At 49.4% G+C, this 69,071-nt stretch overlaps 8 protein-coding genes across 12 annotated transcripts in view; 4 read left to right on the top strand and 4 right to left on the bottom strand.

Annotated features, from left to right (window-relative positions):
* LOC131212608 (protein suppressor of white apricot-like) overlaps nucleotides 1-889 on the bottom strand; it is a 4,482-nt gene extending 3,593 nt beyond the window's left edge. For 3 of the 4 annotated variants that reach the window (XM_058206536.1, XM_058206535.1, XM_058206538.1), the window contains exon 1: nucleotides 1-212. This exon is cut by the window's left edge. Coding sequence is in view for 1 of the 4 variants with exons in the window: in XM_058206534.1 (XP_058062517.1) it covers nucleotides 368-738 (371 nt within the window). In the remaining 3 variants the exon portion in view is untranslated. Of the gene's footprint in view, nucleotides 213-367 lie in introns of those variants that run through there. The other variant, XM_058206534.1, reaches the window with a different exon arrangement.
* Nucleotides 890-1,167: 278 nt separating this feature from the next.
* LOC131208683 (uncharacterized protein CG7065-like) lies at nucleotides 1,168-7,367 on the top strand. The gene is made up of 4 exons (XM_058201500.1): nucleotides 1,168-1,199; nucleotides 2,425-2,976; nucleotides 3,457-3,724; nucleotides 3,782-7,367. Exons 2-4 carry the CDS (start codon nucleotides 2,920-2,922, stop codon nucleotides 7,258-7,260), a joined length of 3,804 nt encoding a protein of 1,267 aa, XP_058057483.1. The 5' UTR covers nucleotides 1,168-1,199; nucleotides 2,425-2,919; the 3' UTR covers nucleotides 7,261-7,367.
* A 362-nt stretch (nucleotides 7,368-7,729) lies between these two features.
* LOC131207027 (U3 small nucleolar RNA-associated protein 14 homolog A) lies at nucleotides 7,730-10,218 on the top strand. The gene has a single exon (XM_058199633.1). It carries the CDS (start codon nucleotides 7,730-7,732, stop codon nucleotides 10,172-10,174), a length of 2,445 nt encoding a protein of 814 aa, XP_058055616.1. The 3' UTR covers nucleotides 10,175-10,218.
* Nucleotides 10,219-30,719: 20,501 nt separating this feature from the next.
* Nucleotides 30,720-36,817, top strand: LOC131207026 (neuropeptide CCHamide-2 receptor-like). Its single transcript, XM_058199632.1, has 4 exons — nucleotides 30,720-31,168; nucleotides 33,356-33,742; nucleotides 33,825-34,139; nucleotides 36,589-36,817. The coding sequence occupies exons 1-4, from the start codon at nucleotides 30,720-30,722 to the stop codon at nucleotides 36,815-36,817; spliced, it is 1,380 nt and encodes a 459-aa protein (XP_058055615.1).
* A 1,581-nt stretch (nucleotides 36,818-38,398) lies between these two features.
* LOC131207024 (uncharacterized) lies at nucleotides 38,399-40,081 on the bottom strand. Its single transcript, XM_058199631.1, has 2 exons — nucleotides 40,072-40,081; nucleotides 38,399-38,799 (listed from the first exon to the last, which is right to left on the bottom strand). The coding sequence occupies exons 1-2, from the start codon at nucleotides 40,079-40,081 to the stop codon at nucleotides 38,399-38,401; spliced, it is 411 nt and encodes a 136-aa protein (XP_058055614.1).
* Nucleotides 40,082-49,520: 9,439 nt separating this feature from the next.
* On the top strand, nucleotides 49,521-54,947 carry LOC131210904 (protein 5NUC-like). Of its 2 annotated transcripts, none has more exons than XM_058204220.1 (5): nucleotides 49,521-49,807; nucleotides 51,504-51,786; nucleotides 52,269-52,419; nucleotides 52,482-52,738; nucleotides 52,801-54,947. In XM_058204220.1, exons 2-5 carry the CDS (start codon nucleotides 51,569-51,571, stop codon nucleotides 53,975-53,977), a joined length of 1,803 nt encoding a protein of 600 aa, XP_058060203.1. In that variant the 5' UTR covers nucleotides 49,521-49,807; nucleotides 51,504-51,568; the 3' UTR covers nucleotides 53,978-54,947. The 2 variants fall into 2 exon arrangements, with proteins under 2 accessions (XP_058060203.1, XP_058060204.1); XM_058204221.1 differs by having other exon boundaries at nucleotides 49,522-49,615.
* LOC131210905 (serine protease snake-like) lies at nucleotides 54,326-56,114 on the bottom strand. The gene is made up of 3 exons (XM_058204222.1): nucleotides 55,973-56,114; nucleotides 55,827-55,847; nucleotides 54,326-55,752 (listed from the first exon to the last, which is right to left on the bottom strand). Exons 1-3 carry the CDS (start codon nucleotides 56,025-56,027, stop codon nucleotides 54,890-54,892), a joined length of 939 nt encoding a protein of 312 aa, XP_058060205.1. The 5' UTR covers nucleotides 56,028-56,114; the 3' UTR covers nucleotides 54,326-54,889.
* A 6,309-nt stretch (nucleotides 56,115-62,423) lies between these two features.
* Nucleotides 62,424-68,685, bottom strand: LOC131206922 (C-type lectin 37Da). The gene is made up of 3 exons (XM_058199522.1): nucleotides 68,637-68,685; nucleotides 62,672-63,038; nucleotides 62,424-62,580 (listed from the first exon to the last, which is right to left on the bottom strand). The coding sequence occupies exons 1-3, from the start codon at nucleotides 68,683-68,685 to the stop codon at nucleotides 62,424-62,426; spliced, it is 573 nt and encodes a 190-aa protein (XP_058055505.1).
* Between the last annotated feature and the right edge of the window lie 386 nt (nucleotides 68,686-69,071).

Here is a 69,071-nt window from a genome sequence, read left to right as displayed (position 1 = left end):
AAACATTAGACTGATCGTGCGCTTCTATTGGTAAAACTGGTACTGCGTTCCTCTCTAGCCTCGATATAGTGCACTGCAGTGCTATTCAATGGCCAACCGCAGTTCGGGTGTCTAACCCGATCACAGTTCCATTGGAACCAATTCCATTTGTATAAACCATCCCTTTTTTCGGCACAACGAGCCTTATCTGGTTGGTCATTGACCGCACGATGTACTGCTTGCCAGGTTCCATCAGGTTACTGCGCCATCTAGCTGCCGCCGTCGCTGCTGTTGCTGTTGCTTAGATTTGATCGGTACAAATGTTTTCTGATATTTCGAGTTTAGCAGAAAGAAAATGGTAAAGAGTGTAGAGAAAGGAGCTATTAACCTGTCTATCTTCAACTGATTGTCGCCCATCCATGGGATCAGATGTCGGCCCTGATCGATGTACCGTGCCCTTTCGTTGTCACGGAAGATCTTGCACGAGTAGCCAAACACAAGCAGATCGCCAAATTTCTCTTGAGCACCATGCTGCTGATGGTAGTGTCCCGTTTTACGCAGAATGCCCGACTCTCCGTTAGCTGCGCCGAACGAGTGTGCTCCGCCAGTCGCTGCTGTTCCGGTACCGCCGGGACTGCCTCTTCCCCCTAAACTGCCGGCCACATCGGACCCGTTGCCAATGCCGTTGCCGCTATCATCCGCGCTACCAACTCCCATGCCACTTCTCGCACCGCTGTTCAAGTGCCACCGTTCCGTCATTGTTTTTCAACGCAAATTCCCTCCACTGAACGGAACGCTCTAACGGCGACGGATTGCTCCCACGGCACGCACACTGTTCTCTTCCCACGCGGATCACAGCATTTCCTTGTAACAACCGGAAATGTGGGTTAAGGAATCAAACGCACCGATTTTTGCAACATTTTGCAAGAATTCACGCAGAGATTAGGCCAAGACGCTTCGTAGGAAAATTTTTGACAGACGATCTTTCTCCGGAGGCTGTTTTGTTGTTCGGTGAGCAACGAATTATTCACCACCGATCGGTGCTGTCAAAAAATTCACCTCTTGAAAACAAGCGAACCGGTTCGGCTGTGAAGGTGTGCGTGCGAGTGCTTGGCTTTTGTTCTTGGCTGTCAAAAAGGCTTTTTTCAGTGAAGTGTTTGGGTAATCGTGCACAGCAACTTTTTATCACAAAAATACTTTGAAATAATCTTCAGACAAAGGTAAGCATTGCTGAAAAACTTGCATGAGCCACTAAGGTGTATGTTGTGTTGGTTTTTCGGTTGACTCGCTGCTAAAAAACAGCGAAAACCGAACCTTTCCAACGCTCAAGTGACCTCTGCTGTTTCGACACAGTATGGCGGCATCTTGACGGCAGATAAAATTGTACAGACGCGAGCCTCCGGACCAAACTTCGACACCGTGAAGGCATCGCTAACGGGATGAAATTAGAAATCTATCTGAAATGTCTACTAAACTATTTTCGTGGAGGTCCTGGCCGTAAAGAGGAGTTGTGCCGAATGGTGGAAAAATGTGGTCTCCAATCGATCATAGCTTTGAAAAGGACAATATGATGCGGCCCTAGCAGATAGTCTCACTTGGGCTTTGCTTGGTTCTTGGAGCGTCGAGCGGACGCGCGAAACATTGCACACGAAGACCAGGTGCCTGCTTATCTACCACTGTTTGCCATTTTGGCATGCAATGATAATCAGTTGTGACTGTCTTCAAGGTCATCTGAGCATTTTGTAGAAACTATGGGAAATTTGTTGTTCAAGAGTGAATGAGCTTGGCCAGTTTGAGAAGGTCGCTGGTTGTTGATCGGTGTGTTGACGCATACTTTAATTACAACCTGAATTTATTCAACTTGGTTAAGTGCATGTTTTCCTTTTTGTAAGCGTTTATTTTTCTCAAATGGTATGCTAAGATTCGCTAAAAAGAACAAACATTAAAAACAATTTTCAAATGCCGGATACTTGATTTATGCATTAAGCGTTCGGTACAGAAATATTTGGCGAATCATGCAAATTGTGGTGCAGTGATAAAAGTATTGTATGTTTGTTTATGCTTCGCTACGAGTAAGGTAAGTATCTCACAACCCTGTCAATGTATGCGGTAACGCAATGTTTGTAAAATGTAGTCTCTGCAACGGGAGAAGCTGGATTTGGTTTACACTTACGTTTAGTTTTGTTGGCCTACCTAAATAAATTCACCAACATCAAGTTCAGTGTGTTAAAGTTGGTGTGTAAAATAGTTGAAGTCAGAAGTCTCGATTTACTTCTCGGTGTTTATATGAATTTATATGTTTTATATGAATGATGATGTTGAAGGCGATCGAAAGCATACCGGGTTGATCGCATATCGCTCGATGTTCGTGCGGCAGCCTGTTGATCGCCGAAAAGCATCGCTTCCATTAACTTTGTACTATCTTCTCTTACCTGTTCCTTTCAGATTTTGTCACGTTGTACGCGCTCGTGTTAAGACCACGGGCACGAAATCGCGAAAAAAATCTTACTTTTTCACTCAGAGATCTACTCTACATTTCCTTCTGTCATAGCTGGGGCTGTACTGTTTGCGAATTCGATCATTTCGATGGGTCATTCTTCGAATAAAAGAACGAAGACACGGCTTAAGGGCTTGTAAAATATACTACTACTTTTAGACGGTACAGTGTGTGAAAAGTGTTGGTGAACAAATATAACATCGCCTGTCGATTAACCAATCCGAACAATCCAAACTGCCGGTTGGCTTTATCATTACTATTTTTATCTTGCCCGCTATCGGTTTATCAGTGATCTGTGGTGAATAATTCAGTGGGGTGAATAGAACTAAGAGCATCACCGGGAAAAGCGACAGCTAAGAAAACTGCGCAGCTCGGAAACCGGAAAACAGGAGAGAGTACATTTTCCTCATTACTCCACCCGCCTGGTGCTCTCGAGTGTAAAAATGGAGGACGAAATGCAGGAGATGAAAAAGCAGGGCGAAAGTATTGCCCGTACGAAGGTAGGTACACTTTTGTTTTATATGCATTTGAAGTGAACATTTTTTATTTGAAATAAAGTTTTACAGAATAGATCAAAGGTTAAATACATGGAGTTAGGTAACCGACATAATAGGAAACCTACCGAGCGCCAGAACAAGCAATCGATCCCTAACGGGTGAAGATCGCCAACGGACGTGTACCTCTAATCTCGCGTGAAATGTCGCTCGAAGATCCTTCGCCGTACGCTGTGCGAAATTGTGACAAGTGTTGCTGAAAAGAGTGCAGTGAACCAGTTCACCGACAAGTTACAAGGACTTTGTGGAACGCAACCAAAAGTGTTCAAAACGTTTAATTACCAAGTCTAGACAGATCCCTTTTCTAGACGCTCGCCGCTGACCGCTCGTGAAAAGAACTAAGGAACGGCGAAGAGGCAATTTTTGAGTGTAAATCTAATTCTCTCTCTTTGTTTGTTTTTGTACGTTTATTTCGGAAAATTGCAGACCGAAATCGACATCGAAAATCATGTGCTCCAAGCAACGGTCAAACTGTCGGATGGTTCCGAAGGAAGGGTGTTTAGCCGCTCGCCCCGGAACAAGGACTTCCTGTTCTCGTACAGCTGTCACATCTGCGGTGTCCCTTGTCTGGTTGGTGAACGGATGCTGCAGATTCACATGGCCGGACGTCGTCATCAGGCCCGGCTAAATGTGAACGTGTTTGATGCCGAACAGTATCGGGCTTCCTTGGTGACAAAACCCAAACGTAAGACAAGTGAAAACTCTCCACACTAACCTCTCGTGGTAACCTGGGCTTCTTATGTGATTTCAGCATCACCGGGCACAGATGGAACGTCGGCCGCAGACTCCGCGGACGGTGCATTAGCCGAAGGGGAGAACAAACCTGCGGCGCAGCTTCAAGGCGTGCTGGATGGCTACAGATCGGGGCCACTCGTGGGTTTGGAGTACATCATCGAGGTGAAGGGCAACGACCTTACCTACCAGTGTGCCCTGTGCGATATTCGCGGTAATAATGAGAGCGGTATTACGACCCATATCATTCTGCCCGAGCACCGCATAAAGTTTCTCGAGAAGCACTATCCAACGGTGATGAAGCATCTCGCACCGTATCGCAACAGGGCCGGCGCCGATGCGAAGGAAAGTGTGTTTTGTCGGGTCGTACAAACGGTTTGCGAAGCGATCGAGGATCATCATGGACGAATGACACCGCAGGCGTACGAGGGTGACGATTTCTTTCGCAACAGGACAAAGTACATCCAGGCTGTGAAGTTTGGCCAGCACTTTGACGAGCATACTGGGCCGAAGTTTGTGGAGCTGATCGATAAGAAGGTACTGCAAGATTTGAAGTCGGCCGCCCAGGAGAACCCATCTGCTTCGGTCGATGGTGAAGGTGGTGGCGGCGGTGGCGGTGGCGGTATCGGTCACCGAAGGTATCGCAACCGGAACGAGCGCGGTAGTCTCGATTCAATTTCTAGCTTGAGTAGCGCCAATTCGGTGATGAGTATTTCATCGAGTGGCGACCAAAACAATGATCACGAGCGGTTGCGCAAGCGCAGCCCCTTGAATCGTTCTGGCGATAGTGCTCAACGGTTTCGCCGACAGCCCGTGAAAGATTCAAAATTGCCCCCCAGCAAGATGGCTCCAACACCAGCGGAACTGTCGCGACAAGCGGAACAGTTGGCGCACGAGCGCTACAAGTGGGAAAAGTATCGCTGTACTGTTGACCTGGCCGTAGCCCAGTTGACAAAGCAGATGAAGGAGTACGAGAAAAACCCGGAAAAACATCCAAAGTACTCGGAGGAGTGGAAAATGTTTTGGAACCGCCGGTACAAGGAGCTACAGGCGGAAAAGAAGGACCCGCAGAAACACAACTTCAAACCGGAATGGATCGAGTACTGGACGAAGCGCATGAAGGATCTTCACGATGAGGAGGTGCAGCGCAAGAAGCTCGAAGTGCGCACAAAGTTGAACTTAACGGCGGAGGAGGAAGATCGAACGAACGAACTGCGGGAACAGTACACTCTACGTGTGCCGCCATCGGCCGGGGCGACGGTAGCGAAGGCCTCGCGTACGAACGACTCCAAAGCCAGCTACCGTGTCAGTGATTCGGAAGACGAAGCGGACTACAAAGGTGGACAACCGCACGCGTCGGCGGCTCGTAGCAAAAAGCGTGCCGTTCCCGGATCATACTATGCCGAATGGGAACCACCATCATACAAGCGCGCTGCGTCGCATTCGCGCCGCTCCCGCAGTCCGATCAGCGACGATGATCCCAAGTGGATGTACCGTGGAACACCGCAGGTGGGAAGCAAGCGTTCGGAGCCGCCAACGGTGCCGGACCATGTGGATTATGACGAGTGGGCTAAGAACTATTACGGTCCCAACAATAAGGTCTTCGTACGCACGGATTTTGATGCGAGAAATGCGGAACCGATCAATTTCATTTCTGTTTTTCGTCTGCTGACCGCGTTAGAAGACTACCTTGGCAGCCTGGGACCGAAGGTGATCGATCTGCTGTCGAAGGGATTGGCACTCGAAAAGGTTAAGGCAAACTCGGCCGACGATTTGCTGCTGAACGAAGACAACAGTATGTTCCTGGAAACGGTGAAGGAAAAGCTAAAGGGTCACATGATGGCCGGTACGATCGATCTCCCCAAGACGACAGCGATCAAGAAGGCAATCCAGAATATCGCTAGCCTGCTGCATGAGGCTTCCAAGCGCGAGCCAGTGGCACCGAAACCGGCGGAGGAAGAAGTGTCGCGTGATTCACTGGTGCCCAGTGAGAGTGGTGCGGCATCCATCGCTGCCTCTTCCGAGCGTGGGCGTAGCGGACTCGATAAGACGGCCATCGCCGGGCAACTGGCGAAGGCATTGGTGGCTCAGGGTAAGACAGATTTTTCCACCGAAGAGCTGGAGCAGCTTATCAACGTTTACATTGCGATGGTGGAAATGTCACGTGAAAGAAAAACCATCATCACCACCAAGACCTATCTGACCGCACTACCCGCGGGCGGCGGCACTGGCAGTGGTGGTGGTGTAAGAATTGGTAGTGATAGTGCTGACGACGGTGGTATGATGCACAGAGAACAATCGGGTGCGATGATAGGGCTGGGTCCGATGTTTGATCGTAAGCGAGTCGATCCATCGGCGATGAAAGTTGGCCGAAGGGTACCGGAAGTTGCCAAGAAAGTAACATCTGCACCGATCGCCAAGATCAGATCATCGACGATGTTGGAGAACATATCCGATTCCGATTTGCAAACACTTCTTAAAAATTTTAAAGACCTTGTGGGTGAAGAACAAATGCATCTGATATCGTATCTGCGGAAGCTCGAGCGTTCGGAACCAGAGCGTGTAGAGCGTTTGCGCCACTACGTCGACTTCGACTCGTTGGACAATTCTGGTGTGGCCGGCCGGACGTCGGATGACGAACGGAACAGCTATCAAGATCCGGATGATGATCTCGATTTCGATTCCTACCGACAAAACGCACCGAATCGGCAGTCTCCGTCAAATCACCGAAATGTGTCACAAAAGCTTCCACCGAGTGCCACTCTAAAGCAAACGAACCTGCAATTGGACAAACAGGCCAAACAGGCTAAACAGGACAAGCAGTTCATGGATGATTCCGAGGATGATGAAGATTACAGTTATGATGATATTTTACGTGCGGCCTCGAAGAACGTGTCGTCACTACCAGCCAGGGATGTGAGTGAGGCACATGACGCTAGTTCTAACCAGTCGCAGCGCCTGAACGTACCGGACGTTGCTTCCAGTGGTTCAAATGCACCGGTTTCTTCGCTCGCCGATACCAACAACTTGGTTGCGAATTTGATGGAATCACTACAGAAATCTTTCTCAGATGCCTCCAATAAAGGGACGGCAGGCTCAGCTGGAAATAGCGATTACTCGAACCCAATATTAACCATCGGGTCGCTGGGTGGTAATGGAGCACAGGGTTCGGACGGTGGAATACCAGCGGCAAAAGGAGTGAGCATTCCAGCGATCAACACTTTCGGTACAAACGGGAAGGGACCGAATGCCTCTGCGGTGGGACCGTTCTACCAACAACAGCCCAACATGCAGGCGATGATGCAACAGCAGCAAATGGCTGGTGCCTTTGGTCAGCACCAGCAGATGTCCCAGACTCCGATGCAACCTTTCGGACAGCAGTTTATGTACCAAGGGCAACAGCCGTTTGCTGGAAACATGAATGGTGGCCAGCAGCAGATGCAAGCGCAGCAACAGGCGGCCCAATTCGGTTACGGAAATTACGGCGGTTATTATTGAACAGAAAGAAAACCATGAACTCCATTTTCATGTCCGTTCGTTGCTTTTTTGCACTTAAAAACACGAGGCCATTTTTAGCAAGAAAGTACGAGAATAAAGCCACCGAAAACGCAAAATAGAAATCAGATATTTCAATTCATGTTTGGGTTCAATTTTCGAGAATGATTTTCGTTGTTTTCGGCCGGCGGAACAAGAGAAAGATTATTATTTTAAACACAAACTCATCAATTTTGGGCATAATTAATCCGAAGTTTCCCACATTGCCTCACGAACCGGTTCGATGATTCTTTTCACCACTTGGGCAATGTTGCTGTTTTGAACCGGTTGTCAAGGAACTGTCAAAACTCGCGACGAAGTAAACAAAGTGGTGTATTCTTGCTTACCATGCGGTTGGCTGTTTGCCTGTTGTGCCCGTGCTTTGCGTGAATTTAGATTCTTGCTAACCATTTAATAAAAAGGCGTGATCAAAATGCCAGCAACAACGGAAGTGAACCGCGCTGTAACCGAGGACGTTGGCGAAGATGACGATTTTAATCCAACTGCTCATGCCAACCTCATCGATAACATCAACAGCACCACCGGCTCGCACTTCATACGCGGTGTAACACGCACCGAACCGAGCCTCACCCGTTCGGAGTTTAATTTGGCCAAAAACAAGGAGGGTAACGTGCGTTTGGCCGATTTGAAGAAGCTAATCTCCAAGAAAAACAAGCAGCCGGATTTGTTGAAGCAGCTGAATAAGCTAAAAAGCGCAAAGACGTTGGATAAACCGCTTGAAAAACCGGTCGCCGATAAGCTCGAACGGCAAGCGGGATTCTTCCGGGTGAAGCAGGAGCTAGCGGAATGGGAACCGGTCGTGACGGTGACAGATTTTGCACCGCAAACCGTTTTCCCGCTCCAGTATGGCAGCCTGAGCGTGCACAACGAGCCACCGAAGAAGGTGTCCGAGTATCGGGTCAAAACAAAGCTGATGGAAGCGATGGAAGAGCTGGATCGCAAGTATGCCGGCACCGAGGCGGAAAATGGCGATTCGGGCGCCGAAGAAGAAAGTCCCAATTATCAGCTGACGTTGGAGGAAATGCGACAGAAGCAGCGGGAACGGGCGCAGCAGAAACTCCGCGAATCGTACCGTATCGCTAGGGGGCGGCGCATGAATAAGATCAAGAGCAAAAAGTACCATCGGCTGCTGAAGAAAGACAAACTCCGCATGGAGATGAAAAAGTTTGAAGAACTTCGCGAGAAAGATCCGGAGGAAGCGCTTCGGCAGCTTGATCGGATTGAGAAGCAGCGATTCCAGGAGCGGGCCACGTTGCGCCACAAAAACACTGGCACTTGGGCGAAGAACTTGCAGGTGCGTGCAAAATACAATATGGACGTGCGACGAGAGTTGGCTGATCAGCTGGCAATCGGCCGTGAGTTGACGGCCAAACGGATGCAACGGGATGAGAGCAGCTCAGAGTCAGATGTGGAGTTGGAAGTGGTGGAACAGGAGCAGAACTCAGGTAGTGCCAACCCGTGGACGCCAGTCAGAGGCGAACATGAAAAGGCGGCTAATCAGCAGACGCACACCAGTGGCTACCGTAAGTACTGGGAGCAACGCAATCGTGTTCAAGCCATCAAGACCAGCATGGCAGCGGGCGAAGAAGAGAAACGATCTTCACAGGAAAAAGAAGTCGATGGAGACAGTGGCGAGGACGACGCTGAAATCAAACAGTTTAAGAAAAAGCTCGTAAAAAGCCGTGGAAAGAAGAAGAAACTAGCAACCGGAGGTTGGATGGTATCGTCAACTAAAGAAGAAGACTCCGTTTCCGAAGAGCAGGATCCGGACGATCCAAAAGTTGTTCCGAAAACGAAAAAAAAATCGAACAATGTTGTCGCCAGCGTAGAGACTCTTTTCGATGAAGCGGAGGAGCTGATAAAAGATGCACTCGAAGGCAAGCTGCAACGTATCAAGGGCGTAAACTCCTCGCAACAAGCAAAAGATACTTCGAAGAAAAAGAAAGTTAAAAAAGACCCGAATCGGAACAAGATGGGCGAAGACACTGGATTGAGTTTCAAGAAAAAACCACGCTTGGCCGATGCAGACATTGAACTGCACGAGACGACCGACATGACAGCAAAGGAATCAAAAACCACATCGCCCACTAACGTCACCGGAGGACAAACGGTTTCGGGTGCGCCCACACCATCTGCCGACATTAACCTGAAGCAAGTGGTTCAGATGAAACCGAAACATCTGCTGACGGCCCTTCCGGACGCGGTAGCCACCGGTGAACTGTCCGACGGTGACGATGATCCCGATGACGAGGCGGTTGGACATCAGCGCCTAACGATTGCCGAAGCGTTCGAAGACGACGACATTGTGGCGGACTTCGTGAAGGAGAAGCAGGACGAGCGAGACAAAAATATTCCCCAGGAAGTGAACCTATCGATGCCGGGTTGGGGTGAATGGGCCGGACCGGGTGTCAAACCGAGCCGGAAACCACGGAAGGTGCGCAAAATTTTCAAACCCCCGGCGGAGTTGCCGCGCCGTGACGACAACAAGGATCAGGTCATCATCAACGAGGACGCGCTCGTGAACGACAAGCTGAAGAAGCATCTGATCAATGATCTTCCGTTCCCGTACGTGACGGTGAAGGATTTCGAGGCGTCTCTGAGGGCCCCCATCGGTCGCTCGTTCATTCCGGAGTCGGCGCACGTGGCCATGATCGAACCGCGTGTTGTCACCCGGCAGGGTGCGATCATTGAGCCAATGAAAAAGGACCTACTTCTGAGCGATCCGAAAAGGTTGATGCGTGTCCGGGGAAAGCAAGCGAATGGGGCTACCGAGCAGTACGGTGAGTTTATTAAAACGTTCAATGCAGAGGAAGACCGCAGAAAGGCCCAACGGTGGGCAGAGAAACGTAGCAAGTGATCAATCCATTGTGGAAACATTGTAAAATAAGGAAAATAAATGCGTATAGCGATTTCTTCCGCCTGGTGTACTCAGAAACAATGCACTTTAGAGGGTGAAGATGCTATTCCGTTGGTCAGAAGGTCCTGATGATACAGAGTTTCTTGTATTTGTTTAATCAATCAAAATTGCCATACCATGTTATCGATATCAATCCGAAATACGTATAAGTGTTAAGTTGCTTGGAATTATTCAGGTAAGACTTTTATAGAAGTTCACGGTAAACTATCAAAACGATCACTTTGGATTTTCTTCTAATCCTTTAAGCTTTAAAATAAATGTTAAAATATTCATGACTCGGCCATGCTTCCTCGAATACAAACATACATAATGGGATAGCTATTTCCGGTACCACTTCAAGGCTGGATCCTGAGGCTGCGAAAAAACAAAAGAATATATTTTTCTCGATAACTCACGCGTCGTTATTAAAAAACGGATTACTCTTTCACGCGGCACTAATTTTATTTTTGCACCCAAACTTAGCAAACATGAATGAAATGGCACATAAACAAAACACTTAAACTATTTGCATGCTGCATCCTTCCGCGGACAAACAATGGCGCATGTTTGTGATCCGGAACCCGATCCGTCATCGTGGCGTTATTGCATTCGTCATCCGTTTTCGTGGGTGCTTTCCGGTACCGTCGGAAGCTCACTGCCACCGTATGCGGTCGCCGGCGGGAATTCGTCCGCCGGCATCGGCCGGTCCGGCACGGGCGTAATATCCTGCGAATCAGCTGCCAGCGGTGAAAGAGAACACAAAAAATGCATTAATATGATTAAAACGGTGGTCACGGGGTAGTGCGCCAGTGTGTGAAAGATTAAAAGCAGATGAAGCACCCGACGAAAGCAGGCGAAATGAAGTGGCCTCGCCAGGGTTAGACAATCCCGCGTTTATAATCTTTATTTTAATGGTCCCAAAAACCGGCCCGGCGTCCGTGGTTTTTTGTTTGAAGGGTACGCTGCTTGGAGCTTGTTGAAGGAGCCAATCTTTTACTTTTCCCGTCCTTTCTGAGGATAGGACCTTTTTTGGTGAGTTGCCCTTACTCGTCGCCGACGGTTAATCACTTTCAACAACATTGACACAGCATCAGTTAATCCCGTCGAATGGGAGACAAGAGTTCTTACGATGGTAATCGGTTGAATTATTTTAGTTACCCGCCACAAGATGGTTTTCGGTATGGTTTTGGGAAAGTAATGCTCCATTTGAAGGACCCGGGCGTGACATGATATCGTAATCTCGTCCGGTTGGCACAGATTTGTTGTGGAAAACTTTGTTTATCTGCATTGGGTATCCTTGGCGTGTAAACCGGATTGATTGCGTCAAAGATAGTCTGTTGGGCAATGTGCCGATAATCAACCGGTGGAACACTAGCCGATACGTTTCTTGGTAAAAAAAAGGGAAAGAATGCGCCCGATAAGGCTTCGCTGGTAGCCTTGGCTGATAGCGTGTGTGATGCAATGACCATTATTGGACCGTACGGAATCACTCCCCTGCTAAACCCAATTTTTAACTCTTTTCAATGGTAAGTGGGCCAATCGTAGTCATTATGCTGAAGTTCTCAATCGCATCCAGCTGATAGCGGAGTTCGTTTTTTTTTTTCGTTCAAATAAACTAAGTGTCCATTAATCGTAACGGCGAATCTACTGAAGCATTGAGCCACCGAATTAATCACCATGATGCTGAATGTAAAACGCCAATAAAATTGTGTTAAACTCGGGAGTTGCTTTTGAAAATCGAGCTCAACGCTGGCATGATTAATCATTATCGTACCTTTCGTTTCTGCACGATAAATTAATGCGATTAATCACCTTGGACACCCGGATGACCACAGTAAAATCTGGTCCATAAACCGTGCGTTGTACGCGGCACCAGGATTCATATTTTAATGCCCACACCCAACTGCCGCCACCGAATAAAGGCTATGGGCCAATCATTATTTATCGCTATCGAAACGCGGGGGCTTCGTTTTACATGCTCGAAAGCTGCGCCTATCAATACCGGCCCTGAAATTGATGCTGTAATTTTCATTTCCGCCCAATGAAGCCAGCGATGTAAAACTAAAGTCACAACGGGGCCGCCCCGACGCGGATTAATTTCACGTTTGGGCCCAAGCATGACTCACACCGGCACGAAACATTGTTGGCTAATTGGGGATTATTTGGTCGTTTTTTTAACTGCTTTCGCTCACTTGAATACGGTTTCGCACACGGAATTTTTGGTCTTAATAATTTTGTTAATACTCTTCGACTTGCTCTGATTTTACACACCAACAAACAGCACACTGACCACTGTATCGCGCCGTGACTCATGAGTTTTTGATTTTTCGATCAACTCTGTACTTACAGGAACTACAGCACCCCATTATGCAATCGAAGGCTAGCGACCGGGTTCGAATCCACCGTGGCCTCCTGATCCGTGTCCTGCTCCTCTCGGAGCTGCCAAACGTCCGCGGTAAGGTGCTCCCTCTAATCACTCTCGTCCAAACCCGTTACTTTCAGTTGACCGGTGGAGACATTACCGACCTGACTGCCGACTCCGGAGTGTCACGATGCGCACAGTCCGCAAGATGAATGTGAGTCCGCATGTGGAGCCGGTTAGATCTTATCGAGCGGCCGGACCCGCCCGAAACGCAGGGCGCGATAAGATAGGGCTAGACCAGGGATTTTGTGATTCATTCGCCTTTATCGAAGTGATTTCTTCACCGACCCAGCAACAGGAAGCCATCGATGAAAAAAACAAGAAGTCGAACACCGGAGGCATAGACGGGAAGCTATTGGGACAGCACTTAGCGCGACGAATTTGCGGTCTTCGGCTTACTGAACTCGTCAGCACGGCGGCCCGGATTCGTGGAAACTCGGTCCGTCTCGGTCAAGGCCTTCTTGTGCCGGAGTTCGGAGGTAGTGCATACCATTTTTAACATTTTGGCCGCTCCGTGATCCTTTGCCTTAGGAAAGGCTCTGGGACGTCGGGGCCCTCTCGGTCAGGGGAGCTCAAGTAGGATCCATTTTTAGCGCATACAAAAGCGGCCGCAATTCCGAGTATTGGTGGGTTTTTGGGTGGCGAATTTCGGTTCGAAAACCTATGCTCTGGGGGGCCCGTTTCGGGAATCCACCCGAAACTCATTCGCCAATGAAGTCGAAAAGGAATTTCATTCAAAACGCCAGCTCAAGCGTAAGTTCCGTTGTTCCAGGAAACGCAATTCTGTGCACGTTTGTTTGTGTAATGTTGGTCTTTTTTGCTGTTTCGATGAAAATATTGTGAACCGCAGGCAAGGAATTAAAAGAAATTTAATTAACTTTCCTATCCATATTTAAAAGGGGTTAACTTGGCAGAACTTGCGAAATGGACAATACAATATAAATGAGAGCCCTTCGGTTGCACTTGGCTTCGCAAATAACCGATGCCACAGTGTCTTGAGTTTTGTGTCCTCTTCAGCTCTGCCAAGTATTGGCGAGTGGCAACAGAAGCTTAAGTTTGTTGTTGGGAGTGGCTCGAAATTTCGGACACGCTGTTTGCTTCTCGTTTACTGCGCCCCGGCCCATGATGAGCCGTGCTGCCCTTAAATTCTTGCGTACCAGCGGCCAACGCAGCATCGTGTTTTGTGCGGTATTTGCATACCACTAAGAGAACAACACTCGAGAAGCCCTTTCGGATGGCTGCACGGAGCCAATGTGTAACCACACGCCTGTTAAGGGCTGCTCCCTTGCTCCTGGAGTCCTGAGTGTGCCATCGGAAGAAATGTTCGATGCACTTTGCCCTGTACATTAATGACCGTGTGGTGCCGGTGGTTGCTCATCCTATTGTCGCCACGTCGGAATGTTTGGAGCTGCTCGTCGACAACAGGCTTTCATAACTCGAGTGTTCTGTACACAATTAACGTTCCACCCTTTACTAACCACAAACCTGGGAGATCGTTGGGTTTAAGGTCCCACCTTTGGTCGACACCGAAACACCACGTCTTGTGCCTCATCGTTCTAACGATGTAACGTAGTGGGGGTTAAAGGCACCAAAAATGATCCCGTTAATGGGTATTCTTTCCCGTTCGACTAGCTACAACCGTGTAGTTGACCGGAGGTTGATGGCGGCAACAAGTGCGATGGGTGAGGTAATTTATTTGTGTGCTCTCTGTGCACGTGCCACTGTTCTGACTGCGCCGGGTGCTACCGTCGGACGTGGAGAGCAATGGCGTAAATATTACAGCACCCCTGCCGCTACCATCAATTCTGATTAACGACAGTTATCCTGTTCGTCGCCGCGGCCAGGCTCTCACGAGGACAGTAATGCTGCGCGCCGCCGTTTTATAGGCAGAGCTATGAAACATTATTTTTCCAGATCATATCGATGATGAGGATATTCATTTCATTGGCAAGTAAAGAGTTTCGGGTAGTGTCCGGGACATTTTATAATATTTCATAGTTCAGGGCGTTAATTGATTTTAGATATACTATTTCATAGCAGTGGCCAGCAGAACTTCGTGCTGTTGGCTAGCCATGTATATGAAAGCACCAGAAAGTAACGGAAATGCATTCCGAAGATTGAGCTCCCCTGCCAGGTGCCTCACCTCACGCTGGAAGAAAAAAAGCACAAAAAGACATTACCACAAACATTTCCAAACTGTCAGATGCAGACGACGCCCGCGAAGCCACCGGTTGGTTGTCCTGCTGCCGGACGCACTGACAACCGTCCCGTGCGCTGGCGGTTTGTGCCGTTGGCACTGGGAGTAATCTGATAAACGATTGCTTTTGGCATCAAATCAGCGTCATCTTGGCGCGGATCCGACTCCGAAGCGTAGCACCATCTAAGATACGAGTTTAAAGAGGACGTAGGCAATCGCAGATACGGAGCCACGGGCCGGAGCACAATCAAATAAGCAATAAGCGCGCGTGAAGTTAAATGTGGGGGGAGCAAGTTTTGGGGGCCGGAAGCAACAAACTTTTTCTCCCGCTCCACAATCTTGACTTTTTGATTTGTTTTGCTTGAACGCCGTCGGCAGTGCGATTCGATCGGTGCCATCGGTGCCCCATCAATGGAACGGAAAGTTGTGGCCAAAATACCGCCCCATTGTATGCCATTTTCGAGGTGCGTCCGTCAACGATCAAGTACTCTGTCGATCGTGCAGCATAATTTGCGGCAAAGCCCAACGAAGGGCTTTGTGTAAAATAGTTCATTACGACTGTGGTTGGCAGAGGGACTGCTGAACGAACGGTTTGAAGAACGGCAGGAAGCTTCAAATCCGAACGATTCCGTTCGTGTGGCCACTCGTGCCCGATGGAGGCGCCTGGTACGAAGTCGAACGCTGCCGAACGACAGCCGAAGCCGGAGTGTGGCGCCTCCATTCGTACAGTGTATGTCCAAATTAACCGATTTGTTTTATTCCAAATCTAATAAATATTTGCAAAATGAATGGTTACAATAAGATTCTTTTTAAATTTATTTCCGAAACAGAATGTTGTTTGATCAACAACAGCAACAGTAAGTATTGGGGACTGTGCGGTTTAGAAAACAAGCTCTAGACTTTGGTTATATCAGGTCTACCGTTTCCAATCATCTAACTTGTGCTCCATTTCTTTTCAATGACATTTTTCTGCACTTTTGACCAACACTGTTCTTGTTTACACGCTACCACCGGCCTGTCGCTCTCCGACCGGCCACTCACGAGTGTTAAAGACACGTTCCAAACACTATTCCAGCTTCATTGTAGCTCTCGTGCAGCTGCCCTTCTCTTTCCGGTGCTCCCTCCGGGCGGACCGTCCGGACACTACGTCAGCTGGCCACGACGAAATGCGTGGAAATGGCGCTAGAAAACCTAAGCTCGCTCTGGTCTAGACGGCCCCGGCAAACGCCAGTTGCTGTTGGTCCTTCGTTCGGTGCGGTTCGGTATTGCGGTTCGGGTTTAAGCGTGTTTTACGTGATATTTCGAGCAGTTTCGAGCAGTTGGCTGGTTGGTTGAAGTAGGCACCGTTGCATGCAGTTCAGTTTAAAAACGTTGCATTTGACTAAATCAAAGTGCAATGCTGAATCAATATCGAAATAGAAAGTAAAAACGATGCCGTACGATGGTGTGCATTGTAAAAAAGGTTCAACGATGTGTGGAGGCAGCAAACTTTATTGAATTAATAATTCAAAAAGCCAACGGCGCAAGCACACCGTAACGAAACGTAATCGGCTGATCGGCTTCCGGAAAAGTTCATTCCAGTTGGCGTGGGAATTTGTCCATCCCGCAGGTTTTCCACAAGTCACCGATGCGGACGTCAATGCCGGATTGTCTAGCAGGATTAGCTTACGGTGCTGGTGGGATTGCTGTGCAACGGGAATGTAACGCCAACAGTGATAACAAAGAACAATCAGTGTTGTGCATGTACCATCAAGCTGGGTGGCTTGTGTATGCGTATGGCCCCAAACTAACCAGTGATGCCAATGGACACGAATCCTACCACTGAATTCACTGCATGTTCCCCGAACCTTCACGAGCCTTCATTAATTCGGTACGGCGAAAACTTCATTTTGGCTTCAAAATTCGGTATCGCAGAAGCAGCCTAAGTACCGAGCATAATTGTTTGATGGCCCTCTTTTGGCCGATCCTCTACAGATCCGGGAAATTGTATCCGGCCAAAGGTGATATCGTTTCCACCATTCCAATCTCTTCATCTTTTCCGGGAACCCGGAAGGCAGCGAAGTGGTAGCACCGACGGACTGTGACGTAAAAGTGTTCGGTCAACCGACGTGAGTGCAACGTGGTGATGGTAGGGACGAGTCGATGGGTTCCAAAAATAAGCCCCGTCGAGCGAGCATCATAATTTACACACCCATCATTACTGCGGATCATCATCATTGTTGAGGCGCTACGCCACGTGATAATCAACGGTGGACGCGACTGTGCTTGTGGCCGCCAGCAAATCATCCATTTTAAGGCGATTCGTGGAAGCAGAGAAAAAATGATAATACGTTCCGCAAAGTAAAAAGTAATCATACAAATTAAAGAACCACGGCGTCCACAGCGTCCCACCGGCGGCCCGCTAAATGGGGTTATCCACTTACCGGGGAAGCGCGAGGAATTAAAAAGCATAAAGTGATTAACGTGAGCAAACATATCTTTCCACCACTCGTTGACCAGTGAGTGGTTGGCCAGAAACCAGATGTGAAAATCCGAACACATTTCCACACGTTCGACACGATGCGTTGGGCGCGTGGAAAGTGGTGAGCTTGTGGTTTTGCGTGGATAAATCGCGCACGGGTGCGAAGTGCAACACCGTTCCCGGCCTTCGTACACACGCAGCCACAGATGCACACCCTTCCGGTGGGGGAAAGCGGCGGAACAGTGGGGCTGCGGTATCGGACAGTTTAACGACGACAGGCAGTTGCCAAACGAGCGGAACCATCCGAGCGCACGAGAGAGGCATCATTCATCGGACGCCTCGATCGATCGGCCGGACCGAGAGGTAATGATTGATGGCGTGGTGTGATTTTTAGCCTACCGGAATAAATAATCATAAAGCCGAAGGAAGGCCGGACCTTCGGTGTAATCCGGTGTGTGATGGATGCATTCACTAAAGCCACGTGTTTCCGCCGATGAAAATTCCCGGAACAATGGATTTTACATGCATTTTATACTCTCGCGAGTACGAGGACTTTCCTTCCATAAATATACTCTCGCGAGTACCCCAGTTAGGTTTGGGCTAAATCTGAAAAATCTAAAAACGGTTACGGTTCCACCAGGAAACCAATTAAATAATTTTATATCCCATTTTTCCACGTCCTAACCAAACACAGTAACTGCGGGGACACACGAAGCGTGAAAACTAGCGTAAAATTAATTTGTAATGTCAAAACGTTTACGCTTCGTGTGGCAGCAAAAATACAAAAACGAAACGTGAAACGTATTTACGTTCGTGTTTTTGGTCCAAGAAAATAGAAATAGAAGAGAAATTAATTGATTTCTGAATTTTTTTATCTGTTTTTTCCGATTTTGTTGCTATACCAGCAAATAAAAACATAAATTATTCTCTGTTTGTAAGCAAAGCGTATGAAAAAAATAATTACGCTCGGGTTTACGCCTCGCGCGAGCCGTAAACGTTTTGACAACGCCGCAGCAGTTTGGCATTAATCGTTAATGTCAAAATCATTACGTTACGCTTGATGTAGCCCCACAGTAACAATTTCGCACCAAAAGTGTAAATTCATCCAACATAACCTCATTCGGTGCTCAACTTAACGGAACTTCATGTTTGAAATTAAAAATAGTTTCCATTTGGTTAATTCAATAGTGAAGTTCTCCGCATGCCGCGAGTTAAAGCTATTAACTGCTACGTAATGCAATTCTTCACGTGGCACCGAGCACAGCGCAGCTCCCAAAGGACCTGCGCGGTTTATTCGCCGGAACCTTTATCTCCATGTTTTGCCGCCTGGGCGCTTCAGAAACAATCTGCCTGACACCGATCGGTTTCGTTGGAGAAGGATTTACTTGTCACGTGCGCTCGCCGGTTAGCCATTCTGTAGGTCTCCATTCCCAAGAGACCACCCCAAAGACCTCCCGGGCCCCCCCCCCCCCGATCAGAAAAAGGCTTTAGACGGTTTGGCGAACGTTTCTGCTTCAGAGTTACTTTTCCTAGCAAGCAAACCACAGGCCAGTTCGCGGTCAGTAGGTCGCCGCGCTAATTGGAGTAACTTCTCCGTTTTGATTTATCGCCACTCATTAGCCTGGCCCTGTCCGGGGGGGGTGGTCCAAACCACAACAAAAATCAGGGAATTCGCGCAGCAATTCGATTTCGCCGCAGTTCGCGGGAATATCTCAATGGCGGACACGGCGGGTAAACAAACTACATGCGTGTGTGGTAATATTGGCACATTCCGCACTACTAGAACCAACTATTTTCAGCCACATGGCACGCGAACGGTCCGTGAGGGATTTTCTCCCGGTAGCGAGCGAGGGAACATCAATGTGTTGCGTGTAAAATGTTTTGCCCCGTTCTCTTCCGGGACCGCGAAACCTCACTACTATGTTGCCCCGATTGCAATCGGAGCTCTAATTTGTCTTCAGAGATCTGCCGCCCATCAGATAAGATCCTCCATTCGTTACAAGTAAACGGTTGAGGCGTCTTCCGTGAGTACGGAGAAAGTAAGACACAGCCTTCGAGCAGGAGCAGAGTAATTTCCGATTTTAGCACATCCCGTGGTTCGCGGAACATCGTAACAGAGAGGTTCGTTCGGTTGGCCCCTTTGAAGCGTGATTAAAAATGCAAAACCGCGTGCAAGATGGTGGATAGTAACGTCACCCGGTTCTCCGGTTTCACACGCCAGCCTCGAAGGAAGGAAGGAGCATAGTTAATTCACATTAACCTGTCCCGCGTGTGTGTCCTGGCGGCTGGGTCGATTTTCATAACGCGCGTCAAACAGCATCGCACTCCAGCGCTTCAGTAGCGGCTCAAGTTTTCGCCAGTGAGCCTGATGAATTATTAATGGATCCGCTTACGGGCGTGTGCGGTTGTTGCTATTTCCGCCCCGGATGATGGTAAACAGTGTCTCGCCGCAGGCTGTCGCCGGCACTGAAGGATATCGAACATGTTCGGCCGAGCTCGGAGCGTGTCCTCTTACAACTTTGCGCACCACAAAGATAGCGCACCAGAGTGCACCGGGTAATTTTGTACGCACGACGACATACTTTCTCCCTGGTTCTGGGTGGTGCTCAACAGTGTAATTGGTGGGACGTCAGGTTCACATGCGTCCTGGGACTCCAATAGACATCCTACCGGGGCCAAAAGATTGACAGCAGACAGCATCAGTTAAAACGGGGTTTAACAATGCAATAAAGTCAGAAGTTTTGACAATTGTTCATTTTGGTACCTCGTATTAAGTAATTAGAGTTTTATTTTAGAGTTTTAGAACCACCCATCGAAGCCTAGTTCCTGCTCCGTAGTGTGTCGGCATTCATTTCCGTAACATTTTTTACCGCCCATTATGAAAGCAAAAGCTTTAACAATGCTGTCGATAACAGTGGGGCCGACAGTGCTCATGGATCATTTTCGTTGATGATGATGTATCGTCAATTCCCGGCAAAGGCACGCACCCGATACCGTGTACGTTTTATTGTAGATACATTGTAATTACACATCCAGTTTACGAGTACACTTTTTATGTGTGGAGATTGTATACTAACAATTGAGTGAACATCGAAGCCCTGTGTACTCTGCATTTATGAGTTGGTAGCATAAAATGATATCAATGATATCATCATACAATCGATTTTTTAGGCTGATTAGGCTGATCCGGGGCTTAGATAATCCCAGCCTGTCTTAGCCATGGCCTGGCTGCAATCGGAGCCTTCTAGGAAATGAGGTTTAGAATCAACTTGAAAAGGTTGTTAAACGCATGATGAAAACGCTGATCAAAGGCATTTAAAAGATCAAACATCGAGCGCATGGCCGGCCACAAGATGCGCGACCCTTCAAAGTACTTCCTTTTTGAAGCGAAGTGATTAATTTCCGCCGGCGCTATATTTCTTGTGAGCCACAGTTACTGTTGTCCGTGACACATACTTCCCATTACGGTCTTGAGCGGACCACAACCCACAAATAGTGACAGGCGATGCGATAACGGTGGGCGAAAAATAAACGGCTTAAATTGCAGAAGGCAGAAGGATAAATAATTATTACACCCGATCCGGAAGCATTCGAGGGCGGCATTGTAACGACGAGCAATTTATCAACGGGCACGGCGTAAGAGGCGTAGGCGAAATGTATGCTACCGAACAGTTTGAACGCTTCCGGCCGATGTGGGCGAATGTGTTTTATTACCTTTGAAGCATAGGCACTTGAGTCCGTGAGAAGTACCACCATAGAGAGAGAGAGAGAGAGTGAAAGAGAGCGAGGAGAAAGCGCAAACATCATGCTGCTGGATGGCTCCATCTCTGTTATCCGAAGGATCCGATGTTCCGTTCCAGAAAAAAAAACGAACCAAATCGTAATCCAATTTATAAAAGAGCAACTCACCAGCCAATCGGTCGCCAATTGGCGAATGTCAATAAGCATCCGGTTCCGACCTGTCCGGTGGCTCTCGGGATCTCGGTATTCAAACTGAAACTGATGCCACTTTCGATGTCGGGATTGCGGAAGAAATGGAGAGACCGAAACTCAAGCAAATCCCTGGTCCTCCCAGGGGTTCTCATGTCCAGTGGCAAAGTTTTTGGCAATCGAAACCGATACTTGACTTGGCGGAGCGAAATAATGAAGCGAAGAGACTCGGGACACCTCTCACAAGCGATCCACCGGTGCGGCGGGATCCGATTCGGTTCAACAGGATACACTGGACCGGAGGGTTAATCCTGGTGGCAACACTGGGCCTCCTGGGAAGAAACACAAAGGAAAACGCAAATTGACATGCCCGACGCCGAGGATAATGTTACAAAATCCAAAAACCTAAAACCGGTTCCAACCATTTTGACTTAGCACGGTCCACGGGGCCGGACTAGTAGCGGGTGCCCTCGAGGATTTGGTGTCCTCCGCACCGTTCTATGACGAGCTTTTTGGGAAATACTTTTAGCAAATTCTTCAAACACGATGACGGACTTTGAACGAATTTTCTCCAGAACATAGGCCGGTGTGTTGACCCACCGACGTTCCAGCGAGACTCGATTCGGTTGAAAAGTAAAATTAAATATTTCTCTCAACAGACCCGCATTTCGAGGAGGCGATCGCGAGCGAAGTTTACTTTTCGCAAGAAGCGTCCGGCCCTGGGAAAATTGCGAGGCAACGGCCACAGCTTTGGAAATCGAATTAAATCGTAGCCTGTCGTTGTTTTGAAGTAATATCGAGAACCAGCTCCGGTGCAAAAGCGCTTCATTAGATATTCAGCCCGACTTGAGGTGGGCGACGATTGTAACATGATGGCGATCGGGGAGAGACCGCTTCCAGGCTGGCCTGGCAACCGTGGACTAATTACCAAGCCCACTGCCGAGCGGGTGCTCTGCATAATCGCTGGTGATATCTTTCGGTGTTCAGGCACGTTTCACGTTTTTCTGCCGGCACTATTCGTGGCCGGCGATTTTTGTTAATGATAAATATTCCTTGCCGCGCCCAAGTCTCGGTGCATAATGATGTTGTATCGCGCCAACCGGATTCCAACCTGACCGTAAAAGATTGACGTACAAATTGTTGAAATATTTCACGCAAAATTCTTGCCTTCATCCTGGCCACAGGCTCCGGTGTGTGGTGCGTACTGACAGGCATCGGATGGAATGAAGAAAGCGGCGCATGGAATTTAATTACTTTACTGTCCAGGGGAAAGATTATTATTTCTTTTAAACTGTAAAGGTTTGATAGATAGTGGAGTATTAGGAAAGAAACAGTGTGGAGGAGCTGCTGCAGAGTTCCCCGGGACTTCAGCAACCGGGACCGAAAGTATTAATTATTGCTTCGCCCAGCGTTTCCACCTGTCAGTCGATAGCGAAATGAAAGGTTCGGAAAAGATTAGAACCCGTGCCGTGGTAAAAAGGAAGCGTGCGGTCCGGTCCGGAGGTTTAATGAGCTTAACCTCCCGTAAATGTTGTTGGTTCCGCAACGGTTTGAGGATTCTTCGGTTTGTCTTCGAGGCCCGAAGTCTGGTCTTGGTTGACAGCCAAGCTAAATACTGAAAGCTCATTCAAGCTTCCAGATAGCTAAATAAATTAATTCTCTTAGAGACCTTGTCGACCACAACGGTTGAACAGCACGTGGCAACCAATATTCATTCCGAGAAGCGCAACAGGTTGCTCCAACAGACCTAGCAAACAGTAAACTGACCAATGTAAGCCTCAAATGTACAACACGATATAAATGATAGTTGGCGAGAGGCATAAAACACGGTTGATCGGGTTCATTAGTCGCAACACGGCACACAGAAATGAGAAGCAATTCATGTCCTGTACATACACAAAAAGCCAAAAGTTAGCGCAAAAGTCTTTGGGGAGAAATGGCGATTGGGCATCGCACAGATAAGCCCCTTTCTCTTGGTGTCAATTTAGTGGAACATTAAGAGCGGTCCACCGGAATCATTCTTCAGTATCATTGGTTAACGAACGTGTGTCGGTGGTCCGCAAGATGGCCCGACGGTGTCCTAAGGGCAAAAACAGGGCGCCATAAGACTTCTTGTGCGCTTTCTCCTTCCCTGAGTCCCCGCAATCCCCGAAAGGCTATCGGACGCACGACAAATGTTGCGCCCTTTTTATGCTCTTTATGCTTTTCTTGCCCGTTTTATGCCCCACATACGGTGCTGTCGCAATTAGAAACCTGGGACCGAATCAAATTGTGGGGGTCGTGAGCGGGATTCGTAAGAGATGCTTTGAGTTCCGCTCCAACGTTTCTTTGGATTCGCAACGTCGGCAAGATTCGGTGATAAAGATTTCCTATTGAACGAATTGACACGCCACGGGAACGAGGAAGTTTCCGATCCTTCTTGAAGACACTAAGGTTTCACTTACGAATCAACAATCTGCAATTACCCATTGCTGGGAGACACGGCCGCCAGGATAAGACAAGATATATGGTGCTACAAGATAAATGTGCTGAATGAACAGTATATCTTCGATAATACTCGATGTACAAAGTTCGCTGACGTTTTTCAACCCTTCAACCTTCGCCGTGCCGTTCAATCGAAGTCTTAGGGCAGCTCCGAAAGGTGAAAAACATCAGAAATCTTTCGAACTGTCCTTATTTATGGAACTTTGCCAAAGTTTACGACTGCCGTAGTAAAGGATAAAAAGGGGTTCACTTTGACATTTTTCAGCTAATAGGGTTATAGCAAAATAAACTTGGAACGTTCTGGAGAACTCCTAAATGGTCTCCAGCAAGAAGGAGAGATTGGTTTGCTAAGGATGATTCTGTAATGATTTTACATTAACGCGGCCGTCGCGGCCAAAAAGGCCGCATTGCAATGAACCGGAAAACGGAAAACTCTTCCTTTCCGGTAAATCAACCGAAGCGGTCGCCGCTGTCCTGATTGACGGGCGGTCGTCCTAATGGTGACCTGTGCGATTTGATTTAGTGGGACAGTTTTTGCACCAATTCAAATGAAACGGATCGAACGGAATGCCACTTTATCGGTTACAGCGGACACTGCCGTCTAAAACCCTTCCCGTAAATGATTATAACTCTCGTGGGTTTAATCGCACTAAGCCGAAAAGTTGAAACGTTGCAGTTCACTGAGGATTTTAAAACATTTCTCAGAAAAGCGACGCCCCATAAATCTTCTTCGTTTGTGCTGGTGCGCCGAATTACGGCCAACTGCCTAGCAAAATGTGGAGCAAGCCTGATAAGGCTTCGCTCTGTGACAGAAGAGTCCAGGGCATAAATCAAAATGGGTCTCTGTTCGGCCTGATAATATGTCGAGCTGTTTGTCATCTTTTCTCACAAAACGATGTCGAGCCGCGAAGCGCTTAACACTGAGGCGCCAAGCAAGGCCAAAGGCCAAGGAACTCAGCGGGCAATAACTTTCTGCGAATCATGGGATTTTTGAAGAACGCTTTTCGGTTTGCAGTTTAAATCAATCAAACCCTGTTGCTCGTTTTTAGCCTCCAACAACAGCGCCTTACAATTGCGCCAGCAACAATTACATTAGATTTGATTTGATTACCTTGCGCCGGGCTGGCTGCTTTCCGAGAGTCGAACTGTTGAGCTGGTCAAAGGGTCCCTGTTAACGGTTCGATAACATTCTTCATAAGGCAGGAAATGGTGCGCATCGTAGCCGAAGGGAAGGAAAATGTGATCACACATCACTCGTGTCGCCGTTGCTCTCGTTGTGAAATCGTTGGGCCACTTCGAGCGAAACAAGTTTGTTGAAAAATTGATACGATTCCCGGAGGGGAATATTTTTTGGTCCTCGCCCTGTGGGCGGCAGGAAACTGACAATACCTTTGCTCAATAACAGGATCTGTCCTGCACAAAAGCTCCACCGAAATGGACACCGAATGGTGGAAGTTTAGCAACGAAGCGCTACAAATTGTGTTATGAGGATTGTAAACGAAAATCACTTTTATTGGTAACGTAGATGATGGAATCATGCAAGTTCCTTCTTCCTGCCACGGACACTCACTCAAATCAACATTTCAAGTCGCAACCAAAGTGCCTCGCCCTGTCCAGTGTCGAGAGTACAAACTTTCCTTCGGTCCCAAACCCGACGTCGGTCAAATAACGCAGAATTGCACTTTAATCGAAACCCACGTCCGGGAAAAACCATCAGCAGCCCCTTTCCCCTAGGGCAGAGTTCTGCTCCCGAGGTGTCCCGTGGGTTTTCATGCTTCTCTTCCGGTTCACTTCCGGACGCGGGTGCGGGTTTTGCATCGGTTTTCGGGTGTGGCCTCTGGTTCCATCTCTCGCTCATCTTGTCCTTTTTATGCCACCGACTTCCAAATCGCCAGTAGCATCGTTATTGATAGCGCACACAAATATCGGAGGACAAAATCGTGAACTGACGAGCTTGTCGTAGTCAGACTTTTCCATCATCACCGTTTTTGTACATAATGAACTCTTACGGCGTGGGGTTTCTTTTTTGTGGTCACGACGGTATTCCTATATATACCGTGGGCGGGTTCTGTGGTTGTGATTTCGCGGAAAATACGGCACTACCGTACCATTGAGTGGCGTACGATGATAGTACTTTCTGAACAGCAAATGGGTCGTTAAGTAAATGACATTTCCAGATATCGAAGCAAAGCTGAGAGTAGTTCAGAAAGAAGTTCAGACAACGAACCAGATCTGAATTTTTGTTTCAACGATTGGCTTGGCCTGGTGCACACCAAATAAAAAATAAGCTTTTTTTTTAATCTTAGAAGAACGGACCGGACCGTATTTATAAATTTTAATTAATAGGTACTTAATCTAATTTAACAAGTTTAGCTTGGGAAACATGTGGCATTTCCTGCAGTTCAAAATAGCCTTATCCCGGGGCAGCTCCGGTGAACTAAGTTATAAGATTATAAAATATAAAAATATTAAATTTAATATTTATACTTTTTTTCGATTATTTAAATTATTTTTCAAAATGAAATTATTAATATTAGAAGGAGCAGAACCGTGCTAAGCACCAACTTAAAGGTTTGCACTCAAGTCAAAACCCACTCCCGCTCAAGTCAAAACCCAAACCAACGTTTCTTAGAAACAACTTATAGTTAAATGGCTTTAAAATACTAAACACGAGCTCATTTTAGGAACTAATAAAGGGCCTTTGCTAGGACCCCAGTCGCTAGACATTTCAACTTAAACATCTTCACACCTTGCCTTCCATTTCCTCCCGGTTATGGATCATGTGGCGAATGGCTCAGTTACCGGATGCGGTCCCCGGATTTGATACACTGTTCCGGTCACTTTCTAGCCACCGAAAAGATTTGAACGATGGACCAGATCAAACTGTGGTTGAAGTGGTTTCCACTTTCGTCCGGCCTTCCGTGCTGGTTGTGGTCGGCACCGAAATGTTGATTTGTCTTTCCCGACCACGGACGGAGTCGAAGGTCAGACCACGATTGGTGCGCTGTGGTTGGTAATCAAATACGAGCAACCAACAGGCCTATTTGATCAGTCCATGCTCGGCTTCTCGTCGCTACAACACACGCCACTGCTCCTGGCCACTTACGGTCCTAGCCACCCCCACTATCGCTCGAATTCGATTCCGATAGATCATGCCGATTCTCGTTCCCTTCGGACGGCGGAGTTGGAGTGGAAAAAGTGAAACCCTGAGGTTGGTTGGTGTGTATGTGGCTGGTACCTCGCCGGACGACACGGAGAAATGAGCTAGCGGGGAATGGACGATACCAGCGACATAAATCAACCGAGACATTGGGATGTCCACTACGCCACAAAATGCATTACATGGTCGACTGGTCTCCCCGTCCGAGGTACGGATTTTTACTCACACAAAAGATCTAACACAGACGTAGCAAAAAGCGGAAGCAAGGCAAACGGATCATGTGGTTCTGCTGGGCGCCTCTCGATACAGATGGCCAGATTCGAGACATTCGACAGCTTTCGGGCGGACGACGACGGATATCTGCCGAATCGCTACGTGTCACGCATCGTTTGCACAACGTTCCCAGGATCGGCTATCGGGTGCAGTTGATTGTGGATGTTGTCAGCGATTCAAAATGGTATCAATTTCACAACCGTTTGGGTTTACGGGTTGATTGAAAACGGGCAAAAGAAAGCGTCTACTTCATCGAGGGAACGATGGTACCGCTTATGGACCGGTTTATGGAACCGGACGCAGCTGAACAAATTGCTAAATGAGCCCGATCCATCGCACGCCCACCGATTTCCATGTTTTGGAATGAATTTAATTCGCCCCTGTGCACAAGATTATGGCAAATTCTTTGTCAACGGTAATTAGTCTGCCCCTTTGCATGGAGGCGCATGGTGCGCCATACGATCCGGCACCATGCTGCGTGTTGGGACCATCTTGCTTGGGACCGACTAAACCCGACACCGAAGGCCGCTCGCATAATGGACCCATATTTGCTCGAGCCCATCATCGGAGCCCATTATCTCGACGGTCGGGTTTTGCGGAGAACCGGGTTTATCGTGCGGACTCAATTGATTGAATTTCGCCGAGAAATGATTGAGCAAATTGAGTGAAAGACCGGCCGGAGCCCAGTACGTAATCTCGATGTGCCGGAAGTCGCTGTGGGCTGTTGGATACGTCAGTGCGTCATCGCTAAACAAAAAGGCAACATTCCGGCTTCCCTCCGGTGCGAAGGTTCTCACGAACGATAGGCCAAGGAACCGTCTGCCTCATTTGCGTACGTTACTCCGGGCGCACGCGTAAGCTGGCGATGATGTGACGTGAATCATGAAATATTAGAACGTTCCCAGAAAAGAAGGAAAGAAAATCTCATATGTGCCGGAGGTACGATTTGTGACGGAAGGCGAAAGAAAGCTTCAATCAAGCGTCAAGAAACACTTTTGCCGGAATGCCGGATGAATACGTTTAGTGGACCCGCATCTTTCGCAGATAAGAAGCTTAGACGGTTCGCCAGCATCCTCGGGGCAGCCCGGTGCCGGTTGACTCCATCGGGCGGCTTGTTTGATGAGTAATCGGAGATCCTCGGCCGGAGAAATGTTCCTCGGTCTGCTGGTGGTGATGGTGGCACTGTTTATCTTCGCCGGGGAACCATGTTTGTGGTACGAAAATGGGATCCTGTTTCCACGAGCTGGCACGCACGTGACGAATACATTCTGGGCATGTGGTACACACTCCGGCCGTCCCGGAATCCTTAAGATCCATTTCTTTTACTGCCCCTGCAGAGATGCGTGTCAACGTCAACGGGAGGTCAAATTGAAACTCACTTCAACCCATGTGGCAGTGGCTCTGCCGAGAGTGCTTTGCAAAAGAACGTTAATAATTCTCAGCTCACCACGGGTTTTTACGGCGTGTCGTTTTATGTTTTATGTTCCCCCCGTAGCTTCTCCGTTCACCGAGCAGGATGTGAAGGACATCCGAAGAAGTTTGGGACCCACCCGAACGCAAATCACTTAATCCGCCTTGCTGGGCGAACCGACAAAAGATTGAGATGTTTTTGGGATTGCAGCCCACACTCCTCGGCACCCTCCGCACGTAGGGAATTCTTAATTAGAAGCGATACGAAGCGAAAATCCGACCCAAACGGAGTGGTATTTTTAGTTTTGATTGTACTAATTACTTTCTCAAGTCATTTGAATATTAACCATTTCGGGTTTTGTTTCCGGTGGCATAGATTAGTGTATAATTTATTGCACTCGATTGTTTCTCAATTACAAAATTCGTACCTATAATCGGGTGCTGTCGCCCCCGATCGCTCCGAGCAGTTCCCGAAAACAGAACGTCCCCAAGCAGCTCTGGCTCTGAAGGACGTTTCCTGAGCTCCGTGTTTATGGCAGAGTAAATCATCGGCTGTCCCGAGTTACCCCAGGCGACAAGCAAGGACATGAAAGCAGCTGGAAAATGTTTTGCCCACTTCCGACGGTAGAACACCGACAGGAAACAAAACAACATCCTATTTTACGACCCGTCCAGGCCGGGCTTACAAAAAGCAGAAGCGAACGAAGCGGATTACAGTATCTAGGGCAAGCCCCGAATAGACTGTTACAGTACACGTCGTGTCGAGGCTCTAATGCACTTTGTGCACAGAAGCATGTGACTGCGAAAGTTCTACGTGTCTAGGAAGCAGTCGATAAGCAAATCTCGGTGAAACAAAGAGCGGACCACGCTTCCGGGCGCTAAGAAGCTGCGTTGCCCGGGCCAAGCAGCCAACCTAACCGTAATGCGATGGTAATCGGCTTTAGGCAGCCACGCCGGCCACGTGATGCCAACACGCGATGATTGATGGCAACGGTGATAGTAAAAGTTTCTAGGGCTATATTACCATCATCATCCAGCTTCCGGATGGCAATGTGGGGTGCAAAATGGAAATAAAACGCACCGTCCCAGACAGAAGCCGTTCGGCACCATTTTTCTAGCCCTCCGTCACATCAAAAGCTTAAACTTTCCACCGAACATTTCAATTTTTGCCGTACGATCGAGTTGCTAAACTATGCTCGCCACGACTGCGGCAACAACTCAATCAACTGGAACGCTTTCTACGCTCAAACCGAGCGCCCAAGTGGATTTATTTATTAAATTCTCTGTACATCACGTCTCGTTTAAATTACCATATAAATAGCGGCCGCCCCGAGCACTGCTCGGAGACACTCGGACATGGCCCTCGGAGGTAAAGTATCCGGCTCCGAGCAAACAAACGGCACGTGCCTGGAATCGATGGACCGCAGTAGCTCCCCCCCGGTTGATGCTGTTGGGCAATATAAAATCCACTCGAAGGGGGTTTAAGCAACTATCGCAACGGACCGGCCACATATTTGCGAGCGCAACTAGAAGCCCTCCACAGAGGCAAGGCTTCGCTCGCTCCGTTTCGCTTCGTTGGGCTCCGGTTCTTAGAGCGGATTCGACGATACTTTCTTCATCAGCCCAGCTCACCGAAGTGCTCGCCGAAGGATGATGGTTTTTCATGCCCACAAACTTCCACCATCTTTCCGCGTCGTTGTTTTCAAAGAAATCCAATCGAGCTTCGAAGCTGCGGGTGAAAGGAAATGCCCGTTCCCATCGTCTTCATCCGTCCCCGACTGGGAGCAATTTCTCACCGTTTGTTAGATTCTGACCCCGGCAAAAAAAATCACTCAAAAACCTCGCCGCTTAACGATGCCCTCGATGACCATCGACCGAGCCGGTATTTAGTTGCCCGTGGGCAAGCATGGGAATTCGCAACATAACACGCCACCCTACCCGGGTGACAATGTGTTGTCACCGTGTGGCTCCACCGTTTCCGATACGCGTTCTCAATTTCATTTCTTGTTGCTTGCGTGTTCTCGCTTTCTTTTTTTTCCAGTGCCCCCTTGCCGTGTTTCCGGTTTTAATAGGAAAACGGATCCGAACGCCGGACCGGAACATCGTTACAAAACACAATCGGCCCCCCACCCGAGGAGGAAAGCAGCGAAGCGCACCTTGGGCGGAAGGATGGCGGCCGCCCAGCGGTACTACTACGAGCTGAACGATAGCTACACGGTCGAGCTGCGCCAAACGGAACCGGAAGAGTACGGGCCGCCGCTGTCGACGCTGCTACAGGACACCACGGCGTACGGGTTCGTGCGGCCCGAACCGGACCAGACGCTGGTCGGCGAGAGCCGGATACAGAAGTCCATCCGGCTGCTCGCGGACTCGTTCACGCCATCGCCACCGCCGACGTGGCCGTCATCGGGGGACGCTGGTACACGGGGGCTGCCGGGCCTGGCTTCCGATGACCTGGTGGTGGACGAGGTGAACGATTACGTGCCGTACGAGGAGCGCCCGGAAACGTACATCGTGCCCGTCGTCTTCGCGCTCATCTTCATCGTCGGCATCGTCGGCAACGGGACGCTGGTGGTGATCTTTCTGCGCCACCGGGCGATGCGCAACATTCCCAACACGTGAGTCCTCGGGGCAATGAGGGCAAATCGGTGTCAAGTGGCTACGGAGAGCGATGGAGACCGTTCTTATTATTTTGTCCCCGTTCTTCAGCAGTATCCTGTCCTTTAGAAAGGATGCACTTTGAGTGGGAAAAACAGTAGCTGGGCCCCTGTTTGGTATCCGGTGCTGAACATCGGAAGATGGCAGTTCTGCTTAATCAATATGTCTGATGTCCCTGTGCTTTGGAGGGTCCTATTGATCCTGGTGCGTGTTTGCCTGCGTGAGGAAAATGGTTTATTTTTTAGCTACCATTCTATGTTGTTCCAGTTTTCGAGCAGCCTTTTCGAACTCGATATTGGAGTTTGATTTTTTTCGAAAATCACATCAACGTCACGGTTCGAAGAACATTAAGCCAGTGTTAAAAAAGCTTCGTTTGCTTTCCATTCATTTCACTCCATCGAAAGAGGTTTTTAATCAAATCCTTCCAAACGTGTATTGAATGCAAATGTTCATACCACGCAAAAGGAAGGCAATGTTTGTGGCGCACGAACCATGGCAACATCCGGACCGTATCACCATGCCAAGCCAACACTAACCTTGTTCCGGTGTTGCAATCAATATTCCAATGAGCAACAATATTTTTGATCAGCCTCGTGCCGGAGGCTGAATTATTGTGGTAAATTTAATTATCATCCGACACGCATACGGTCCAAGCCCGTTGCAAAATTGTTCAACAATCTGACAACAGTCGCTGAACATTCGGACATACTGACAACGAATCTGCGATACGATGATTTCATTAACCTGAAAACTTCACCAGACTGCGCCAACGCGTAATTGGGTTGCTTGAAACGTATTAATTTCGAGTTTGAAATGGTTTCGGATTTACAATTTTCCCTGCTAAATTTTCCACACCAATCACGGATTGTGTCGAGCAACGATTTTCCTCCAACCGGCTTTGCACGCTGCTAACGATGACGGACAGCAGAGGTTCGATGGTGTAACCGGTTTCGCAGGATGTGCCAGCCAGCAGCAGATTGAAAGTAACCGGCCTGAGCTCGCGCTGCGGATAAAGGTTATGAGCCGGCATTAACTATTAAGCTTTGAACATTTGCGAAAAGCCATGACCTCCGTCCTGTGGGCTACGCGTTATATCCACGCGTTTGAGGTAGGATTCCGAAGCGGATGCCTTTTTTATGTCATCATTACCGTGCGATCCCCATGATGGCACGTGTTGGTGGCTCGTACATGGTGAGGTGATTGATGATAGGAAACCATTGTCCCAACATGGCCCACCATCAATACCATCAGCCCACCAGCTTTACGCGACCTTTGGGTGTCACTTCGTCTCGGCAGAGGCACCGCTTAACGAAAGCCTTAACTGGTTCAGCCGGCCATCCGGTGGTTGTCCGGTGCGGAGAAAAATGTGACCGGAAAAATGTATTGCCCCAGCGAGACGAGTTTGGTACGGAGCATCCGGTCCGGAGCGCGAAACACGAGCCGCACGATTTCCGTTCCACCGGAGGACACCATTTTGCGACGATGACGAAACTTAATCTTCCGAGGCCGAGTGGCCCGATGAGCGAAGAATATTCACGCCGGTGTCTGTCAAGCCGGGCCACTTGTCTTGGGCATTCTACGGACCCTCACTCTCTCTTTCTCTCGGAAGGCTGCACCGTGGACACTTACGCCGTTGCCCTGTTTGCGGCCATTATCCACTTCAGTGCTACCCAGCTCTCTTTGGGGTCAGGTTTCGCCGTTTGTGAATATTCGGATAAATTACGGTTTTAATATCCTCCATTTTTTCATCGTTTTCATATTCTTGTTAATTTTATGTTGTTTTTCAACTTCTGCTTTCCAACCTTTTCAATCATTTAATAGGACACTTTCGCTATTTTTATTGTACGTATTTGATTACGCTGTTATGCTAAATGAAGATGTCAAATGTTATGGAAATTTAAATAAGTTTTACTTGTTTTCTTTACTCATTGTTCTTTACTTTCACGTTCTTTTTACCCCTTCTTTTATTTTCTTCTGTTTAGTTTCGGTTTACTTTCATCATTTTCCATCATCTTCATTCATCTTCATCTTTCATCTTTGCCAGTTCCATAGCTTTTCATTATTATTTCGTTCTCTTGTTTTTGAAACGATTTCCACTTCAGTAAGTTCAGCACGTTTTCCTCGTTTTTTCTCGCTCCCCCGCACAGATACATATTCTCCCTGGCGCTGGCCGATCTACTGGTGATCCTGATCTGTGTACCGCTCGCCTCCATGATCTACACACTCGAGTCGTGGCCCTGGGGTGGAACACTCTGCCGGTTGACGGAGTTTGCCGAGGAAATCTCGATCGGAGTGTCGGTGTTCACGCTGACGGCCCTGTCCGCCGACCGGTACTGTGCCATCGTCAACCCACTGCGCAAGCTGCAGACGCGTCCGCTGACGGTGATTGTAGCGTTTCTGATCTGGGTGCTGGCCATCATCTGCGCGATGCCATCCGCCTACATGTCGGACGTCGTCGTGATCGAGCTGCCGAACAAAACCATCGAGTACTGCTCACCGTTTGGTCCGCGGACTAACGACTCCAACTACTCCAAGTAAGTCCTTCCAGGCACCGGCGGCCCGGACACCCGAAACGGGGTCACTAATTTGTTTCAACTCGTTCCGCCACCGCCCCAGGTATAAAACGGTCCTGAATTCGATCGTGTACTACTTCCTGCCACTGTCCATCATCGGCATCCTGTACGTGCTGATGGCCCACCGGCTGCACACGAGCGCGCGCGAGATGCCCGGCGAAAATGCCGGCCCCCAGAGCCGGTCGCAGGCGCGAGCCCGGCGCCACGTGGCCCGCATGGTCATCACCTTCGTGGCCGTGTTCATTGTGTGCTTCCTGCCGCACCACGTCGTCGAGCTGTGGTTTCACCTGAACCCGCGCGCCGAGGAGGATTACGATGACTTCTGGCACTTTTTCCGCATCACCGGCTTCTGTCTCAGGTAGGTCGGGTTGGGTCCTCCACGCTCCGATTAATCCAATCACCGGACCGGACCGGGGATAAAGTGCGGTCGGCCGCCGACGATGTTACTAACCGGGGCTGTAATTGCTTTGCAGTCGACCAACCCAGTTTCCACCCAGGACCGCTCATCAATACCGTTATTGGACCGCTCCGGCGGAATGGTGGCCACCGTTTCGATATCCACTAAAATGAGGATGAGGTTGACAGCTTGAATATTCGATCGAAAATGTGCAATTAATTAAAATACCACTCGGGCTATCGGGATCGTTGACGGCACGTCGAGCTGTCAGGCGGGCTAACAAATCAAACATCATGAACGACTAGAATTAAATTGGCCAATTTGAAGCTATTTGCTATTTTATAGAGATTGTTCCCAGCAAATAGGAATGAAATTATCCGCTGTCCGGAGGTGTAGCAGGGTAGAAAGATAAAATGTTATTCAGAAGTAACTAACTGTAACTGTAACAATATGGTACTCTATTCTATCGTCCCGGAATGGGCCAATTGGTACGAGAGTTGTGAAAGTGGCCCTTTCAATTACTTTTCGTCCTTTTGTTCAGTTGGCCAAAATACACTTCTAATAAAAAGGGCAGTAAAGACACATCTTCAAAATGTCCGCCTCGGGCGAAAATGATTCATTAAGTCGACTCATCGGCAGTCTATTGGCAACGCGCAAACAGCCCCGATATTGGAAGTCGCCAAGCACTACAGATTGATATTGCGCTCCCGACTGAATAGTCCGGAGTCTTCGCGCCAAAAAGGCTGTAGGCCTTGTCGCGAGGCTTTCGAGGCGCCAGAGAACGTATCCCAATCACACAGGAAGTGCCATAGTGAGCCACCATGGTCATTCCATCAAAATCCACCAGGCCACGGGGCGAATCACAAAGGCGCCCTGTGTCGTCCATTGTGGTGGCACCACATTTGCAATGAAAATTCCCGCTCGCCACACGGCGCACGACATAAGAACCCAACCCATGGCACATAAAATACATAACACATCAAAGTTGGTTCCATCGCAGATCGTTGTCCTTCGGTGCGCCACGACGCCACGCTGGAGACGGTTTTGGGCACGTCCCGTGCGTGTGGGAAGCCAATTTATTTCGCATAAAGAAGAGCGATACGGCACAGTCGGTACCGTGTGGCGCCTACATCGAACCCGATTGAGAGTACACCCTTCACAGCATGCATAAGTGACTGTCCCAGCAGGGTTGGGGTCGGCAAAAACCCGGCCACGCGGTGCAGGAAATTTGGGGAGCTTTTCGGGCTCAGTGGGACGGGAGAGGGATAAGATCCTAGTGGATGGACCGTTGCTGTCGGGAACCGTCGGTCGGGATCGGGGCCATCAGTTTGGGCTCATACATCTTTTCCCACGAAATGCACAACGGATCTCTGTGGATTATCTCGGCACTTCACATAGTCGTAGGATGAATCGGAGGGACCATCGGGCTCCGTGCTCGAACCGATCCATCATGAAAGTTGCGACGCAAGTGCCGTTCCGTCTGAAGGCGCTGTTCCAGTCTCGGATCCCTTCCTGCGGATGCACTGGGCCACCGGAGAAGTTTAATGAAGAGCTCTCCACTCCGACAGTCTGGATGGGTGCTCAAGATTGATTGTGCAATCAGTACGGGCTGTGAACGAGCCTGGCACAGTCTTAAACTGCACCCGAACATGCTGTATCATTCTGGAGCCCTTCGTAAGCCACACGTGGCCGCCCCTTGGGGTTGCATGTTTGCTCGGATTTTATAATTCGATTTCGTGCTCGAATAGTTTATCGGCACCAACGGGATTTGGGAATGAGGAACTCCAATTTATTACTCCAAATTACTTGCATCAAATATCTATTCAAATAGTGCACACGGCAGCGTTTCGGTTGCCGACCATGCGAAGAATTTAATTACTACGTCAGTCGCATTCTGCACCACGCCAGAGTACACCGGAGGCTGTACCGAAATGGCACCGGGGATGAAAGTTTCGCTCATGACGATGGCAAGTTTCGTATAGCATCCAGGCATAGGGATGCGCAACTTTTGGCCCCGATTCCCGAGAACCAAGAAAACAGATATACTGAGAAACTTCGCAATCGCTGTCTTGTTTCGTGTTGGGGCCCGAGCTGTTAAAGATAAAGTAATAAAGAGCTCGAGCTGATAAAGATACAAACAACTTTTGTTGAACTTTACCTTTGCAAAAGCCAATGGAAAATGCGCTGAAACAGCTATGGGGAAACATTTCAACTGAAATGTTCATCAAAAGATCAAAGAGTAAGATCCGCTCCGTTCTTATTCGAAAATGGGTTCGAGAACAAACCTACAACTCAGCCATACGCTAGAACAGCATCAAACTTGTACGTTAAGCCAGATGTAGCAAACTTATCTAAAATATTCTCCTTATCCTAGTAAAGACCCCGCTAATGGCCCGTCGCTTCGTTACAGCTTTCTGAACTCCTGCATCAACCCGGTGGCCCTGTACTGCGTGTCGGGCGTGTTCCGGCAGCACTTCCACCGCTACCTGTGCTGCCGGCCGATGACGGTCCAGCGCCGGATCGGTCTGTCCTCGGCCGGAAACGCGTGCGAGACGAGCTTCGTGTCGACGATCCGGCGTTCGCACAACCACAGCATCCGGAAGTCGCTCTCGGTGCAGAGCGTCCAGGGGAAGAGGTGAAAGTTTGTGCGCCTGGTCGTGACCGGGCGCGGTCACGGGGACACCAAGTGCCACCGGCTGTGCGAGCGACTGCCACCGTCCGAAAATCGGCCACCGAGAGCGTCCGTGCAGCTGAACGGTCGCTCTTCACCGCAGGAACCGTAACACCCGCCGGAAGTAGCCCGACCTGGATCGACGGCATCGGACGGGTAGTCCTTCAGCTTCGATAACGAGCCCCGTGCTCTGCCGTTCGAAAGTACGAGTCCGCCAAACTCCGGTTATTGAGTTAGTTTGCTAAACCATTTAGCCAAACTAGTTCCCGACACCGGCCGGACAGGGACACTCGCGCTAGTCTATTGCTTCCACTGGTTGCATGGGTCACTTGCATGATGTTCAGTTGCATTGTGATGAAGGGTAAGTGGCTTCGCTTTCGGTCAAAAGTTGAGCTATACGTTGAGCTCTACCACGAATTGGCTTCCCGGAAACCGTTTATTTGAGGCGATTCCGTTTCTGATACGCAGTGCCGAGTGCCAATCATGCCCAGCTTGTCACAAGTGCTGCGAAACTTTCGTTGGTGTTATGTCAAACTTTGTTGAAATTTTAGTTTGCTCAACCGCTGGCCAGTGACGATGGTTGAAGAGAATGGAGTGGAGTAAATGTTTTGAAGGTGTCCATAGTGAGGATAAACAAATCGATTCTAACGAACGTGTTCCAAATTTAAATGTGTGCCATGGCGCCACGTGGAGTATCCTACAACTAACTCCATTTACATTAATGAGCCCACTTTCTGGCCTGAGATTTGGCAAACATTTTCAACATTTTCCTCTCCTACTCGTCGAGGGCTAAAGGCCATCGTGGAGCGTACAGAAAATAGAAATTAATTATTAATTCTTTGGCCGCGAAAACAGTTCTGGGTACCAGTATTTTGGCGATTTCGTCCGGCGTCCTCGATGGAGACGAAACACATCGTGGCGGTGCGAGGAAACATGACCGAAGGGCCGGTGATAATGAGAAAAGACAAGCACGCAAGGTAGGAAATCCCCGCAAGGCATTTGCCCGCAAGACAATTGAGAATTAGCGGCGTTACTGTGTAAGGCATGTTTTCTAGTCAAATAATAAAGATTTATATTGTTCTTCGAAACTCGGTCACCAATAAACGATGCTAGGGCATGATTGATGCTGCCCGAATATATTTATTTACCTGTGTTTGTGTACCCTGCTTTCTATTGTTTCGATGACGATGACACGAGCGGAAGGTGAAGATGGTAAGGCCTTGTTTTACGAAAGCAGACGGTGCCGAAAAGTAACAGGTGGACACGCGACATGTGGTGTGCGTGTTGCCTGCTTCCAGGCGCAGACAAAACACAGCAGCGGTGGTCGATGTTATCGATAAATGGTTTGGTTTATTTAGATTCGCTTCGAAGAAAGTTACGAACGGCTACGTACTTAGCTTAATGTGACTAGAGTTTTTCTCTTTGAAGAGTCGCACACTTACGCACACGTCTTTCGATTGTTGGAAGGCCGCTTGGGAGCACTGACCAACTAGACGGTTGACTAGACACCGTGTACGGGGCAGATACTCCCGTGGGCCGCTGCAGGGGCTCAGCAGGATAGTCCTCCGTCGGGTACGGTCGGTTCCTCGCGCCGCCGGTCGGGGCCGATGAGACGTTGGCGAAGGTTCGCCAGCAGCGGGCTGTCGGCCGGGATGCCTTCGCGCTGCAGGAACTGGATCGTCTCCCGGGCGCAGACGGCCCACCCGATGGCTTCCGCTTGCTGCCCGCCAATCACATCCTCCGGCTGCCCGTCGCCCTCATCGTCGTCTTCGTCCGTGTCCTCGGCGTACGGATCGTTCTGCAGGAAATCGAGCTCATCCTGCAGCTCACGGATTCGGTGGAGCGCTTCCAGTAGATAGTTCGAAGCGGCCGGGCTCACTCGACCCACCGGCACTCGAGGCTGGTCGGTGCTGGACGAAACGGATTGCGGCGAGGGTGGCCGAGGTTGTGCTACCCTCCCGACGATCGGGTAAGGCCGCGAGTCTCGATGTGTCCTGGCGTCTCTAATCCTCACTGGATGCTGGCGTTCGGCGTGGCTCGGTGAAGGAGTGCCTGAGCCTGGAGTGCCCCGTCGTCCACGAGTCGGACGATCGGTCTTTGGAACAGTTTTTGGCATGACGATGATGACTCGTGCCGCCAGGGCTTTCTAAGGACCCCCGGACATTACGGTCGTCCTGAAGCTTTGAGCAACAAATAAGCAGAGCAGAGTTTCACTTGTCCACTGTCAATGGGTCACGAAGCACCTTCAGCAGTAACACTCAAACGCAGAGCCGCACGTTGCAGCTCGCGCAACGTCACTTCCTCAAATGAACGCCAACGCCCGTCGGTGGTCCTAGTTTTCGGAAGCTGACGGCAGGTTTCACGTGTCCCTACTCTCTCTCTACTCTTTCTTCCTCCTTTGCTCTCTCTCGATGATCACGTTCGCAGTGCGTTCGCCATCCGCTGGCGGTTAACGGTTTGCGCGTTGTTTTCAAAGGTGCACACGCAGAAACACATTAACACACGACGGCCGGCAACCGGGAGCAGGCGGATTATGCTGCGTCCGACGGTCGGCCGGCTGCGCAGCGTTTTGCACCGGGCTGCGCGAGGCGTGTGCGCGAGTGAGCGAGATGGCAGCGAGAAAGGAAGAGAGAGAGCCGCCGACTACGCACCCTACAACAATCTGTCCGGGAAGCGTTTATGCTTTTTTTCCTATGTTGTGGGTCGCCGCGGCGCGCTCGGAACAGCTGCTGCTGCCGCCGTCGCCGTCGCCTCCGCCGGCTGATCCTGCTTGATTGCCGGGGAATGGCAGTTGTTTCACCGAGTTCGAAGGGTGCCAGAGTGAAATGGCACGAGAGCGGCCCGACGACGCCTGCTGGCAGCCGCGGAAGGACATATGCCAGGCGAAGGCAATGGAAGCGAAGGAGAGGAGCGAAAGAGATGGAGTCGGCGCATTTCGTAGTGGTGGTGGCGCGTGCGTTCGATGGTCGTGCGCCGGGACGTGCGCCAACGCGAACGAACACGCGCACGGCAGGACGAGTGTGGGCCGGGGAATCGAAGCACAACCCTTGGAATCGGGTGGCAGATGGTGAAGTACCTGTAGGGGTCGATACGCAGGGGTCGATAATTTTCGACATTTACACAAAAAATTTAGATAAAATATACAGAGTTTAGGTAGTTGCCGCAAAAGTTCGGACTTCCGAAGTTTTTTAAATAATAATGTAAGGAATTACTTTGTCTTACTTAGACGCATAACTTAGACGTAGAACTTCAAACTAACTTCAAAACTAATCCATATTGAGGAGATGATACCACAGCGCAGGGTACTGGCTTAAGAACCCATGAGTTACTAAATTGGTGTCTCTGACGGTAATAAATAAAATGCATTGCACCATTGACTAACAGACGTATTGAACTCTACAAGTGACGAGAAATTATTAGCTGTTCATTATGTTTGGAGAAAGACAACCACAGTGCAATTCTGAGTTCCAAATCATACAGGTAAGTTGCAAGTCGTCTCAAACATCGGTGAGGAGCAAAATGAAGTCAAGTTCTAAACTGCCCAGGCCTGATTGCCTAAATAAAATGTCTATATAACTCAAGTGATATTAAGCCAAGTAAAAGGTAGCGCGAGTTATAATGAGCCACACAATGCAAGGATATTCTAAGATCGGCCAAGACGAACCAATGTTCAATTCGCACTCTTGCTCCAGTATTCGCCCAGTATCCTCGGTGATCTGATTACCTCGGCGCAAGTCTCGGCCAATTTCGACAAACACTCGTTGGTTATTATTTTCAACAAGCCGAAGAGAGTTCCCGTTGGGCCTGCGTACTTGATGAATTATGAAGCGTGATTTCCCTCTGCCAGCTTAATAATTCACGAGGATGTTTTCCCAGAAAGCAAGGTACGCTGGTCCGGAAAACAGAGAGAGCATTCAGGACGTACGATGAAGAACGCTTAATTTTATGGCACTCGTTGCGCTCGTCGAGCATTTGCTAGCATTGCCGAAACGCAATGGGCCAGACATTTCCACGAGTCAGTAAACCTGCTCATGGAAACTGGAGCTGGATTGGGAACCCTTTCATAGCTTGACGGCCGGAATCAAATGCATCACGCTGTTGCGAAGAAATTGAAGACTTACACTTTGAAAGCAGAATCGGTCCATAAAACGGGCAGAAGATTTGAATTCGGGAAAGGTACTCGTGGCTCGTGATGCTTACGAAATGTAGTCAATTTCGCCGAAGGACCCATTTTCGATAAAAATGCCGTGACATCGTTTTCAGCAAAGAATCTTCAAGGGGGGTTCTTCAACGCGGTGCCGATGCTGAAAATGTAAACGAACTCCACTTCACACCGGACTTTCTTCACCGGAACCCCGTTCTTGGTGGTATGCAAAACATAAAAACGGCAAAAAACTTGCCACTACACGTTCCGGGCGGACGGGAAAAGATTGGAATAGTTTCATCAACATCCGTTTGATTTGCGCGCCACACCAACTGCAGCGTGGCGCATTTGCATGCTAAACTCTTAGACAACGTTCAACGATACTTTGGCCAAGTGCAAAGTTACCGGAAGGTGTGAATTGGATGGTATGCCCGGCACACGGCGTATGGGCCCACGTGCTCGGACTGCACGATCACGAGACGGCCATAAGGACATCGGGTGGCATTGGTATGGCATTCCCGTTGGAATGCTTCTGATTTCGCGCGGAATAAAAAAAAGATCCAAAGCGCTAGGGTTTGTCCGGCATAAAATACGCAGCCAACCAACATGTTCGCTCCCATGTACGCTCGCGTGTTGCGTTTGATCCTCGATTCGCCCTCGAGCCTGATGCTAGAAATTGAAGTTTATAAATGAATCATTTTCAAAACAGAATTCATGGACGTTGTCCAGGTGCAGCTCTCGCACACACTCGAAACAGAGCCTAGAAAGGGAGCAGCGAAAAGAGGGAGCACTCTAAATATGGAGACCAGGAAAAAGGACGAACGAAACTTTGTCCAAATGCGGATGCGTCCTTCAAGAGTATCGACGCTCGGTCGCCCATCGGTCTTCACGTCAGCAAGGTGCATTCATAAACGTTCGATCAGTATTTCGTTTCGATGTTCATCGTGTACGTACATTCTCAGCAGTATTCTCCTTGTTACTGGTTCATGGAAAGGAACGAACCAGTAACAAGGACTGATGGGTTCCTAACTGTAAGTCGGTGTTGGTCCTAGCATTCCCTAGAGACGTGATGCGTTTGCATTGTTCCTAAGCTGGCTGGAATTTTAATAGCAATACTGATGGTAGAATCCTGAGCAGCATTTTCTTTGTTTTGTGGGTTTAGAAATAAGTTGATTGGAACAAAGCATGGCGTGTTGCAGTCGGCTTAGCTCAGGAGGAGGAAAGCTGTGATTTTCCGACGAGCTGCATCAAAGACCTCCATGAGGGCAATTAAACGCCCCGGTTGTTGTTTAATTTTATTTTCTGTTCCAAAGATTTCTCTTTGAATGGTCGGTTATTACGCAAATCATGACACAATCAATAGGTTGATAGCATTTACTCAAACTTCCGGCCAAATCCCTCAGCTTCAAAGCACACTTTTAAATGATTTGATGCGCACTTCAAGTGCACTGTTGACGTTTGATGAATTGTGAATCAATTAAGCAATTAAGTTTAAGTGAATCGATAATCATAACCAATTAAACCATTTTTTATGCGGAATCGAATGAGGTCACTGGTTTGGGGAGCGCTTTGAAAACTACTAAACCTACAAACAAGCTCGTCGCACGGGAGAATCAGTTATGGTTTTTCTCGCAACTCGGGAAAATGGGAAACTAATTCAATGACCTATGGACTACATTTTGTCTCGCTGAGTGTCCACGCAAATGGCTGACCACAATTACCACACCACTTACTAAATTTTGACCGAATTTAATCGTTTGTTTAGTGAACATTGATTCTAATAACAGAACAACCGATACAGCTGAACAGCGTTTCGTTTTCCAAAAACCTTCAGTACGTTGGGGAATCGGCGTGAACTTGGAGGAAATATTTAACATTAAATGCACAGCAATTAACAAAATGGCTGGCTAACAGCCAGCAAGCATTTGTCTGCTGGTCAGCTAGAATCAACTTTGCAAACCAGAAACAACTGGACCTAGGACCTATCTGACACCCTGTCTCGTAAAATGCCAGACTAGTTGTTTTGTCGTTGGGTGTAATAAACAATAACTAACTTTCAGCGCACTTGTGCCAACCGACACGGAGTACCCCGTCTGACCTTTTCGTTGTGCTGGCGGCAGAATTTTGTAAGGATTACCACTTATGGGCTGTGGACTTGACAATTTGTATGTACATCGTGCCTGATGGGGCCACAAAAGAGCTGCATTGTTACTGACAAGTTATGACACGAATGAGCCATTCAGTAGACCGAAAGAAACAATAGGGGTCATTGTTGCTTCCCGATACTAGAGCAATAGAAAACAAAACCCAACAAAGTTATTCAAAATTCACTTTTGAACTTATGCATTAAAAATGCATCTACTTTACCAACCGGAACCACGCATGCAAGACAGAAAAGATCAGTCTCTTAGGGATATTCCGGCCGCTAGAAGTTGGTCCCGGAACAGTGCTCCAAACTAGTCCCGGTGCTGGCCACGGTGTAATGGGTTTATGAAAGCATTTTGAATGTGGGAGCCCGATCCCATGCCCGGGTGAATCCTTCGCGGGTGCAATGCCTGACAACGGACACTTTTCCCAGGAGAGAAGCATTGGCAGCTGTCTCGTTCCCGCACAGAAACTCTACATTCCAGATGACGTTCGTTTTGTTTTTGTCCGGACATTTCCATCGCGACGGTTACGGTCTCCAGGCGCATGGAAGTGCCAATGGCTCGTTGCGCGTTCGTGCTCAATGGACTGCATTTGAAACGACTCTTGAGTGTCACTCCGGGCAGCGTCATAAAAATGTATTATTTCTACAAACAGTTTCCCACTTCTCGTGCATGGGACAATGCAGCGAGATCCACTCTCCGCACGAGGTCCAGATCCGCAACCGAAACACACTTTGGCTAATTCGACAATGAATGCATACTTTATGCATTGGACGAAAAGAAATTGCTATTGCAAGAAAAGTGTACCGAGCATAAATTTCGAGGAACGCAAAATTGAGGATAATGTGATTCATGCATTCGGCGCGGCCACTCCACGACTCCAGCCTTCCAGATGGGCCAGCTCATGCTCAGCGGGCCGGAAAGCACGTTCCTGTATGGCACACGTTTGCAGCATATGGCCGCAGAAGGACGACCGTTGGGTGGTAGCCGGACCGGAACGATCAACTGAAATTGGTCATCACTCGCAGGGCGCGGGCAACTAATATCTGCTGGGAAGAAGCAAATGGTCCATGTTTTAAGCAAATCATCCTACGTTTAGCCACAGAAATTGGACAGCATCATAGGAAGGCCAATAATTTAAAGTTGTGGCTGCAGAATGTACCACAAGGACAGCAAAGTTGCAATGGTCGGTCCACCATAAAAAAGAAAGACTACAAAACTACGGCAGCCCAATTGGCGACACTCCGGTAAAATCCCAGCCCTTCCGTGCTATCAACACCCTCAGTGCCGGAGGGTGCCAAGTCCGGGGTCCTTTAAAGGGAACCAATCTGCGTATCCTTTCCGTTGTTCTGCTTCATTCCGTGGTCTGGCTGACGTTTATGGACCGTAACCCATACGGCTGAGGCTTCCCTGCCAGCCCTTTCTCTCTCTCTTTCTCTCTCTTTTTCTCTCTCTCTCTCTTTTTCTCTTTCATTGAGCATGAGAAAAAGAAGCAAAAAAGCCGATATGGCTCGAATGCAGGGCGCTAAGCGACCGGGTCTCTATGGTACTTTTCACTTCCCGTTCGATCAGCTGCAATCGTCATCGACCTCGGCACAAACCGTCTTCATATGGCTTCCAGATTCGTTCCCGAGGGTTCGTTCGAACGGTACGGTACGGTATGCGGCCCCTAAAAAGGGAAGCAGTGTTGTGGCCGCCTGCCACGACCCTCGGGCCACCTCAGGACAGTTGCATTTTGTCAATCGTCCGGTACGGTCTGTCAGCCGTCGTCTGCGTCGTGCCCGCGTGTGTTCCTGCGTTGAGCACCAGTTCGAACTGTAAGCTCAATTGGGCCGCGTCCTAGGAAACGGTGGACAAATTAAATATCCGTTGGAACGCTCCGCGTACAGAGAATGATTCCTGACGCACCGGAAGAGCCACGCGAATCGCCGAGCTGGACACCGTCGGGGCCACTTACGGCGGCCGCCATGTACGAACGGCTGCAGCGGATGTCCGCCGAACGCGGGCTGAACCTCTCGCCGGACGTCCTCCTAATTAGCGCCTATCTGGGACACAATCTGAGCTACGCTCCGCTACCACGGACGCGAACGGACGTGCCACTCAGCGGCCCCGACGGCGGAAGGACCTTCGCCTCGCCGCCAGCATCTCCCCGGACACCGTGAACCATCGGCCGATCCCGACGACGTCTGGCCCCGGCCTCATTTATCGGTTCTCGAGCCGCGGAGTGAGTGATACGAAAGTGATACCGTAGGTCGAGGACGAAAGATGACGAATCGTGGTTCCGTGGGCTAGAGTGTCGGAAGCTGTTGCGGCATGTAGCCGCCGGTGGCTTCCGGTTACAGCGTGCAGACTTCGAGGCGGGTCATACAGCACCACGCGCCTTGCGGGCGCTTATCGACAACCAAAGATATTTTATTCAGCCGACGACACTCAAGGCTGCCAGACGCGACGTGCGAGAGGCGATAAACTGTAATAATTGAAAGTGGCACGGCACTTCCGACAGAAGCTGAAGGTGGCCAGAAAGCCATCCACCGATTAGCGTCTGGTGGGAAGAAGTCAATCAAGGAGCGGCGTACAGTGATAAAGCAGCTTCGAACCGCACCGCACCGCAGCGTTTTTTGGGGGGGCCGAAAGCATAACGACATCTGCAGAAGGGCTTAGGCCGACCACCGCAAACATCACGATGACGGTGAACGTTAGGAAATAGGCTGTGAAGTCAATGAGTCGTTGCCGGCTGCCGAACGTGGCGTAAGCCGGCCTTCGCAGTGGTTAGCTAATTCGGAATTAATGTTCCGAGAAGGGGAATGCGGCAAGTAATTGCATTCGGCAAAGGTCAAGGTTTGCGTGCGGGGAATGGGGTGTCCTTCTTGGGATACTTTCGGAAAAACTTTACACTAGAGCAGTAGCCGGTGCGGGGTGCGTGTCCGTTACATAATGCCTGCGCAGACTGCCGACTGGAGAGTCGGGACGAGATAGGTGGGAACCTGTTACCAAAGATGCGACGACCGGGACCGAGCCCGGTTGCCGGTAGGATCATAAATACGGCAGCAAGGATCCACCCTTTGCTGGGCTGGGTTGCTGTAAAGAAACTCAATCACAAGATTTTAGATTGAACGATTGCGTGCGGCTGCCAAAGAGTGTCAAGTCAGGGGTCAAGCGGAAGCAATAAGGTTTTGGGGCGACCGGGACAAAGGAAAGTAGTAACCGGAACCGTTAGTTATTTATAGACAAAGCCGACAGGGTAGGAAAATATTACTCAACCAACCAACGATATTACGACGGTAGAAACAATACACTTTGTTTCATCTTACCCTACTGTTGAGGGCTTTTAAACTTAAGCGGACGACCGAAAGAAAGAATAAAGTTGGGCGAAAAAGTGAAACGAGCGCCAAAAGTTATGCAATCCGCATGGCATGGTTGAACAGCTCAATTGTACTAAAAAATGTGAAAACTAAAACAAAATTTGAACGAACGCTACTCAATGAAATGTAATAGCTTACAAAAAGCAATTAAATAAACAAATAAAAACACTAAAATTATCAAGAAATATGACTAAACTCACGCAAGTCGCATAACGCGATATCGATTAGCTATTGACGTACTAAATCACCACTTATTTGATCTTATTTCAGTCCACAGTGTTAGGTGAAAAAGTAGAGTGAAAGTAAAAGAGTTAGAATACTGCAACTGCACCAAATCATGGGCGAACGATTCGGATTTTGGCGCGACAGTTAGTTAACTTGCTGGCAAAAGTAATTACTGTTACATCACTTTCACGCCACACGAGATGCTTCGGGGCATTATTACCGGTAGTGAACGATTGCTGTTTACTACTTCGCATCCACTAGGATGTGTCTGCATTGATTATAATTACATGGTGCGGAAAATTGAGTGTGCCCTCCAGGTGTATAAGTGTTGAAGGGGAAAAATACTTTACAACTAGCGTCATAATAGCACACCGGACATGTGAAGTCTTGATTAACTACCAAATGTTAACCATCCAACCAACCCATCCAACACCAAACGTGTGATAAAACAGTACGTGAAATTTCTACTATCCCACGTGGGAGCGTGCTCCACTGATTACCATTAACGTAAGGGTGAAAATTAAATTGATAAGGTAGACTGGATGTAAAAAAACCCTTAAAGCATTCTACACGGCACGTGATCAATCAACTGTTCTCTTATCCACCGTGTGGACTTACTCGATCAACATAATCGATGCGAATCACTGTTGGCGACGGGTTAATAAGCGGCCCAATATCTAGAGTGGGCTGTTAATTAGTGGCAGTAGGCCAATCAATTGCCGGTAACAACCGTACGTGTTGCGGTCGGAGACCACACAAACCATCCGTGGCAGTTGACGCCCAGGCCGAAAGCACCTGGCCCCGGTTAATAGATTCAGCAGGCGCTCTCTCATTTTGTGCCATCGACCGATTTTCGAACCAGATATGATTCCAACGAGATGTCCAGTGCTTTAGGGTTGCTATGGCCGAGGGATGGGCGAAACATGTTCGCGACCGTGACAGCTGCAAAATCCCCAGCTTTATCGTCTCTTTTCATGCGGCAAAAGACAAACCCACCAAAAAAGGCGTGCCACTCAACCGCGATTTTTCCTCCGTCTTCATTGAATCTTGCTTCCAAGAAATTGCAATTCTTCTATGGACACGAACAAGTCCAAAGGAGAACTTTGAATAAAAACTGTTTCTACATCGTCCGTAGACGGAAACAGTTTCCAACACCTTTCGTTTTCGGCAAAGTTTAAAAAGCGCCATTTTTAATGCAAATTACACACGAACTGCGAGGCTAATGGTGATAAAATGTGTTGAAACTGTTCCACCAACGTTCAGGACAAAATGTTCCTCATTGGAGCTTGAAAGCTATTATCAATTCAGCATAGACTTTAGTTCTTCGCTAAGCACGTCGTGACGGATAGTGTGTGAGATGGGACAGAAATTCCTTGTCCATGTTTTTCCTGCAATGTGTTGAAAACTACAACAATGTTCCCTTTTCCTAGGCACATTACCCTGATTAGTTCACTTACCGGCGGCTGTCGCAATCTGAAACGCTCTCCGACGCATCCAACCATTCGGAAAACCGGAGGAAGCAGCACTCAGCGCGTGAGGTGTACCGCAATCAGCGCCAAATCTTGCCTTGCATCGTATCTTCAATCATCTTACACATTTAGTTACTTAGTGTTCCCAGTTCGACTTCATTCCAGCACTTGCGACACCGTAGTTAAGCGTAGTTCAGCGGCGGTCAAGTCAATTGATGCCAAAGGCCGAGATAGTTTGATAAGCAGAGGAAGCTGCAACTATTGGCCGCGGAACCTGCCAGGGTTGTAGTGCCAAGTAGTTTCTTATCGAGTGCCAAGGTAGCTGGAAGCTAACACATTTAGCCGTTCTGTAGCGGTGCATCCCACGGTCTCTTCTTGTGCCGTGTCAAATGGATAAATGCTATCGCCCACTTGACTAAAACACTCGTCCAGAACGGACTCTTATCTGTCTCTTGTTTTCCCTGATGCAGACGATGTTTGTACAGACGGGTACGGTTAGGCTGAGCTTTACTGGCCGGCCACATGATGCGAAAAAAACGATCTGACATTTCAGATAAACGACAAACTGTTTGCGCTTATGTCAAAACGTTTATGCCTCAGCGGACACGTCAAACCTGCTTTGTTTAACCCTGCAACCCTGCAAACAAAGGATGATGTAAGTTCTTATTTGCTGGTATAGCAACAAAATCTAAAAATACAGAAAAAAATATTCAGAAATCATCTTAATTCTCTTTCTATTTCTCGATTTCTATTTTCTCGCACCAAAAACACGAATGTAAACACGTTTGACATTTCGGTTTTATACTTTAAACCTGCCACACGAAGCGTAAACGATCTGACGTTTTTACGCTCCGGTTCGCGCTCCGTGTGGCACCCCAGTGAGAGGATTTCCAAAAAAAACGAAACACAAAGTTGTACTTTACTAATAACCTGTTACACTCGTACCACCGAGACAGACTTAATCCCAGAATAGTATCTCAGATTTAAGGCTTATTGTACATCCTTTCGGACACGCATTGTTATTTTCCGTCGCCAAAAATTGGCTTCCCGGCTCGTCACACCCTTGCCATCCCCCAGTGAAAGGCATCGTTCCACCTGACCTCTAACATGTGCGCCCCAAGCTTTTGGGCATGCTGAGTCGCGTCTGACGCTCTTTCGCTATCTCTCACTCAGCTCCGGAAAGTACCTGTTACGGCTACGGCTGCAAAACGGCTGACGCTACGCCGGTCGTCAGTATTTCAACGATCGTCATCAGTGCGTGTTCCGCCAGCTGTTGTCTGCTGCCGACCTGATCGCGCGATCTGTGCCGGGTTTTACCGTGTGCGTCGCTGAGCCTTGGCGTGGCGTTGGTAAAACCACTGGCCACCTGTCGGTGTAGGAGTGCGTAAAGTGTATAAAAGCGCGGCAAAGCCTAATTCTGTGAGTTTTTGACATTCGGATAATTGCACCGGACATGAGGGAATTTCTGGAGCGCTATTGTGTACCGCACCGGTGGTCGTAATACTATAAGTGTGGCATCTAAAAAAATGCCACAATAACGTGGCACGTTGTTGGCATAACAATCGGCGAAACAGCGAACGCGGCACACGCGGTACTTACGCGACTTATCACGTGAGTAAATACCGCGTTGGAGAGGGCTTACCTTGGCCCCTACGGTAGTGCTGCACGATCGAAGCTTCGCGCATGCAAAAACGGCCTTCGGTGAACCTCGAAGAGCCGTGCGATTCGATTCGCAGACTGTTTCTTATAAAAACCACTTTAAAGCATTTTAACGTTACGCTGTCGGTGATGCCAAGTGCCAAAGTGCAAAAAGAGAGGGCCATTGTCTCACATTGGCCGCAGACACGCAGAAAATAGATCAAAGTTCTCACCAGAAAATGGCGCGTCTGTCAGATGACAGCGTGCTGTCGAAGGGAACCGCGTAACTATTTTAAGTAAATGTTTGCCGCTTGGGTAAATGAGGTGCTCTAAGTGACTTCCTTCGATTGTATTGAGCAATGTGCGTGCCTCTGGTGCGAGTGACCAAATTTGAAGCGAAACGGCAAACCGTTTGTCATCGATCATCCCGCGTGACGACGTGACGCACCGTATCGACAACTAGTCTTCGACATCTTAATACAGTACACCACCACTACAGGAAGAGTGGTCGGTGTCGAGTGTTAATTTTATCCTACGTCTGCCCCGCGCTGTGGATGGCATTCTAATTTTGCTTTCCATTAGCGTGTCTGTCCGTAAACGACGAGGGATGCTGCGATCTGGGCGATTTGATGCATTGTTTTTGGGGTTCAGTGACTCGATCGTCATCCGTCATGTGACCAGCGGATCAGATAGATAGACGTGGTTTTCTGAGTTCTGATAACAGCGAACATCAAAGTACTGAACGTGGTAATCCTATTCCAAATTGATGTTTTATTCCTGATTCTGACACTGAAACTAGATTGCCCGAAGCAGAGGCCTTAGCTCGAAAGCTGTCCAACAGATAGATAATAAAGGCCACATTCGCTGCCTGTAATGAAACCCAATGCCACCTGTAGAAAGTTATGGCATTATTGTTGGGGCCACGGACTTCTCGTGGAGGAAAGTTTCACTCTCTTCGCTCCCTAGCAGATACCGCAGGTACTAGTTGCATGCGACGTTGATAAAGTGTTTTAGTGGCTTCCATTGTCCCATTCAGGCGTTTATCTTAATGAGGGTATTTCATCTGCCCTGCGTCGGAACTATTTGTTGCCATCATGCACGGTGCACGATTTGTCGTTCACAATGGGCACGTTTGAAAAACAATCGGAAAATGGGCAATTGAACGACACAAACTCAGGGTCATTTGTGACTGTTTTGATCATGCGTTGGATGTTGGACTCTGGGTGCATCACCGAGATCGCTTGACCGCCGACCGACGGATCAAGATTGTTCGAAATGGCTTTATTACCAATTACTTAATGTTGACAGCATCCATCCACTGTTCGGACCCCGTTACGGGCCACGCTTCAAGAGATCACCACTGACGGGTCTTCTCGACATGGAGCTACAGACGTCTATGGTCAGTACATGGCGCGGATGATAAGCGACAATTGTTATCGATAACACAGCCCTCTGGATAAGGATTCCACTAGACAAATGGCCTAATACGCAGGCGGTTATCACCTTCCGTGGTATGGTTCGGGGAATATCAAGTGCCAGTCGCGCGAACCTTCTTCACATCAAGAGTCGGTCTTTCTCGGTCGGTGTCGGCGTGAGAAGGTGTTTCTGGAGAAAATAAAAAATTGTTGTGCTTATCTAATTGTGAAATGATTACTTCTTGTACTTAAAGGCTGCCGACTGTTTCCGATAACTGGACTTGACATATCCTGACGGAATTGAAAGGAGCAAAGGAAGATGGTCAACAGTCAAGTGCTTAGCATGCTGCTCGTGGTCCTAGGCTCGGTTTACTGTAACCCTGCTGCACCGCGAGCCGCTGGTCTGGAACTGATCATCCTTCACAACAACGACATGCACGCCAGGTTCGAGCAGACGGGAGCATACAGTAACGATTGCCAGCCGGAAGATGTTGCCAGCAACCATTGCTACGGAGGCTTTGCCCGAGTGGCCCACAAGTGAGTACGAACCGAATTTTAAGTCACCGACAAGTAGACGTGCCAACTCGCACTAACTGACAAGCTATCATTTTCTCAGTGATAACTAAGAAATACCTATCGCATCGTCACTGTTCACAGTAGATAGGCCATGGCCCATGAGGCGGCTCGAAACAGCACGTGGTTCGTGTTATCCTTTGATTAGCTTGTTTTTACCGCAAATCACCGTCCCGTTTCAAGACGTTGGTGTTGGTCGCGGTTCACTGGTCCGCAGCGCACGACCGCGATTAGCGTAAATGGTGGCCACAAATTGCCGCATGATTGACAGCGTTTATCACTAAGGCGATGGTTCGGTGGTCGCTCCGAATCACCTGAACGTCAATACATGAAGATCGGTAGCCAACGCTTCGCAAACTGTACCGCAAACCGAATCTCACCACTGTCCACCAAAGTTTATGCCATTATTAATTTAACATTCCAACTGCTCCCCAATCTCTGCGCAGAGTTCGAGAGTACCGCGAGAAGGAAGCGGCCGGGGGTCTACCGGTGCTGTATCTCAACGCAGGCGACACGTACACCGGAACGCCATGGTTTTCGGTCTACAAGGACAACATAACGGCCGCCTTCCTGAACAAACTTAAACCAGACGCCATCGTAAGTTAGCAGCCGCATTCAAACCACTGAGGGATAACCACTCGATTCGATTCGTCCAACAGTCGCTCGGAAACCACGAGTTTGACCTGGGCGTGGAAGGACTGGTACCGTTCCTGGACGAGGTCGACTTCCCCGTGCTGGTGACGAACTTGGACCTCTCGAAGACGCCCACGATGCAAACGACCAAATCACTCAACCGATCGGCCATCTTCACGAAAGCGGGCGTTCGTATCGGAGTCATCGGCTACCTTACACCGGAAACGAAGACATTGACCCCCGTGAACACGGTTGAGTTTGTGGACGAAATCGAGGCGATCAAGTAACGATCGGGGTTAGATTCGGTGCTGATCAAGCAATCTAACACCCGTTTTCTTGTTGCAGCAAAGAAGCGACCGCGCTGAAGGAACAAGGCGTCCACGTGCTGATCGCCTTGGGGCACAGTGGTCTCGAGCGGGACAAGCAAATCGCGGCCGAGTGTCCGGATGTTGATCTGGTGATTGGTGGCCATTCGCACACGTTCCTGTACAGTGGGAGCGCTCCCAGTGTGGAGACACCCGAAGGTCCCTATCCGGTGATGGTGAAGAATGCCGCCGGTAAGGATGTTCCGGTGGTGCAAGCGTACGCCTACACGAAGTATCTCGGCTATCTGCATGTGATGTTCGACGACGGTGGTAACCTGATCGAATTGGACGGCACTCCGATCCTGCTGAACGGTACGGTGCAGCGTGACTCGGATGTGCTCGAGCTGCTGGAGCTCTACCGACCGGGCATCCTGGAGTTGGACGAAAAAATTGGACACACGAACGTGTTTCTTGACTCCAGTCGCTGTCGGTTTGAGGAGTGCAACATCGGCAACATGCTGGCCGACTCGGTCGTGATAACGTACGCGGTGACGCGCGAAAGTAACGCCGACGACTACTGGACGGACGCCGCGATCGGATTCGTGCAGGGTGGCGGCATTCGTGCGTCCATCAGTGCTGGGCCAATCACGATGAAGGACCTCAAAACGGTGCTACCGTTCGGTAATGCCATGGTAGTGACGGAGGTCACCGGTTCCACTATCCGGCAGATGCTGGAACACAGCGTCCACCGGTACGATGGAGTGACCGGGTACGGAGAATTCCTGCAGATGGCAGGAATCCATGTGGAGTACGACCTTTCGCGGCCACCTCTGGAGCGAGTTGTGAGCGTCGTGGTGCGCTGCGCAAAGTGTCAAGTTCCATCCTACTCACCCCTGAACGACGATTCCTCCTACCGGATCATCATGAGCCAGTTTCTGTACGACGGTGGCGATGGGTACGATATGTTACCGGGCACCCCGAAGGAAACGCTGAAGTTCGGAGAGTACGAAATTACCGAGGAGTATCTCAAACGGTACTCGCCCATCTACCCCGCCATCGAGTGGCGAATTCGAATGGAAGGAGTACCGACGCTACCTCCCGCCACGACGACCGTACCCGGAGTTAGTACCACGACCGAAGACAATGGAGCTGGCAACGTTAACCGTATAGCGATGTCCACTCTCGCAACAATGTTCCTGGTAGCACTTAACTACTAACTACTGTAAGCAAACTTTACACTGCTTAGGCTTAAGTACTTGGTTCCATTTCACAGTTCAATGTTTGCTGTACAAGATCGGGTAATTTGAAAATTTGTAAAAAATAGAAACGAAATGTTTAAGTAAATATTGTTGATAGCGAATCAAACCCAGTTTCTTTTGGAACAATTACAAACCAATCTTATCTCTTCTGTATCTCCTGTGAAGAATCAGTAGATTTTGAAAAGGGGGCAGTGCTGATGGGTTAGCTTTCCATTTAAAACGTTATCTGCAACTTTCTGTAAATGGCCATCATTTCTTTTCGGAATATGTCATCTGCAGATTAAATAGAATACAAAAGAGTTGCAGTGGCGAAAATTATTACAAAATGCAACAAACTTTGAACCATAATTTTACAATACATATCACAATTACCACAATACATGACACTAACAAAATACCGTTCTGACACTTTCCATCATCTAATTATAAGATAACGGTGAATTGTTTAGGTTTGATTTGGCAGAAGGTTTACTTTTGTAGTAACCTTGAAAGGAGGTTTTTGCAATATTTATTGTGTTAAGCTATTTCACGGCCACGTTAAGTGCACCACGTTTCGACTTCCTTCCAAATCAGGTACATGCTCTTATGGTTCTTGGCTGTATCTTTTGCTCCTGGCCAACGTTCACCTGTTTGTTCATCTGTGAAGTCAACTAAATGGCGTGTGGGGTTGGGTTTTACTTATTGAATCTGAACTCAATTATGGACCCGAAAATTTAAACTCCAGCTGCGATTAAATACATGAACCATTATTCAATGGTTCTAAGCATTATTATTAGCGTAATTAGTTTTGATTTGTCATTCTACGTCACGTCACAAGCGATCGTCCGTAGGATATGCTCACTAGATTCTGCGCATGCCGCTCGCAGCCCTTCACAGAACATTGGCACCCCAAACGTTATCCTCGATCCAGTCCAGATAGTACGATACCTTCGTGTAGATGGCCTTCGAGTGGCCCACACCGCAGGCACCGCCCGTCGACGTGATACCGACTACATGATAGATGCAGGTTTTCGGATTGGCCAAAACCTGCAGAGGGCCCCCGGAGTCACCCTGACACGTATCCTTTCCACCGACGATGCTTCCAACGCATATTTGGCCAGCTTGCACCCCGTTCCGGAAGCGCTTTTGCCCGGCGAACGCTCGCGCACAATCATCCACCGGGAACTCGTCCAGCTGTACCTTCATCATCGTCGTAGACAGCTCGATGCCAATGGTCTCGTTGTAGCCGAATCCAGTGGCCACATATCTCGTTATGTTGCGGTTTTCCGAATCCCACAGACACGCCGGCCGCACGTACTTCGTCAGCCACACCTGGCGATCGAGCCGTATCAAGGCGATATCATGGTACGATCGGGTGTTAGAGTACTGTGGATGTTTCCGGACACCCGCGATACCGAACTGGACTTCCTCGTCCGACACGTTCGCCGTGTCATACTCGCCCAAGCGGACCACCGCCGGGTTGCCTTCCGAGAAACAGTGAGCGGCGGTCAGGACGTGTCGATCGCTGATCAGTGTTCCGCCGCACCGGAAGTCGTACTGCGTGCTATCGGTTTCTCGCGGATATCCGAGCAGTGCGTGGTGTGGAAACTCGCCATACTTGGCCTGCTCACCGCCCACAATCAGCTGGACGACGTTGGTGCAATTGTATATCTCGTACACGATCGGTGTCGGTGTGATCGTCAGCGGGATCAAGCTTTGTTTTCTGGTTATGATCTGGCGATAGGTTTCACACACTACGAAGAGACCCGAAACACTGGTCATCAACCGGTAACGCAAAGTACGCCGCTTCCTCGGTAGCTTTACTTACTTCGCGATGCGAGCCTTTGACCTTCGGGCAGGATGTGGAATCGTTTCGTCGCCAGTTGATGAGAGCATTGGGAGAGAAGGACAATGTATGACGGATGAACATTCGAAACTAATGCTTCGACCAGCGGTTTCGTTACGCAATCTCACCTTGAATACCACACAAACCAAGCAGTAGCAGCAACCCGACTTTCGTGAGGAACATTTTGTATCACTTGAAGGGAAGAGACTAAACTTCCTAAGGACTGCTTCCTAGTCGGTCCACACAAATGATGCGATCGGATTGCTTTAGTATCAGTCGTCACAACGCGAAGGTCGATCGAGCACTGGCGCTGCTGAAATCGGGTTCGGAGAGATGCGACGAGACCCGATCGCAGGAATGCGAAGCAACCCGAGCAAACTGGAATTTCCAGTTCTCTCTGAAGCCGGTAGTGGCAGCGTCCAGCGTATGTCACTGGAAGTTTGTTTATTCTTTCATTATCTCTATAGTGATTTAATATCTCTAGCAAATCGTTCAGTTTTCTCATCTCCACAAACTACCAGCTACCAGGTATATATCCAGCCGAAATAGTGCGTTACGTTGGTGGACACTCTTCGTGCCACCAGAAGAACCGATCCTGTCCAAGTAAACGGTGCAGCACTAATGTCCAGCTTCGAGGCTTCTTCGGTCAAGGACGTTATAGACGCGCTTTGATCACTGCCGTGAGTACAGAACATGACTACTTGGCTGTTCACTTATGGAACCTTACGCACTCTGCCGAGGGCCCCCAGGTAACTCGACGAAACCCTAGCCAGTGGACCTCGCAACACTACAAGAAATGCGCCATATAGACAATGGTGTGCAGAAAAGGCTTGATAGCTGCTACGTCTACGTCTATGGCTATGGCTGCCATTCTTCGCAAATACGCGATTGAAGCTAGCGATTATCGACTTCAGACCCATTTACGAAAGGCTATGCACGCTACGCTCACGGGCCAAATTCGACATGATAAGCTTCATAAACGCGATCGAACACTGGCGCATCGGGCGAAGAAAGATCGATCGTTCGTTCGGCAAATTGGAATTTCCAGTTCTCTCTGATGCCGGTAGCGACAGCGTCAACTCTCCAAAAGTGAATGTTTGTTTATTCTCTCACTCTCGTCGTCGTCAAGTGTCTTATCTGTCCTGCATGATAATTGGCCGCATTGTGCAGGAACGGAGAGTATTCAATCCTTTGTTTCTTGCCGATTCCCAGGAACCTTTCGAATCACCTTCCTTCGTAAATGTGTGTACCGCTGAAGTGTGAGTGTAATCTGGATGCAATCAGCGACCGCTTCTGAGTTGGTTGTGTGATTCGTGGTTGTGGTTTGACCTAAGTCAGTACGCTGCGATCACTGCCATTGAGCGGGTTCTCCGTAGAGTGTCCTGGGATCGTTCGACGATAACTCAAAAATGGGATGGGATCGAGATATGGACGTTGCCGCTCATAACAGTGTAGGTAGAATGACCCGACCACTAAATAATACGAAACAAGCTTCTGTGTACGCTACTCTGCCAACCGTACCGGTAAAGGTGGTCAATAGTATTAAGAAAACCGGAACCCTAACCGATAACACCTTAAAAGAATTGCAGAACAGGCTCACCGCTAAGGGGCTGATCGCGATCATGAACCCGACCAAATGTCTAGTCTTACAGGTATTACGAAATTCTCAGCTCTAACCGGTCCAGCACATCGATATGTGATCGATTTATTTGTTGTCATTCTTTGGCAGTAGTCGGTGACTGCGATCGTCGGGATTCACCCGAACGAAAGGTGCACTAAACACCAATTCCGCGATTCCAAACCGTTTCCTCGATCCAGTCCAAGTAGTGGGCTATACTCGTGTAGATAGCCTTCGACTGTCCGATTCCGCAGGCGGCACCGATCGACGTCAGTCCCACGACGTGATAGAGACAACTTTTGGGCTCCATCACTGTCTGCAGCGGGCCACCAGAGTCCCCTTGGCACGTGTCCTTTCCCCCGAGCAGACTCCCTACGCACAGTTGACCCTCGTTAATTCCGTCACTGAACCGGCGATTCAGTTGAACCAGCTGATCGCAGTCCGTGGTTGGGAAGAGATCAAGCTGGACTTTCATCATTTTGCTCGAGAGTTCGAAACTGCCTGCAAGAAGAGCATTACACATGTTGAGTGAGTATCACCGAAAGACCTATGCGGCCACCACAGTACCTTCTTCCAGCCTCCCGAATCCGGTCGCAACGAAATGGCTCACATTGAGAGCCGGTTCCGTCCAAAGACAGGCCGGGCGAATGGTTTTGGAAAATGGAACCGTTCCATTCAGCTGTACGAGGGCAATGTCGTGGTAGGAGCGTGAGTTCAAGTACTGCGGATGGCGGATGATCTGCGCTATCCCGAAGTCGATCCGACTGAGCGAGTGCGGTAGGTTCAGATCGTACTCTCCCAGCCGCACGACGATCGGATCGCCGTGGCTGAAACAGTGCGCAGCGGTCAGTACGAAACGTTCGGAAATCAGAGAACCACCGCAGCTGAAACTGAACGCCGAGGCCGGGGCTCCATCTTTTCCGCTGGCGTAACCGAGCAGTGCGTGGTGTGGGAATTCGCCATTTTTGGCCGCCTCACCGCCGACGATCAGCTGCACAGCGTTCGAGCAGTTGTACAGTTGATAGTAGGTTGGCTTAGGTCGCAGCTTCAGCGAGATAGCCCCGCGTCGCGATGTGATGATACTGCGATACTCTTCGCATTCTGTAACGGGGACATGAGTCGTTACGAGATGGTCAATTTTGGTGGTTCACGATTGGCATTTCACTCTCTTCGTGAGGTGCGTACACTAAGAAACTCACTAATTTCCGAGATTCTCGAATCTAAAAGGAAAGTAGATCGTCACTACACATGGTTTAGTACACTAACCAGCTAAGAGACAGTGGGTACCTGTTACCAGAACTACACAGCTAATAACGATCACTAGTGGCCAAAAGGTTTGTAGTGTCGCAGAACTACGCTCTCGATTAGCCATCGTTCATCGCTCCAACTAACGACTTCGAAATCAGCCATACAACTGGCTAGTGTTTGTTGAGTCTCGAATGGTTTAACGCACCGAAAACATTTACATTTACCCGGCTGGTTAGAGTTCGATCGGATTGACAAACAGTAAAAGAAAATGATAAGCATTGTTTGGGTTATCGCAAAGGTGAAATGCTATTTCGACAGTTGATTTTGCTGCATAAAGCTCTGCGTAAAGGAGAATCGTTTTTATTTTACTTCTCATCTGATGTTATTTGATTGCTTTTAATTTACACAAAATTGTGCAATTATTTTGAAGCTAATGGAAAATATGACGTTGCATACCTTTAGGCGGATCAGATGCTGTGAGATTAGACAGCATCGCTGCGGCGAACGGCCAAAAGTTACGGCGCAATCTTCCAACTATTCGCCAATGCGATCAATCATGATTCATGTTTTATGTGTGTTTTGAATCGTACCGCTTTTCAAGTAATGCTTCAACAGCCCACAGGCTCACATAAAGAATAAAGAACGAATTTAAGACATCGAATTTTTTTTTTGTACAAATCTTATACTTTATTAATCGAATGCGCTTTTTTAGTTCTATCCACTTTGAACTGTATGAAATGATGCTGTGCGGCTTCGCTAAGCCTTACCTACATTTGTTTTGCTCCCGGAGGGGTTCCCTATTGATCGCCAGTCATGCCAGTAGTTTTGCCTCGGCTTTCCTCTGAACGTCTTGTCCATTCTGTCTTGTCAATGATCTCTCTCCTTCGTGCTCTTTATGTTTGCTTCTAATCACAAGAAATAGTACACTAAGGCTAACGATATTTTGCTCTGTTACGCTTAACTCTACGTCGTCGTGGCGATATCCGGTGAACCGTTTGTTCGGTTCGCGAAAAACCAAATTTTACGAAAGTCTTGCCGAAATCGAGTTGGGATGGAAGATGCAGTGGACCACGAGCCACGGGCCGGCAACCACCGGAGACTTCGTGTTCCCTCGAGAAGTGTGTCGTCCTTCGCGCGGAACCCTCCAAGCCAGGGAACGATCAGAAAGGTTCCAGTGCCCGGAGAGCCCCCACGAGGGACGTTCGTCCTCAGAAAGAACTGCGGTCCTCTGGCGGAACCCGCTTGGATGAATGGATTACGCGTAGATGGGGAATGTGCGATGAGTTAAAACACTGTTTCTTCGTTTACCGATCGAGAACACGATCTGCACCTCGGAATAACCTAACCTAGGTAAAACACGTCAAGACGCTGGATGGAAGGAACCTCAGCCTATCTTTTCTTCTCGGCGTGGCTGAGAGGCTCGCCAAGCACGAGCATCGTGTTCGCGTACGAAGAGTCGATCTGCGGCACCACCTTCTCGGCCGGCCGGATGTTCTTGATCAGGTCCGACAGCGACAGGAAGCTCTGGCGGTTGTCCAGTCGCAGCTCCCGATCGCCACTGATCCCGCCTCCGGACAGCTGCTGGATCTCCTTCGTGATCGCCTTCAGTTTCTGCTCGACCGGGATGTCGTCTGGCAGACTGGCCGTCGCTACCGGATCCTGCCCGGCAGCCAACGCCTGCTGATGGTGCTGCTCGGCCGCCTGCTCGTCTTCGTCCTCGTCGTCATGATGCTGCTGCTGCTGGTGTTCCTCTTCCTGCTCATCAACATCGTCTTCGGCCGCGATACCCCCGGCGTTGCTGCTACGCCCCACCACATTATCCTCGTCGTCCTCCAGCTCCAGCTCATCGTCCTGCTCTTCGTCCTGTTCATCCGCGGTATTATCGGCGGGCGCCACCGGACCAGGCGTACGGTTCTGCTCGAGGACGTCCCCGTTCAGGAGGGAAGCCAGCGATGTGGCCCCTTTCTCGCTGCCCTGGAGCTGTGGCACCAGTGTTGAGAGGAGCTGACGACCTTCGGCCACAGTGGTCGCCGGTTCCGTGGTGGTCGCAGCCGGCGTAGTGCTGGTTGCAGCGAGCGTCGTATACAGCGCGGTACTAGTGAACGCTTGGATCGGACGACTAGAGTCAAACAAGGTAACGTCATCGTTAGAACACTGCGATACTGGGGCGATCTAGAACGGTTTTAGGTTTAATTGTGGAACAACTAAAGAAAGCCACTTCCAAGTCTCAATCGACCCAAGGGAAATACTCGGTACTCCCGTAAATCTACCTCGACCCCGGTATCCCGTTAAGCGGCTAGCGACTGCCAGACACAGACCGACCGTAACCCGTCTAGCAAAATAATGTCCAGCTACCCCAGCGTGTAGTCTATAAAACCGGCAGTCGGCAAGCATTCGAAATGGACAAGAAATCCCAAGCAACACCTCCGTATTGCGCTACGCTTTTAACAGTAATACCCCCGAGTTACTCGCAATGGGTGCATTTCAATGTGGTGAATGTACTGTGGAATGTAGTGTGGAATGTAAAACATTTTTCGGCCTTATGTGCGTGTGCGTGTATGTGCCAGCCAGGCCCCCTGGGGGTGGGGGGACCACGGGTGACATAGAATTTTTATGTTGCATTTCGGTACGTTTAATGAACTAACTCCAAACCACCAGCCTAATGTTAATTGCAGATTAATAGAGGAAAAAGAAGGCAAAGAAAAGTGGAAAAGAAAGGCCCAACAGACTACAGAAGGAGCACAGGAGGCCAACTGCCAACGGTCACGCCACGCTACTTTCACTGATCGGTGCGCATAAAGTGGCAAATTCTAAGATAAAGTTTTCAATCGCAAATTAGTACATGAAACCGGCTACACGGAGCATTAGTAGTTGGGTACGAAAATCAGAAAAGCTCCTCACAGGAAGCCTCGACCGTGGGGTCTGTGCACACCGAAAATCAGCAAAAGTGGAGCTCGCGGCCATGGCAAACCGGATTAATGAGTGGATATCGGGTGGATCGCGAAAGTAGGGCGGGCGAAGCGTTAAACAGCCGGACAGATAGAACTTAACATAAAGATGGTGGAAAGGACGTTAGCTCACCTACACACGGCACGGTTACAGTTACCGCGTTGCGGCAACCGAAACGCTGTTGCCACTGGCAACGCGCCGAAATTGGTCGTTCGCAATTTTCGCGCTCGAAGGATGATCGCACAAGATTTCCTATTTGTTCTCTCTCTCTCTCTCTCTGTCTCTCTCTCTGCAGGCGTTTGTTGTTGTGTTTTGTCTTTTTTCAACAAATGGCATCCTCACACTCAGTCGGGTCAGAAGAGCGACCACGGCGAGCGACAGAGACAGACAGAGAGGATCCTGCTGTTTTTCTTTTGTTTCCATTTTATTTGCATTTCAATCATCGCCAACTCCGTCCGTCAGAGGGCGCGTGCTGCACAGGTGTACCAATTGCCATTACGTCTAGTAGGAAACGGCTGCTTCCGTCGCGTTCTATTGTCGGTCTTCATCGGGCTCGGGTTAACGCCACGTTGACACCACCAATTGCGGAGGGGGCAATTCCGAGTCCAAGTTTCGTCGCTTTCAGTCGGTCAAAACTCAGTGTTCTCATCCTGTTGGGTCTCAGTCTTTGTGCGGTTCGAAGGGTGTGTGTGTGGAGGGTTCTAGTGTTCGGTCAGGAAAGTGGGGGAGGCGAGTGGGTGGGGTTGGTGGTCAGGTGGCAATATTTACCCCTGCGCGGACGAAACCGGAATGCTACCGTAGTTGTAGTAGTAGCACCGTGTTTGCTCGCAGATGAAGTCTTTCACCGCCGAACAGTCCTCCGGGGCCCACCGGTGGCTGGGGGCCTTCAGGATCACGCAGCCCTTCTGCAGTTCGTTGCTACTGTGGAGGTGGAGGGAAACGAAACGGAACCGGGCGAAGAAGCAAAGTTAGGAACGCGAGATGTCGGGATACCCATCTGCTCGGTACTAACCTGTCGCGGGCGGTGCGCTGAGGCGAGGTGTTGCTGTTGTGGTCCATCGGGTCCAGTCCGACCGTTTCCGGCGACTTCTCGAAGTAATCGAACGTGGCGTTGAACGGTAGGCCGGTGCTCATCCACAGGAACATCGGGGTGCCGAGCCGGTTGCCGGACGTCCAGAAGTCGTACTTGCCGTAGCCCGCGTTCTGCAGGTACTCCGTCATCGACTCCACCTTCTCCTTCGTCTCGAACGACGCCAGCTGCAGGCCGAGCGAGCGGCAGTACTGGTAGGCCAGGAAGTAGTTCAGCTCGGGCGAATACGGATTCATTCGGCTGATAAAGTACTGCACACCGTCCAGCTGGATGGTGGTGATCCGTTGGCCTGCGGAAGGGGGAGGGGGAGCGAGGGAAGAAATCATTGCACGGACGGACGATAAGCGCGTGTCCAGGACACGGCGTCTAACAGACAGACTGAAAACGACAGATTGCGCAGTTTCATCAACCAAATACACCGCGTGGTGCACGAGAGGCATTTTGTATACGCCTCGCAACAATGTACGCTGGATGTCCCGGGTCACCATTGCCTACGCCTACCCCTACCACGGCCATCAGCACCAGATAGAGTGTCCAGCAGAGGGACCAGCCTCAAAGATCGGGCACAACGGTAAAAGATGGGGTCTATTGTGTAACAAAGACGCTCATTTCAAGCTCTCCCGATTGCAACGTCGGAAACGGAAGCCCAGGATAACTGGGACAGGATAACAATAGCGCGACGGGACGACTCAACATCAGCCCGATGCTTATCGGAACGTAGCTCATGATATGCTAAGCCATCAGCCACACTCCTTAATATAATACCATTTTAGTAGCTAAACAACGCGTCGATAACGGACTAAATTGGACTCTCCACAATCCTTCGCGAGGCCAGCTCGAGGAGTTCGCTTCAAGTCGGACATGGAGATATTGAGGAACGAATCAATGTGGACTGAAGTCTACATATTGCCACCGTCAATTGTGGCTTCGTTGAGGTTTCTACTGATTATCATAGGAAAATCATGAAAACTTCCCTGCCATTTTCCTGCTCTTAAAAGATTAGTTTGTCTTCCTTACTCTCAAGTGCGCCCAAGACTTCATCGTTCGGTGACCCTGTTACCCCCGGGAGAACCATCAAAGGAGAGCCATTAAAAAGTGTAGAAAGTGTAGCGCATAAATATTACATCACTGCAGTCATTAATGCGACTGCACATTTCACGCCGTGGTTCCTTTCAGGTTTCATTAGCCCGGCAGAAGTCCGTTCCCAGTTCCCTCTGCGACGCGAAAGGATAAGCTGCGCAGCGGTGGAAAAGGATAAGCTGCGAATAAAGGCAGATTTTCCACCAAACTGGAGGGTGCATAAATCATGAGCCAAGTAAGCGCCTGTGAAAGCTTTTCGGGGCGCATTTAACAGCTTCTGGAAAACCGGTGTAGATTCGTCCGTACACATCCCGACGGGCTGTGGCAGTTAGCTCTGCAAGCTATTTGATTGTCCTTTTTTTAGCGTACTCCTCACACAACTTCAAACAATGCCATCACCATTTCACCATAACGCATTCCGAATGGGCGCGGAAAAAGAATCGTGCGGACACATTGGGCCCATCCACCCGAAAAGGGGCACCCCGCGGGAGTGCGGACCGAGAGTACGGATAATAAACTGTGCGTATGAAATAAAAGCTACTCGTAACTTATCCCATTGACCACGGCCCATGGTGACGCCCGTGCCAATCACTCACGGAGCGAGGCTGGGGCTGCGGTCCGGATTATGACTTACAGTCCTCATCCGCCGGCCAATGTGTCACCCGTAGCTTTCCGAGCGATTTGCTGCACACAGTCGGGGAATTTATCTCTGCTGCTAGGTGGTTGCACGGTTATGGGCATTGCAATGTGAAACAAAGCACACGGACCACGGAACCGGCGAATCCTGCGCACTGATGGGGAGTCGGCTGGTTGCTGTTCATAAATTGAAGGACCCATTTTATTGGAACGGTGTTTGGCCATTAAATCGGACCCATTGGTTGTGCAAACAACCGTAATGGTGATGGATGTAACGATCGATACGATAAAGGCACGATGCAGTAAAAATACGAAGGACAATCGGAACTCGAACTGTTCCTTCTTGGAGCGTAGAAAGTTTCCCGCCAAGTGAGCAAAAATGTTACAGTGACTTCAAAACCATGTTTGTTAGCGGGGCTAATTAGAATTGACTAAATGAATATTGTACAACTAATTTAAATGTAAAATTAACAAAACAAATCGCACCAAAAATACGTTACAATAAATACGCCTTAAGGTATGCAAACGGTTACGCTTTAGTACCAAATTTAGTGCCAAATTAATCGATAATTAATTTTTAACGTAAAAGAGGTCAATTACATTACAACCCAGAACGTTATGACCGAATTGTTGTGAGCACATCGTTGAGCGTTAGTTAACGCTTCAAGTTCAATGAATGCGCCGAAGATGGTACAGCGAAGCCCCAGGCACTTTTAGCAGACGATCACGCGTTAAGGCCACTTCCGTTCCCGGTACATTACACGTTCCGATGGGTTTGGCCGCCGGAGCAGCAATAAAGACCCCAGGACCACGCACAGGGCACAGCACAGGGCGCCCACGCAGAAAACGCCCCAGACGGCGCAGCAGTGAAATCACATCCTCGAAGCTTCATGAATTATGGAAACCGTTTTTTTTTTTTTGGTCTTTGAACGCTCAACGCCGGTGTCTGGCGGTGTAGAACGCGTCAATAATGCTAGGCGTAAAAAGAAACCAAGTAAACGATCATTTCCGGTTCCCTTCGCGGTCTATTGTCATATCCATCGGCCAAACCGGGTTCTCCCGGTACCGACGCCTACATATCGCGCGGCGCGGCATCGCGAGAAGGGATTTCGACGTTCGCGTTCGGTGTGCCGTTGCCGACGCTAATCCATCACCGGAGAGTGTGTGGACCAGGGATGGACAGAAAAACGGGAAAATTTTATGTTGTGACTGACCGGTTATCTGGCCGCACCGCGGTGACCCGCATCGCTTTTCTCCGTTGGCGTTTGATGCTTCTCTTCGCTGGGGAGTGGCGGGGATTTGAAATTAATCGATTCCCCACGCGGGGGCCTGGTGATGCTAACGGGACATTATCGCCCCGGGGTCCGATCCATCGTCGGCCCAATAATCCCCCCCGCGTTGCCGGCGGGGATTTGCATGTCTCGGCAGGTTCTCGAGTTTTCAATCATTTATTAATCAGCCGCCCGGGATCCGAAGCTGTACGGCCGCAAAACTTTCTTTCCCATTCCCGGCCCCTCATTTGTGCGAAAAACGGGACATCAACGGCCAGTCCGTTCGCTGGGAGACTTTTTGTAGGTTATGCGGGTTCCCGGTTATGCACAGAACCGTGAGCCCCGGCCCCGGGTATGCGGGTCCGTATCGGGGCCTACTATGGATCGAGGTTCTGGGTTCTGCAAAACAAGGCTCCCCAATTTGGGGATAGTTTGCGGCCGTACAGTCCAATACCCAATTCGTGAACGTGAAGCTGAGTCACTGGCGCGTCGCTGGTGAGACAAAGTCACCGACCAGCAGCAGCAGCAGCAGCGGTCGTAATGGTGAAGTACAGTTGCGCTTTATTGACTCAACTGTGCGGCTAGAATGTCTAATGACACCGTGACGGAGCGAGCAAAATGGGACGAGCGCGCGGGCGCAAAACGAAGATCGCCATTTTGCCCGCTGCATCGTCAAGTGAGGATCGCGCGTGAGGCCCGTAAATTTTGAGGTTTCCTTTTTTTGGGCGGGAGAATGTAATAAGTTACCCTAAACGAATGTCGCCACAGAGAAGAGACTGAGTTCCGGGACGAATGTGATTCTGAAACTTTTAAGGGCGCACGTCCGAAACAGGCGTTTATGTGAATATGTTTACGTGAGCGGTGTCCCTATGTTGATGAGAGTTATGTGCCCGGAGTTTTTAAACATTCGAAGGATAAAATTCCGACGAAGCAACTTCATTTTTGAATCAGATCCCTTTGGCCAAACCAAAAGAAGGCCCGACCTAACGGGAAACACCTTCGGGTGACGACGGGCGAACCCGCGTCCTATGGCTATCAATTTTGAATGCAAATAACCCAACGGAACCAGATTGCCATTTACAACACCCGAATCCGAATTCAGAGGCCGTGCCGGAAGAGGCTGACGGACCGCCTGCGTGTGTCACGAAATCAAACCGGTAGAATCAACATAAAAATAAATAAACACAAATCCTGGGTCACCGGGAAATCGATACCGTGATGGACCGGACCGGTCTCTAATGAAGCCGAAGCCACAGTGAGCCTGACCGAGATGGGTGGCGTGAGGCGTCGGAAGGACCTTTCTTTCGGCTCGAGCGGCTCGTTTGTTCGTATCGTTGTGGCGGCTCGTTCCGACTCGCGACTCTCAACCGGACGTTGTCCTTTTTCGGGATTTTCTTCTTCGGACACATTCAAACAAAAGCCAAGCCGTATGTGCTCCTTATCGCGCCCTGTTGTCCTCGTGGTTTATTCACCGCGATAAGCTGGTGCCTCGGTTCCGGTGAGAATAAACAAGCGAGATCCTTTCGGAGAAGTTAGCCGCCAAGTTTATTGTTCGTCATTCGAGGAGACAGAGAGTTTAAAGAATCTTTTTAGGTCCTCCTTCGTGAATTTTTAAATCGTCGGTTCGGGTGAGCATCATCAACTTCCTGCTCGTTTCCTGACCGAATCCTCGACTGGGACGTATCTCTGGGCGTATTTTTCACAAGAACCGCGAGCGACGATAACAGTTTCTTTTCACCGTTGCGTTTGCACATAAAGACTTCATTAGTTGGAGTATTCCATCAGCGCGACCCAGCACAGCACAGGCTGTCCATTTGTGGCTGCGCTGGCCTTAATTGCAAGAAGAAGCAAAAAAAATCAACCCAGAGATGCATTCAGCTTCATTGCTCTTTTATAGCCACCTGCCAAGTTCTGGAAGCTCCATAAAACTAGGAACCCGTTCGGAGCCACTCGGCCCAAGACGTGACGTGGTCGCCTCCGGCCTTATCCCTGATCCGGCACCCCATTGTCCTGAGCCCGGAACTGGGCTTCCGACACGGGAGCCATTTAACGGAGAAGTGTTCCATTTATTCTTACGCGCTCGCGGGCGCGCCAAAGAATTTCAATAAATCGTACGCTGGTCTAGGACGAGCGCCGGAACCCGCTGCATTTATTTTCTGGTGCAGGACGCGGAGTTCCTTCCGTGCTGCCATTTGCGTACTGGCTCGTGCTTCTCGTGCTTCTCGGAATTAATAAGCGCTGTCGAGGCAGTGTCGGGCAGAATTTCCGCACACCGAACCGACGGTTCCATTTCAATCGACACGCGGACTTTCCCGTTCCAGGCGATTTAGCACAACCCGGTCTCATTGACGATTCCGTACGCAACACGGTGGCGGCGGCGGCGGCGAAAGAAAGCTCGCGTCGTCGACGGGGACAAGGACACCTGCCACACCGTCACCGGCTGCCGGTGATGATGAGTTTGCTGTACTTTTGCACCTGCCCAGTCCGGATGCCGCCGCGCCGCGAATGAGTTGGTCGTTCAGAAAAGAATAAATTTAATTTCCGACCCCCTGTTTGGCGCAGTCCAGTCACCCGGCCCGTGATGGCTGGCCACCGCTGTCCAGAAGCCAGCCAACGGAAACGGCTTGCCGGGCTCTACTCGTTGACAGGCTTCGCGTTATTCTCTCATTTCGATTTCCTTTGCCTTTTAATTACAATTTCTATGCCGTTCCGGGAACTGAGTCCCAGCTCGAAGTAAACCTGGCCTGACCTGGTTTGCCCGCCAGCCGCACAAACGGGCAATCACTGGCGTACGGTTGATGGAGACCTACTCAAGCCCTCGGCCTTGGCTAACCGAAAAACAACCCTTCGCGCACGCACACACTTCACAGTCCTGCGTTGTCCTCCTCCCGTGAACTTACCTCCAGCGTACGCCAGCACACACACGAGACACAGAATGAGGGACTTCATGTTCGAGCTTTCGTCCGCAGAAACCGTCGTCCGGAAAATCACTGTTCACGCTCACTTGCGTCGATGTTTTTTCGATGTTTTTTCGCTAGTCGGCACGACGGTACACTTGGACGGGCACGCGGGTCACAAGCCGAAGCCAGAAGCTGGTTGCGGTTGGCGGGTGGTGGCACAAAGTCGCAGTCACCGTCAGAACTCGGAGCACACTGGGGCTGGCTAACGAAGGTGACCCGCTTCTTCGGACGATCTTGCACAACTGATCGCCGCTTGGGTCGCGCGATCCCGGTTAACTCCTTTGCGCCACTGGGGTGGGCGCGGAAAATCAGGTGGAAGCCACCGAGTGGTGGCGGGCACGGGGTTGGCGGGGCAGTGCATCCTCCCGCCCGCCA

This window comes from Anopheles bellator, chromosome 2 (assembly GCF_943735745.2).
Source record: "Anopheles bellator chromosome 2, idAnoBellAS_SP24_06.2, whole genome shotgun sequence".
Taxonomy (NCBI): domain Eukaryota; kingdom Metazoa; phylum Arthropoda; class Insecta; order Diptera; family Culicidae; genus Anopheles; species Anopheles bellator.
This window is presented reverse-complemented; position numbering and strand designations above follow the sequence as displayed.

Bases quoted from the DNA above. Each gene is read 5' to 3' on its own strand.
- LOC131208683 (XM_058201500.1), top strand. From the start codon at position 2,920: ATGGAGGACGAAATGCAGGAGATGAAAAAGCAGGGCGAAAGTATTGCC. The intron at 2,977-3,456 runs GTAGGTACACTT...GGAAAATTGCAG, and splicing joins AAAGTATTGCCCGTACGAAG to ACCGAAATCGACATCGAAAA. The intron at 3,725-3,781 runs GTGAAAACTCTC...ATGTGATTTCAG, and splicing joins AAAACCCAAACGTAAGACAA to CATCACCGGGCACAGATGGA.
- LOC131207027 (XM_058199633.1), top strand. From the start codon at position 7,730: ATGCCAGCAACAACGGAAGTGAACCGCGCTGTAACCGAGGACGTTGGC.
- LOC131207026 (XM_058199632.1), top strand. From the start codon at position 30,720: ATGGCGGCCGCCCAGCGGTACTACTACGAGCTGAACGATAGCTACACG. The intron at 33,743-33,824 runs GTAAGTCCTTCC...CCACCGCCCCAG, and splicing joins AACGACTCCAACTACTCCAA to GTATAAAACGGTCCTGAATT. The intron at 34,140-36,588 runs GTAGGTCGGGTT...GCTTCGTTACAG, and splicing joins ATCACCGGCTTCTGTCTCAG to CTTTCTGAACTCCTGCATCA.
- LOC131210904 (XM_058204220.1), top strand. From the start codon at position 51,569: ATGGTCAACAGTCAAGTGCTTAGCATGCTGCTCGTGGTCCTAGGCTCG. The intron at 51,787-52,268 runs GTGAGTACGAAC...ATCTCTGCGCAG, and splicing joins TTTGCCCGAGTGGCCCACAA to AGTTCGAGAGTACCGCGAGA. The intron at 52,739-52,800 runs GTAACGATCGGG...TTCTTGTTGCAG, and splicing joins GACGAAATCGAGGCGATCAA to CAAAGAAGCGACCGCGCTGA.
- LOC131210905 (XM_058204222.1), bottom strand. From the start codon at position 56,027: ATGTTCCTCACGAAAGTCGGGTTGCTGCTACTGCTTGGTTTGTGTGGT. The intron at 55,848-55,972 runs GTGAGATTGCGT...TCCTGCCCGAAG, and splicing joins TGGTTTGTGTGGTATTCAAG to GTCAAAGGCTCGCATCGCGA. The intron at 55,753-55,826 runs GTAAGTAAAGCT...GTCTCTTCGTAG, and splicing joins TCAAAGGCTCGCATCGCGAA to TGTGTGAAACCTATCGCCAG.
- LOC131206922 (XM_058199522.1), bottom strand. From the start codon at position 68,685: ATGAAGTCCCTCATTCTGTGTCTCGTGTGTGTGCTGGCGTACGCTGGA. The intron at 63,039-68,636 runs GTAAGTTCACGG...CCCCTTCCGCAG, and splicing joins TGTGCTGGCGTACGCTGGAG to GCCAACGGATCACCACCATC. The intron at 62,581-62,671 runs GTTAGTACCGAG...CCACCTCCACAG, and splicing joins CAGCGCACCGCCCGCGACAG to TAGCAACGAACTGCAGAAGG.